Raw genomic sequence first — 72089 nt, 5'->3', positions numbered from 1 at the left:
TAGAGTATTTTATTGACATTGATAATCATTGTTGGCGAATAAACCTGATTTAGCTTTTCTTTCTCAAACATTGCATACCCCATATATCTGCTATTTATATCCCCTTTTAATATTGTGATAATAGGTTTGCATGGAGTCCATCAAGAAGTAGGAGATATATTATTAAGTCGGGATATCACCAAGTTGTGGGAGGATATCATCCTTATCTAGCGTCACATTTGCATGATCATTCTATGTGGAAGAAGTTATGTCCCCCCCCCCCCCCCAAAAAAAAAATGGACATTGTTCATTTAGAAGTGGTTGCATTGTATATTTCCAATCAAATGGGAATTAAAGAAGGGTATTATTGTTGATTTGCTATGTGCTAGGTGTCAACAAAGGGATGAAACGCTTGAGCATGTATTCTTTGAATGCCCTGCATCCAAACATGTTTGGAGGGAAACCATGTTGGAGCTGTATTTCAATTGTGATACTCCTATGCCTTTCCACCAATGCTTTCGATTTTGGGTTACAAGAGTGAAGGAATAAGACATTAAAATCCAATCCGTGGTTGCCTTATGGGCCATTTGGTTGCAACACAATTTATGTATTATTAGTTGAAACGACCATTAAATTGGCTGGTGTATTATATAATCTAGCTTTACGGAAAGGTTTTTTAGGTTCACACACATGCATTGATGATGGAATGATTTTGATCATATTTAGCCTGATGTTTGTGTTTTGTAGCAAACTCTCCCTTAAGATGCAGTTTTACCAAAATAGGTTTTCTTAGTTAATGTCTTGTGGAAATCTGGGAATCATGCAACTGGGTAGCTTGGGTGTGTTTGGATATTAATTTGAAGCCGGTGACTCACAAAGCTATTAGCACAACCTTGCTATCCCCTTTGTTGGCTGAATCACAAGCTTGTTTAGAGGCAATTCAGTGCGCCAATAATTAAGAAATGCAATGGGTAACAATTAAAATTGATTGCCAAGTTTTTGTTCATATTTTACAACAGAAGCATAACGCGGATTGGAGTGTTGTACCTACTATTAATAATATTAGATTTTATGGCTAGTTTTTTTTCATCTGTGTCTATAGTTGAGGTATTAAGAGATGTAATCCAATTACACCATGCGTGGGCTACTATGGTAAACAACGTTATTGTATAATGCTAATTATCTTTTTAGTCCTCAAAAAAAAAAAAAAAAAATATATATATATATATATATAGCTTTATCACCAATTTCTATTAGGGAGAATTATACAAAAGTGACATCAATACAAAATAATTACAATATCATGGAAGTACAATCAGTTTATGTATTAAATTGTGCAATTAAGTCTTGTATTTCCATCACTTTATAATTATTTTGAATTTATATTATTTTTTTACAATTGTCGCTTTTTATTATAATTGTGAGAGTGATATAATTATGTAAACATTAGAGTTGGCAAAGTTAGCCCTATCCATAAATCCACTTAAACCTATTTAAAATTCATTTGAATCTATCCAAATATCTTGTAGAGACCCTAATTTTTGTAATTACCATTAAATCCCTAACCTTCAGTTTATTTCAATAAAGCCCTTGAATTTTCATTTAATTGCGTTTTAAACCCTAGAATCGGAAAGCATCGCGGATTAATTCAAGTAAACCCTAATCGATCCCAATAGATTAATAATCACCTTTAAAACCATATTATTAATTATTAGACCCTATAATTATAGATTCATCACTTTAAAATCTTAATTCCCGGTAACGTCGTTTTTGCTCTGTTTCTCGCCTTTGTTTGCGCTTTAATTTAACAGGATCCAAATTTATTATTTTAACTATTTTCTAAGGCTAGTATATTGTATGCTAAATATCAAGGTTTCATAAATTTAGACTTGGTCCCTATATACTTTTATTTTATTTCATTCCAACCCTTAATTGTAATATTTTATTAATTAATGTACTTGTATTATATTATATTTATAAATACAAATATCTCATACAAATATCATATATATGTATATATATGTCTTGGAGCCCAAGTTGTTGACCATGTGATGGATGAAAGGGCCATAATGGCAACTTTGACAATTTGCACTTTGGGAACTTAGTCCCCAAGAAACCTTCCCAATCTTTTCTCTATATATATATGCACACTTCTCCCCCTTATGATATACATTTTTAGCCATTCACTAGAGGAGTGAGAGAGAGTGATCTTGTAAAAAAAAGAGAGAGGGAGAGAGTGAAAGAGAAGAGAAGAAGAAAAGGAAGAATTGTGTTGAGTCTTGTACAACAAAGGTAAACATACAACACCTCTTCTCTCAAGTTCTCTTACCACTTGTTTTTCCCCTCCTAATACATGCTCTTTGTATATATATGTTGTAGTCTAGGCCTACACTCTTGTATAAGTGTGTATTAATCAAGAAATGGTATGCTTCACTTTCTTTCTTAAATTTCCAGCAGCAAATCATTTCCCTCTCTTGAATTTATTTTCCTATCAAAACTCCATAAACTCGAAATCTGTTTTTATGGTGCAATATTTGGTATGTCTAGAGTATGTGATAATTTTGGTAGGGCCTAAAGATGTATCTTTAACACCTAAACAATTTTTATAAGTTTGTTACTCACAGAACCAGAAAAATAGTCCACTTTCTCTATTTTTATAAAATTCCAGAAAAATAATCTTGAGCCCAATTTTATGTCAAAATCTTAATCTTGGTGTTATATTTTAACTAAAATTTGTTTGAACTCAAGAGAGTGAGGGATTTGAGAGAAAAACCGATTTGCGTAACGGTCAACGAATCTGGACAGATCTTGGTAATTCTGAATTATCTTAAAATCTAAACTACCTATCCTACTTTTGTAAATTGAGTTTGAAACTATACTCATTTATCTACAAACTCACATGAGGCCAGGTTCTTAGGGCCAATAAAAGTATTTTTTCAAAATTATTTTCAAACTGGTTCAAAATCTGGAAATCTGGAAATTTGTGTTAATATGCTCTTATTTGGTTTGCAACTCTTATATTCAATGTTTCTTGAATGCCTTAGTCTTGATATGTAATCTATGATAAATTATAAATTTGCTTTACCATGAATAAATTACTTGTTGTTCAGTTTGGATTCGTAATTATACTGACCATGCTTTGCTATAACTGAGAACATAATGCATTTAATAAAGGGGAAATCAAATGGGATGGTAATGGGTTGCGATCATTATATTAAATTTTATGAGATAATGAACGATGGATTCAAGAGTATGATATAGTGGAATGTGTTCCATTTTTGTGAAGTCTTGCGCAAGTGTGTTTTCGAATCCTAACATGGCACGAGAGGTATTCTGGCTGCTTAACGGAAATGGGAGGCATAAGGGTGGCAGTGAGGGTCTCACACAGGGAGAGTATCCCTGGAAGCCCGTTTCCTTGGGGCAGACCGTGATGTCACCACTTGGGTATGTAACCTAGGTGCATGGGCATCATTGGTAATTGTGCGGTAAGCGACGCATTGGTATTATATTAACTAAGGGGGAGTCAGAATTGCCCGTGGCCAGAGTTAATGGTTGGGTAGGAACGACATTTCGTGGGGAGTTGCCTAGAACTAACTAAAATTGACTATTATTCATGAGAACTGAAATTTAAATATAATCTCTGCTTGATTATTGCTTTCGTTGTATGTTATGACCATGTCGTTATGTTAATTGTGTATTTGGAATGGGAAAAGGGTTGGGGTGTGTGTGTTTACTGGGCATTCCAAGCTCATGGCGTTTTATGCCAGGTGAAGCCGAGTTTTACACTGAGAGCAGAATCCCTAAAAGCTTTGAGGACCCATGGCTGTATATTTCCTGTATTTTGGATAATCTTTTTGTATCAAGAAACCGATCTGTATTTAAAGACTTGAAGAATTTTATCTGTAACTATTATTAATATTTTCTTTTAGTATAATTATTTGTATTTTGTGCTTAAAAATGATGTGGATCCACTAGTTAAGCCCCGTTGTATCGTTGTATTATGTTATCAAAATTTGGGGCGTCACATATCTAGCTGGTTTTAGCGAGATAAAGATGATTGAGCTTAGCACATGAGTTGTCACGGGTTAGACATAATTGTTCATTTGGTCTTGCTAATCACTCTAGAGCAAAAGTAAAATTGAAATCAATTTGTTTTTCTTTCTTTATCTTCAATACCACTGTATATACAAGCAACGATACATCTATTTGAAATTTTACTGTCTTACTAAAAGCATTTATGTCCAAATATTATTGGAGGTTTAAATATTTTTTCTTTTGGGAAAGTTACCAATAAATCCTAAATGTTGAAATTGTGCTCCATTTGGTCCCAATATTTATTCTTATGATCTATTTGGTCCTTTGTATTGGTAAATGACATAAATGCCATTAGGTATTTAGTGGTACACACGTGAACGTTTTTTAAACGTAACATAGTCCAATGTTGTTGAGAGGTTGAAATTCAATTGTCATGTGGCACGTTGGTGGTGTTTGTTGGGTGCCACTAAATTGGAAAGTACACTAAGGTTTTTAGTACTTTTTTACGTTTGAAAGCATAATGCACGTGCCACACATATTACAATCCGACCCGTTAGGCAAACTGTTGCTGTAATACATTGTAAACCTAAACCCATTTAGGCATGTTTTGGGAACCCTAATTCCTGTTGATTCAATTTGTTTTGTTCTAAGATTGTGGGAGATCTGTCATATATGTTGAGGTGCAATCGACAATCGTGATCTGTTTGTGTGTGTGTCAGTGGTTGGGTGATTTGTTAGGTATTTCGAGCAGGGTACGTGGAGAGGATTTGAAGGAGGCATTGTAATTTCTCAGCCGGGGTGTGTAGACACCCCATTTTTGACTGACCTTAAGACTCAGACGTCACCGATTGAGCGCTCGGTGATGTTGCATATTGTGCTCATTCAGAAGTTTCAGAGTCTCGGCTGCAAGCCTTGCCTCCGGACTTCCGGACTTTTTCATACCTTGCCTCGGTTTGCGAACCAGGCTCGGTTTTCTCTGTTTCTCTTTCCGAAGGGAGGGAGAGGTCTCGTAGATCATCTCTCAGTGGCCGTAGGCTACGTTTTGTGGTCATAGGCCATTTTGCCCGTTTGGAGTCCGATTTCCGATTTTTCGAAGCCGTTAGCCGTGTGCCTCGGTTCGGGACCGCTTAACCACCTCCGTTTGCTCCAGTTTTTGGCATGCATCTCATTTACTCCCTTTCGAGGGACACTGTGGTTCGAGAGACCAACTTCGTGGTTGAACACCACTCCCGGTGCCTAACAGTCAGTTTTCGGGGCCTCGAGCTGTGCGTTTCGGCCCCCGAACCTTCGTTTTGCATCGGTTTTGGTTCATTTTTGGCAGGGACCTCTGTTTCATTGGTAAGACGGCCGTAGAAGGGTGGGAGGCCAGTAATTGTTCTGTCAACCAACTTTATCCCTTCATCGCCCTCCGTCGCCCGATTTTTCTCACTTCAAAGCCAATGTTGACCATCCTTGGGCCATCTTCTTGCACCCTAAACCCCATATTTGTGATGTACACATCTGGGAGGCCACCAATATTTGGTGGCCGGACAGTAATCCTTTCTGACCCTTTTGAACCCCTTTGAAAAGTGGGTTGTTCTCTCTCCTGGTTCACTATTTCCAGTGTTTAACCACTTGGTTGTGTTGTGCACACATCAGAGGCTCTCTTTCTGTGGTGGCCGGCCACTAATCACACTTGAACCTTTTGACCCTTGCCCAGCCGGCCATGGGAAGTAGCCGGCCGGCCACCTGCAACCTCAATAGCTGGCCGGTCATGATCCTTGCACCCTGTTCCTTACAGCTGTGTATCTCTTTTCCCCCCAGATTGTGTATCCGGGGGGGTGCTTTTTTGGAGGAAAACTTGGATTGTTTTCCCTCCATTTTCCCCCCTTTTTTCCTCCTTCTTGTCTATATAACAGCAGCCCCAGCTCTGTTATTACGGTTACAAAAAATCCCCCCTAAGCCCTTGCCTTGTATCTCTCTTTCTCTATACTCCCAAGCTCAAAACCTCTCAAGTCCAACACCCTTCTCTACACCACCACCTAGCACCATACCTCCAACCTCCATTGCAGCCACTTGAAGTTGTTTTCCAGAGCTAAGGAGCCACCAAACTCAAGCCAAGAGGCTGTCAAGACTTGGTCTACAAGGGTAAGCTCCATTTCCCCATTTTTTGCCCATACTTTGCATGCTTTCTAAGTCATTCTTGATTGCTGTTTTGGGCTCCGACCCTAACTGGAGTTAAGCTTATTTTGAGCTATTTTTCATGTTTGATTAAGGGCCTTTACCTGTTTGAGGTCTCCTTGTTGCACTTGCTTCATTATCTCCCTTGTATGCCATCTTCTTGTGTAGTATTTTTGGCCTATGTATGAACTGTTTTGAGCTCTGTCATGAACTGAAAAGTGGCTTATTTTGAGCCCTTCTTCAACATTGTTGAAGGGCTCATTGCTGTTTGAGGCTTTCATTCATCACTTGCCTTTATATCTCTCTTTTGGCCATATTTTTGCATGATTTGTTAGCCTCTTATGCTTCTGTTTTTGGGCTCTGGTCCGAACTGCAAATGACCTTATTTTGACCCTCTCTTAATGTTTCATTAAGGGTTTTTCACTGTTTGAGACATCCTTTATATACTTTGTGTTATATCTCTCTTTTTGGCCTTATTTTGCATAGCATTTTGAGCATTCTTGCATACTGTTTTGGGTCTAGCCATCAACTGTAAAGTGAAATATTTTGGGCGTCTCTTCAACATTGTTGAAGGGCCCCTTTGTGTTTGAGGCCAGCAACCACCACTTGCTTCTTTGTCCCTCTTTTGGCCCATTTCTTGCATGAGAGCTTAGCCATACCTGTGTTGGTTTTTGTGGTTTGACATAAACTATAAAAGGTCATATTTTGGGCCCATCTTCAACATTTTTTAAGGGCCCTCATCTGTTTAGAGCCGGAAGCCATGACTTGCTTCTTTATCTCACATTTAGGGCCATTTTTGCATGCTAGTTTTGCCCTATTTGTCTTTACTGTTTAGCCTTGCTTAAAACTGTAAACATGCTTGTTTTGGGACTTCCTTGAATCTTCCTTCACATGTCATAAGCAAATAATGCATTCTTGATGTAGCTACAAGTCATTTCATGTGCTTAATCTTGCATTTCGGGACCATTTCATGCATCGGGTGCTACATTGTCATGATTCGGGACTGTTTTGGGTCATATTTTAGTACTGAAATTTGCATGCTAGTATGCCATATTTCATGCCTTGCCATGTCTTGTTAGAGTGGCATTTCGTGCCTTAGGTTCGGTCCTCGGTTTGCGTGCATGTGTGCACGCATCCCGAGTTGTCTCATTTTCATCTTATGGCCTCTTACGCGAGTGTGGCTGAGGTCCACTTGTGTTGGTGTAAGTCCATTGTGCATTGTGTATGCCATTTCACTTCATAGCATTGTGTATGCTAGGCCGTATGTTAGCGCATTGTGTATGCCATGTTATCTCGTGCACTGTGTATGCCATTTCATAGCATTGTGCATGCAAGGTTGTATATTAGTTGCATTCATGCATGTCATGCATACTGCATTATGCTTGGGATAGGAGTTAGCCCGGGCACGGGAAACGAGGTACGTTTCGTACTCTGAGTGACGGAACGTGTCTCAATTCCCCAGTCACCGACACTCCGGATTATCCATGATGGAGTTAGGTTTTAGTTGAGTTTTCATGTGCATTCATTCTATATTGAGTTGCACAATTTGACCCCTCGGCCATCATGCATCGATATGCGTGATTGGTGGCACGAGGATCGAGGCATACATACATTTGTGAAAATACATTGCTATGCCCCTTTCCTGCTCTCTGTTGCAGTAAATTAAGAATCAGCAACCTTCCGGAGCTTGGCGCGCTTTCCAAGGATAATTGCAAAAACAAAGGCTAATTGGGGCATCCCAGTGGATTTCCGCGCAAGGCAGCCCAGACATGCATCATCCATCATCTGAAGAAGAGTCAAGGCAGTCCCTGGCTTGCATGCCAGTTTATTATTTTCTTAGTTAATTTGTAAATTAATTAGGAATTTGTTTATATTCGAAGTGTATTATTTGGACTGTATTATTCGGACTGTACTATTTATTCGGACCCTCTGCGCGAGGGCACAACTGTAATAAGTGTGCGTGTGTGTGTTGTATGTCTTCCAACCCCACGTCTTTCTCCCTTTTATTTATCCGCTTATGATGGTTAGATTAGGGCATATTTCAATTAGCATACAGTATGATAGCATGTTTGCATTCATTCATCTATTTTGCATGCACTGAGCTCGGCGCATCATACTAACTGCATTGTATTTTCAATTCCAAGTTGAATACATGTTGGCTGTAGCATTTCATATGCCATGTTTAGAATAGCCGAGCCTACTATAGTTGCATTTTTGCATGTGTTGCATTAGGCACTTCTGTATAATTAGGATCATGCATGGATTTCTAATTAGCTTCTTTTTTTGGCTTGGAGTACTCGGTAAGTTTTATACTTTAGCATCCTTGCATGCGTGTGAGTGACTGCCATAAATAGCATGCTTACCATGAGGCTATGTGCTTATGTGATATAACTGCCTGAATGCCTGTGGGTGAAGGTTGGGTTATTTGAATTGGAACAATTCATCAAATGTGTGTTTTAAGCCCACTAGATAGTGGCAAAATCATGTTTTTCTAAGTCCACCCGAGGGTGGCAAATTCACGTCTTAGCCTACTTGCGGGTAGCACCATCAAACCATTTTCAAATAAACAAACATGAAATGTTTTGTTCCAATTCAGGCGATCCAGTCTATACTTGTATGCTGTGCGCATCACATAGTAAATCTAGGCTAATAACCGAAATAAGAACACACAATGTTTTCAAAACTTGATATCATGGTTAGTAGAGGCCGATCTTTGATCGGGCGAGCGGGGGTGCTCACGAAGTGACCTTCCCCAATCGTACCCAAGTTCCCGAGCCGAGGAAACTTTGGTGATGACGGACACGTGGCCTTAGGCAAATGAGTTAGGGTTTCCTAAATTTTCTAAAATAAAACATTTAGGTGGCGACTCTGTATCTGGCAAAGCAGTCCATGTTTGGCACTTCTTTCAAAATCTGTTTTTCTCAAAACGATTTGCCGGATTTGGACTCTTTGGTTCAGATTACGAACCGTGACAATTTGAGAGTCCTGAGCTGTAGTGACCCCAATATGAACGGAACGGGGGGGGACTCGTTCTTCCTCCCGGGGCGTTCGGGGATGTCTACAAGGTGGAACAATGTCTGCGAAAGGTACGTATCACCAATGTTGTTGTTATTTCCCTTTTCGTTATGTTCCTTATGTGGTTGAATCATTGTGTGGTTGTGGTTTGGTGATTTTTGTATGATGTTTCGAATCAGTTATTTTGTGATTAGGAAAAGTGGGGGTTGTATATTATGTGTGGGTGTGTATTGTGTGTGACGTTGTTGGGTGTGTGGGTGTGTTGTTGTATGTTGTAGGTGTCATATACATGAAACGATGGTGATGGGTGTGGCTGTTTATGTTGAGTTAAAAAGTGTTGGGTTGCGATGTTGGCTGAAAGTTTGGTGTTGGCATGTAATGTGACACGATATGACATGTTCACGCTTTGGTATGTAATGTTCACGATGTGGTGTTGATGTTGTGCAAGTGGTGTTGTTTTTTTTTTTGGTTGATTGTTTGTTTTTTTGTTAGACAGTATTAGCGTTAAGTGCGTTTGGTTGTTACGTGTTGGCGATTAGTAAACATGTAACACAGGGTTTTATGTTTGATATGTGGGTGGTTTGACTGACTAAGTTGATATGTGAGAATGTGTATTGGGTACGTACATGTGTTGTGGTGTTAAGTGAGAGGAGGGCAGTGTGATATGAGTAGGTGTGAGTTGGTTGGGGGTGACATTAGTGCTAATAAATGTGTAAGGGAATTAGTGGGTTTGGTAGACACGTTGTTTATGTTGTATCGCTTTTTTGCAAAACCTTTAACACGTTGTCGTTGCAATGATTTATGTTCTTTATTGTGAGTTTTCCGTTGGTTGTAGTTGTCATGGAGGTGCATGTGTGTGTTTATATTGTTTCAGGTCTGTGGGTTATGTTTGTAATTAATTTTTTTTAATTTTATTGGTTTGTGTGTACATTGGGTAGGTGTTTTGGTGCATGCAATGTAATTAATTTGTTTTTTGTGAAATGTAGATGGTGATGATAGCAGAAGTCCGTGGACGCGTTCATGTGAACTAAAACGTGTTGAAGGTGCATGTAGGGCAAAACTGAACAAATTAGGTGTTAACATACAGGGCCGCATATTGTTCAAGCAATCGAAAACAACCCACCAGCAAGCTCATGAACAAGTTAATAAACCAGCTGCAGGGCCGTCACTCACTGCGCCCACAAGGATTAACTTCCGCTCAAACATTGCGGGCATCGTGAAGCTTGTAACAACATCTTCTTTGAGGGCTGGTCACTTTGAACAGTTGAAGAGGACTCCATTTTAGATCATGATTGAGGCTATCTGAATTAACAAGCTGAATCACAATGAATTCAGAAAGTTTGATGAGGCGATTTTGAAAATAATACGGGCGTACAATGCACATTGTGACGCATTCAACAATGGTGGAAATTTTGTGAAGCTATGTAGAAGTGATATTAGACTTCTGTTTGGGATTCAATGTGGTACTAAGCATATTGATCTGTCTCCTTGTCAAAGGCCGACATCGGATTTCATTCAGCGGAGAAGTCATAACACTGTAAGGATAACATCGAAGCTCGTGAAGAAATTGTTCAAAGAAGCCGTGGCCGGGTGAAGAATGGTTGATGAGGAAGACGCAGCAAAGTTGTTGACACTTTATATGTGTGGGAAGATGTTTTTTGCTAATTCTGGGGAGACAATAAGCTGGGCATTTGTGTGATACATCGATGACCTAAAGACCGTATGCACATACGATTGGACTGGTGCAATACTGCAAATGTTGATAGGTTTAATCAAAGATTTCCATCATGCGCCGGAGAAGGTCACTGGTTATGTTGTTGCGTTGCTGGTATGTAATTTTTAGTTTGTTTTGCAAATTTATTAATTGTTTTACGCTTATATATGTTGTTGTAATAATGGTTGGTTTTAAAGAATTTTTTACTTGGAACGTAGTATTGGATTTGTGAACATTCAACGCTGGTGAAACCTGAAACGGAGAATATGTTCTTAAGATTTATAAGATAGGACATTGGTGCCTTAGTTACCCGGATACGGGGTTTGGATTTCTCAGCACCTGGCAAATTCCAGGTATATGACCTCTATAATGATGTGTAATATTTGTTCACAATTGTTATTTGATGAGGGTGTATGAATGTTGTGATGTTTGTGTTGTGTTTTGTTTATGTGATGGGCAGGTATGAACTGACAGAATAAGGTCTTTGGAGTATGAATGTGACATTTTGGTAACAGACGAGCATGAAGTTGGCATCGTGATGATGGAGTGACGGATGTGGTTGTTGGTTGTGGTGATGTGATGGTGCGTGTGGCGCATGAGGTTGGGGATGACATGGAAGTGAAAGCGAAAGACGTGCACAGCACGGTGCGTGATGTAGGGAGTGACGTGGCTGGTTTAACCGACTTTGAAAAAGCTTTGAAGTCTATGGCAGACATGGAAGTGCGGAACAAAACAAACGAGGGGACAATATCAAAGCTGGAGGATGAAGTAGTTAGTTTGAAGAGTAAAATGGAAATGCAAGCCGTGAACATTGTCGATGGGTTCGGGTGTGTCGTGAAGGTCAACGATGACGAGATACGAAAACTTGAAAAGGAGAACAAGGAATTACGCTAAACAATTTCAATGTTGGAAGACCAACTGGCTGACCAGTAAGTACGCTATGTCACGTAAGCTTATTGAAAAAATGACTTTGGGGACGTTGATGCAAGCCATTGCCAAGAAGGAAGTGGGTTCGATGTGACAGTGGTGCATAATGTTACGCCTATTCAAGTTGGTGTAAATTTGGGTGTTAGTGGTCAAAATGTTACTGTGCACACAGTGTTTGATTCTAGTTCGGCGCCACAACAGAGTGTGGGTGAGGTCAATCTGTCGGACCTTGAAGTGGTGGTGTTTCCAAATATAGGGGAAGGTGTGAGAAATTCGTTCGTGCGTAACATTAAGAACAAAGTTAGGAAATAATTAAGGCTAAAAAATTATGACTACCAGGTAGGCGGTGAACACAAAAAGAAAACAGTCATACACGGGTACAAGGGTGGGGAGGTGGAGAAAGGCACTGTAAATGACACAGTTGTAAATGTGGACACAGTTGGTGTGCTTGCCACTAAATGGTCTGGGTTTGAGTTGAACAACCGGTTTGGGGTGTGGAAACTAATGATGTTTGAGGAGAATGAGAAAATAACAAAGGCTTACGAACGGAATGGCGATGGGTATGTGCGGATATTTATGTAATTTCCCTCCGTATGCGTAATGTGTTTTGGTGAGATGATGTGATGCTATGTTTGTTTTATGTATAGGGCTGTCATGTGGGCTAGTGTTGAAAGTGGTGTGACAGTTTATTTTACTGACGTCAAGAATCTTGTATGTAGAGAAAGTATCCGTGGCAATGTGAGTTATGTTATTACGTTAGTGTCGCATGCGCTGTGTTGTGTTACATGGAATTGTGAAATGTGTGTCGCCGTATGTAATTGATATGGTTGATTTCCATGTTTAATGTTTTTGTGTCTCAATGCAAGTGATTGATGCATATGCTGAGACATTGGTGACAGAGCAGGCACATGTCGTGCAGGTGATGCTTTATCGGACAAAGCTTACTTCTTCAACAATATTTGCATAGTGAGAAAGTGTTGTTTAATGGTTGTATGGTGACCGGTGGATTATGTACTGATATAAAATGTTTGTTTTGTAGAACGTTATCAAAGCCTGCAGCACGCAAACAATGGAAAGTTATGTGCTAAAGAATTTTTCATCGTCAAAAGATTGTCGTTATATTCATTTCCCGATATGCAACCAAGTACACTGGACGCTGGTGGTGTACGACACAGAGGATGGAAGTTGGAAACATTTTAATCCAATGAGGCAACGTTCATCTGGCAGGTCAGACGTGTACTACAGTGAAGCACTTGTCCTGGTAAGGAACACATGTGATTGTTGTTTTAATCAAGTCATGGATGTATTGTGAGTTTGAATTTAATTCGGGTGGTTGTATTGTGTGTGATAGAAGAAACATGTGTCAATTGTAATGAAGCGGTCATTACGAGCAGATGGAATAGATAAGGTTAGCATCGCTAAAACATTCAACCATTCCCTAGAGTCTGTTGAAGACTACCCACAGTAGAAACCCGACTCGTAAGTGAACCGGTGTTGGAACCGTAATGTTTTTTCATTGTTTACGAAAGTGATTGTGCAATATAATTGAACACTTATTTTTTGGGTTTTCCCAACGCAAGCTGGATTGTGCGGTTATTGTTGCGCGGTGATGAGTTAGTACGTACACCATGTTGATGTAGGGCGTTCATTACAAGGTACCAACGACATCGTGTTGAGAGCAAACATGGTTAAGGGATTTGTGAACGACATTATCAAGGGTCTTAAACATTCCACCTGAATGTTTATTTTTAAGCACATATGAAAACAATTTCGTACAATTATATATTTTTTATTAGCAAGTGGTATATGCATGGATTTTTTGTTTTTGTGAACGTACGTTAACAATATTAATTTTGTAGTAAATACGATGTGAGGTTACGTTAAATGTGTTGTTTTTTTTTTTTTTTGTGACTTGCGATACTCGCATGGGCACTCTGTTTATATAAGCTTGGTATTGGAAAAATGTAGTTGTGAATGAAATGTACATGATATTGGCTAGTGATGTTGTTTGACAGTGGGTTTGTCTGGTGCACAGTAATGTGGTTGGGTATGTTGAACAACAACAGTCTGTGTGGCAAAACAAATTATGTGGGTTGGTGTTGTTCCACGTATAGGGTGGTTAGGTAAATGTTTATGCTGGGGTATGTGTGAACCTTATTGTGTATTGTGTATGGTATGTTACGGATTGTGACGATCATGCGTTGAGTAAGTGAGAAGGGATTGTGGTGTTATAACTTTTGAAATGTGTATTACAGTTTGGTGAATATGTGTCGTGATGCAGGTGTGACATTGTTAACATACCATGTCCTGAAGATGTGCATTGAATGGGACCACATTTGATTTCAATGCCATCTATGCAACCAAATTATTACGAAAACGAAAATGATACATACCACTGTTTGCAAAATATTTTGAAAAATGTAAAACAGCGCAATAGTAGGAAAATAGTTAGGTAAACTGTTAAGTTTGGGATTATGTCTGACCCAAATTATTTGGTCAACTTACATAATGAAGATGACGTAATAACGAAAACGATAATAGTATGGTATGTTCGGTGTGTTCATACACACTTATTTAAAAGGGGAAAAAAGAAAATCACAATGACAAACTTATGAACGAAAATAGTAAACATAATGTTGCATGCAGTGACGGCTAAATTGGTTCTTTACATGTCTTCCTGTTGTGGTGCCCCATGCGTTGACAACGTCCGCATCGAATTTGCTGTGTTTCTTCCTCCCGAGACAGAATTCGTTTTTTCTTTGGCCTCCCTAGTGGTTGTTTCACAACTAGTGGGTGTATGACGAAATCTTCAATGTTGAACGGTAGGGGTGTCCGCGGTTTGGTTTGAGATGGTTTGCGGTTTGGTTTGGACCTGCCCGCATCAATGCGGTTTGGGAAAAAGTCAACCCGCGACCGCCCGCAATGCGGTTTGCGGTTGGTGAGGATAGGGTTCGCGGATGTGCGGGCGGTTGCGGGCGGTTTGCAGATTGAACTTTTTTTCAAAAATTATTTTTAAACCCTTTTTTTCTAAAAAGATAAAGTTTTGTATTTTTGTAATTACCTCCCCTATTTTAATTTTGTTCATGTCCAGGAGTGACACCCCCATGGTGTCCTTTTAATTCAAATAGGATTGAAGTAAGGTGATTCCAAAGTCAATGTTTGTGTCATGTAAAATTAGAAAACTCTGGCTCAATAGAGAATTGACAATATTTTAACACTCAGACATGTTTGAGGCACAATAAATATGAATATAGTTTCCAACAGATGCAAAGGATGTAGATAATTTACACTTAAAACCATGAAAACAAAATCCTAGGTGATGCCCCTAATTTAAAGTTGTTTGAGAATTGTGGAAAATAGAGCATATGCAGCTTAAATAACCAAAAATAAAAATAAATAAATTTGCCAATTACAAGTTGTTCTTGCAAGTCATAACCATTTAAATGCTAAGCAATAGGTAATTACCGAGTTGCATTAGACAAACAAATGCATAAGAACCGGATACGGAAACACAGAAAAGCACACACCATTCTTTGAAGCTCAAATAATTTGACAGCTCGTAATAAACATAGGCAGCAGCACCATAAGTAGCATCTTTGAGAAGTAATCCTGGAGTGATTTCAGTGACTGAAGTCGGGCAACCATTCATTGCCTCTTGAAGAATGGAAACCACGACTGGACCTAGCAGCTAAAGAATACAATGAAAATCAAATAGGCATACCAAATCTATCCAACACATCTTGTGCATTTATTTCAACTACTAAAAATTGTGGAAGAGTTTAATACCAAGAATAGACTACACCTACCTGACTATGATTTTCAAACAAAACAATATATAGAGCTTCAACACAAGGTCTCAGTTTTTCTGACCACAGAACTGAATCTTGCTCGTGGTGAAAAGACTCAGATTTATGAACTGATTCAAAAAAAAAATTAAAAATTAAACAGATTTATGAACAGATTTAAAAATTAAAAATTAAAAATTAAACAAATTAAAAATATAAAGATTCAATTAAACAGACTCAATTTGAATGTAAACAGACACAGATTCAGTTTGAATGTAAACAGACACAGATTCAATTTCAGAATTAAATAACATACAGATCAGAATTAAATAACATACATTCAATTTCAGATTCAATTTCAGAATTAAATAACACACAACTCAAGAATCTTGAAGTAGTTTAATGTCTTTTGTTCATATTACAACATTTTTTATCTAATATTTACACTGTTTTCATAAAATTAACTGGGCAGTGAGTGTTCAGCTGAAGCACAATCATAAAAGAAAATTTATTTGCTTACCAAGTTGCCCAACTCTGAGACTAGTTTTAGTCAGTCAGCATTTATCAATTCTGTTCTGGATACTACTTTAACACAGATTAACACGGATTCAACACAGATTTTGATTAACACAGATTTAACACAGATTAACACAGATTCAACACAGATTTAACAGAACAGATCAGATTCCAAAACAAAAAGAACAGATCTGTTGGTCCAACAAAAAAAAATTAGATTTAAACACTCAGCTTCGATCGGTGCAGAGATGAGAGATCAGGGAGAGAGAGAGAGAGAGAGAGAGAGAGAGGCTTACCTATGAGTCGATCGGTGTAGAGATGCAAAACCAAACTGTGGATCTGATCAGATCAGAGAGATATGTATGATATCTGATATATATATATATATATATAAAACAAAAAAAAAATCAACGATCGGGGTGAGAGAGAGAGAGATTGAGAGAGAGAGTTTACCTATGAGTAGATCGGCGGTGCGATGAGATGAACAACGAGAGAGTGAGAGAGAGTGATCGGGGCAGCAGAATAACGAAATGAGAGAGTGAGAGAGAAAGAGACAGTGATGAGTTTTGAGATGAGACTGAGAGAATGAGGGAGGCGAATGTAGGGTTTTTTGTTTTGTTTGTTGTAATAGATGAGGTGAAGGAGAAGATGGATGGCTAGATTTGAAAGAGGGGGAAAAATTTTTTTAATTTAATGCGGGCGGGTTGGGCGGGTGCGGGTCAAACCCGCAACCCGTCCGCAACCTGAAATTTGTAGAAAATTCAACCCGCACCCTACCCTAATGTGTTTGTGAAACCGCCCACACGCGTGCGGTTCGGTTCGGGTAGGGCGGTTTGGGCAGTTCGGATAACCCTATGCCTAGCCCTATTGAACGGTGGTTTCTAAACAGTTGCTATTGGAGTTATACTTGAAGCGTATGTGGAATGACATTCGGACACATGGTAATATGGTTCAACCAAGTCATACAAATCTCCTTCGCTGTTACAGATTGCAACCATCGCTTGTGCACATGAAAGTCGTTTAATCTGCCATTGAAAGCATGAATACGTCCGCCTGCCAACATCCACAAGTACTGATGGGTATGAATGGACCTCATACACATCCTCATTTGATTGGCTTACAAGCCACGCGCTACCTTTGTTTTATGCTTTTACCAATCGGAACTCGATTTTTGGGCAAACAACTCTAGGCCACGCGGCTGCCTTACGTCGGCGTTTTGACATTTGGTCCATAATTTTTGTTCTAATGCTATCAACCAACTTTGTGATTGGGAGGTGTCGTGCCTCACAGATCCATGAGTTGAATGACTCAGAGGCATTGGAACATATCTCGCCATACCGGTCACCCCTACACACACAAAGGTGAAAATGTAAAAAATAGTTTCATTTAATTATGAAGGAAAAATGCATTAAGCCGAACAATGTACGAAATTAATTTGGTGCAATCTATTCATGATCGGGTGTGTATCGAAAGTAGGCATTTGCCCAATACGCCAGAGGTAAATCTTTCAGAAAGCCCATTGCCACTTGTCGGCCCGATGTCTTAAACCTTTCTAAGCTGGAATTGAATGTTGTTACGATCGGTGCGTAAGCGTATTCATGAAATTTGCTCAACAAGCCAACACGGTGCATCTTGTTGGTGTATCGCATCTTGTCTTGCAAGTTCCGTTACAAATGTTGCAAGCAAAACGCGTGGTGGGCAGATGGAAATGTGATCGGAATAGATTCGAGTATACCCTGTGTGTCGATCTGAAATAAATGTGATCGTCCTATCCGTTTTGACTACGTTTGCGAGGTGTTCCAAAAACCAAGCCCAATTAGTTGTGTTCTCTGAGTCAACAATTGCAATTGCCAATGGGAATAAACCTGTGTGCAAAATTAATAGTGGGTTCAGTAAATGAGTAGGACGTACACATCATTAAGTTTAAAAAAAAAAAACAAATTATGCCATTAACAGTGTGTGTGTTACGAATGAGCATACCCTTGATTGCCTCCTTTGCAGTAGCAGCTAGCAAGTTTTCTTTGAATTTCCTCTTCAAGAAGGTACCATCCAGGAATAGTAAAAGGCGACAATAATTGAAACCATCGATGCATGCTTTGAATGATATAAAATATCGTACAAACTGATGATTTTGGTCATCATAGTCAATGTTAATGTAACTGGCCGGATTGTTTTCCATAACAGAATTACTATACCACCGTAACTGATTGAACGAAATGGAATGTGCACTGAACATCTCGCCCCTTGCTTTCTCAACTCCCAACCATGCTACTCGGTAGCTTATCTCTAATCCATAATCTTTCTTCAAGGCATAAACAACATCGGAGGGTCGTGTGAGCGGTTTGTCACGTACTCGTTCAGAGATAACATCGGACACTAAATCAGACCATACCCTCGGGTTTGTAGACGTCCCCGAACGTCCCGAGAGGGAAATCCCGTTCTGTTCATTTGGGCTCACTACAGTTCAGACTCAATGTCACGGTCCTGTATCTAATCTCGCAGAGTGCAATGCAAGACCGATGAATCATCAAAGAGTCCAAGTTTGGCAAATCGTTTTTGGAAAAGAGGTTTTTTGTAAAAAAGTGCCAAACATGGACTGCTTTGCCAGATACAGAGTCGCCACCTAAATATTTATTTTGGGGAAATTTAGGAAACCCTGACTCGTGCCTAAGGCCACGTGTCCGTCATCACCAAAGTTGTCTCAGCTCGGAAACTTGGGTACGATTGGGGAAGGTCACTTCGTGAGCACCCCCGCTCGCCCGATCAAAGATCGGCCTCTACTAACCATGATATCTAGTTTTGAAAACATATGTGTTCTTATTCCAGTTATTAGCCTAGATTTACTACGTGATGCGCACAGCATACAAGTATAGACTGAATTCCCTGAATTGGAACAAAACATCGCATATCCGTTTATTTTGAAAATGGATTGAAATTTGCTACTCGCAAGTAGGCTAAAACACGGGTTTCGACGAATTATTCCAACTCAAGTAACCCAACCTTCACCCACAGGCATTCAGGCAGTTATAACACATAAGCACATAGCCTCATGGTAAGTATGCTATCATGTTTAACATTCACACTCATGCGAGATGCTAAAGCATAAAACACTTACAGTGTACTCCAAGCCAAAACAATGAACATGTTAGTAATCAAATGTATGATCCAAGTCCATGTTAAATGGCTAATGCATCGCATACAAAATGCAATCTAGAATAGGCTCGGCTAATCTAAGAGTGGCATGTGGAATGCAACAAGTAACACGTATTCAAGTTAGATTTGAAATACTATGCAGTTAGTATGATGCGCCGAGCCCGGTGCATGCAATACAAATGAATGGAGGCACGCATGCATAGCATAAGGATGCTAAATTAAACATGCCCTAATATTAACCATCAAAGCAGGTAAGTAAAAAGGGAGAAAGAAGTGAGGGTTGGAAGACATGCACACACGCACCCACACTTATTACAAATTCGCCCTCGCTCGGAGGGACCAAAAGAATAATACACTTTAATTAACCTACAAGCTAATTAAATAATTTACAGACCATCTAATTAATTAACAAATCAATCAGGCTAAGGAAAGCATTAAAAGGCCTCGGGAAGAGGGATGCACACGTGCTCGGATTGGCTTCGCCCCGAAATCCAATGCCATGCGCAAGCTGCCTCTGTTTTCCCTACTCTGCTCCTCTGAAAATGGCACAATTCCCAAGGTACACCTCATGAACACTGGGGAATGACACCGGCCATGAGGAATGGTCACCGGCCAAAGGGAAGTGGTCATCGACCATCTATGGAGCTATCGGCCATCCATAATTGGTCGATCGGCACTTAATGTAGTCGATCGGCCAAAGCTTACTGCAAAACCTGTTTTGACAGCAGCAGAGGGCAAAACAAGGCATGGCAATGCATTTTAAGCAAATGTGTGCACCAATACACCCCTTATCATGTTTATGACTCAAAAGAGGATGGTATTCGATTCTCGGACCACCAATCGCGCATTTCAATGCGTGATGGCCCAAGAAACCAAGTGTGCATTTTGATTTCAAATGACATGCAAACTAACTAACACATAAAGCTCAACCTCTATCATACTCAATTCAAGAGGCAAAGCATGCATGCTCAATGCAATGCAACCTAAGCATGCTAGCTAAATGTGCAATAAGAGCATGCAAGCAAACAATGTATGCTAGGTACACAACCTATGTAAATAAGCATGCAAGACATGGACCACTATGCTAATGACCAATCATGCAAGATGTAATCTAAACAAGCAAGCATATAAGGCATGCAACATGTTAAGCAACTTAATCAAGGGAGATTGCATGCCAAATGCAACATGATTCAAGCATGCAACACATGCGATAGTCCAAGTATGCAACAACACACAAGGTGAGCATGCAACAACATGCAAACAATGGACTTATACCAATTTGGGCAGCTCTCAAACAAACCCAAAATAGTGGCCAAATGCTAAGGAAATGAGGTGCAAATATACATACAAATGGACCAACACTTAGGCATCAAAGAAGCAACCTTTAAGCATACTTAAAAGGGGATAATCATGGACAAATGGCATGCATAATAAGCTTTGAAATCATGTTATAAGAGGTGCCAAACCAAGTAAACAAGACAAGCCAAGCATGCAACAATACCCAAAACTCAAGACAAGCCAAGGGGCTTAAACCAAAGCTATATGAAGCAAGTCCCAAAGGGCCATGAGGGCCTAAAACAAGTCCAATGCAGGTCTAAACAAGACCAAAGACGCATCTAGATGGCATCTAAATGGTCTAAACATGGAAGCATGCACAAAGGTCCAAACATGGAGCATAAGATACAAGCCTTTCAAAGCATTAAAGGGGTATCGAATGCAAGCATACAAGCATACCATGAGGACTAAAATGACATGGTAAGTGGTTCCAAACCACTAAAACAAAGCAAGTAAAGCATGCTAGAGGGGTCAACACTCAAGGCTCAAAAGAGGGATTATATGGTAGCTATACAAAGCAAAGCATGGATGACTCGAGCAACCAAAAACAGACCTTAGGCATACTAAAACATGCATAAAAGCTTCACAAAGCTAAGCCAAAACAAGTAAGCATAGTGGTCTAAATGCTAGGCACATGTTAAGGCAATTCATGGCATTACATGACAAGTATGCAAGGCAAGTATGGTGTGTCTAAACCAATTAAAAACAGTGCTAAATCATGGCAAAATAAGCACAAATAACACTTAAGACATGGCCAACATGCACTTAAACAAGATACTCACACATGAGGCTAAAATGACCATTTTTTAAGGCAACAAGGTGAGGGGATGGCCCTCTCCTTCTTAGGACCTTAAAGCACTATCCCTACCACTGAAATCCCTCAAGATTTCAATGGTGAGGAGTCCCAAACAAGATGGTCCCGGAGCTCACCAAAATAGCACAAAATGGGGGCCAAACAAGGCCTAAGAGGGGTCAAACAACCCCAAAGCTCAAAGCAACCTTAAACAACTATTTTAAGCAAGTAAAAACAAGACTTTTATATGTTATACACTAAGCTCAAAAACAGATGCAAGGTAGGAAAAAAGACTATGCAAAAATGAGGTATTTAAAGGTAAAGTTCTTACCTTTGTAGACCCCTTCAAGAACAGCACTCCAGCTGCTTTCCTTAGCTCAAAACCAGCTCAAAACTTCAAGAACAACCTAATGGCTCCTCAGCAACCAAGGTAAGGTGTAAAACTAGGTATTTGTGCACAAAAGTAAGGACAAACACACACTTATACACAAAGAGATTGAGATATAGAGATAGAATAGATACACTATGGCTAACCCTAATCCATACCTCTGGAATTCAAACCTCTTACCCCTGAGGAGGGAGGAGAAGCCCTCCTCTTATAGAGGATCACTCTTGCAAAACTTACAAGACAAGCTAAGCAAGAGTGAAATCCCTCCATACACGTGTATGGGGGGGTGTAAAGTGTATGCCAGCTAGCACAACTGGTATAAAAATATCTGCAAAAGCAGATGCACGGTGATCGGCCTGCAAAAAATGACAAATTGGAAAAAACAATGGTCGGCCGACCATCAATAGTGCCGACCGGCCAAATATATGGCAACAAAATAATGGCCGGTGGCCTCAAGCCATGGCCGGTGAGGTGTGGGGGTGGCCAACAAGCCATTCTCTATCCTCTAAAACAAAAACACAAGTATTTGGTGCAAAACCAAGCACAAAACAGTCGAGTCGAGCAATCCTGAGGCAAGGCGTGTGGCCGAGACCTCCGAGAACTCAAGACGAACACGAACATGGATGATCACCGAGTGTTCAAACGGTGACACCCAAGTCTTGAGGACGGTCAAAAATTGGGTGTCTACAGGGTTTTTTGGTGTCTGAATGGCAACACCGTAACTGTGTTTCCACTTACGAATGTAAAAGAACTCATCAGCATGAAGGACTCTTGCGTGTATATACCACATACATCCTTTTGATTCCCTTATCGTGCACACAGCTATAATCCGAACGGAGTCATTCTTCGGATACTTGAACCAGAATCCACATTCAACTGCATACTTACGAAGAACATTACGGAATTCAGCAGCCCCGCCCTCAATGCTTTGATCCACATGTGTGAGCCATTAGCCCATGGAGCGGACATGTAAACTTTGTCAACATGAGGACAAAATTTGAGGAGTAAATCATCTTGTTAATTGTCATCGTCCGACTCATATCCTTTCCTCGGCAAACTGAATGTAACATCAGATGGTTTCCAATTTGCGTCACCAAAACCGTCTGAACTTTGTGTGCATCGAGTTTCAACGACGACGTCAATATGTCATAAACAGAAAGATTGTGCAAAGGATACCATGTTTTCCATATCAATATCATTTTGTAATTTGAAACTGTTATATCTCGGAATCTTGAAAAATAAACACACATCAGCATGTGTGAGACCATCAAAATTTTTACGGACAGAATTAACCAAATCATCAAATCGAAATGGAAATTGCAACTTCATGGCGGCGTTCGTATCACGGTAACAACAAACCAACATAACATCAGTGTCCATCCCTACAATATGCAAACAATGTAACAAAATGGTTTTAGATTACAATCAATGCAACGCACCAGACTGTAACATACGAATATGTGTGAACAAGGCCTTACGCAAAACCCAGCCATGTGTATCACATACACACAAAATTAGCAATGTGTATCAACACATATTGAATGTAAAAATCGTATAAATTACATAGTAACACAAACCTAGAACACTCAAAACACCAATACACGACACCAATGTGTCATCTGGACAACGACGTATACGGCCAAAAAGTTGTTAACATATTGAATACAAATGTGCCCAATCCCATACGAATGGGGAACAACGATTACAATATAAACATTATATGGCACACCATGCAATTAACCTAGACACACAACGCACACGAAAACACACGAAACAAAACAACACCTCCAACACAGTAGCACTACTGGCGGCGAAACTCAAATCACCGTCTATCCACAAACACACCAATGACCGCAACACATCGTCACATCAGCTAGAAAAACCCTAACACAATGAAGGAACGCATATTGTACTTCCATATACACAACAAAACCCACCAAAAAAAAAAAAAAGCCCACGTGAATAAAAAGGGTATAAATGACCAATACATATTACCAAACAAGGAAAAAAGGATCAACAGGACTACATTCACTCATTGATAGGACCAATCAGAGCAACAAACACAACGTTGGGACCAAATGGTGCAATTGCTTGCGGGATGGAATTTATTGGTAAATATCCCTTTCTTTTTTTTTTGGACAATCAATCACATTTAACCATTTATATTTTTAGTAAGATTATTAGTATGTATAGAGTTATTCAAATATATACATCTTATTATCATATTTTAAAATAAAATATAGGACGAATTACACTAACAGTCCTTATAGTTTAAGAGTCGTGTCACTTTAGTTTTTGACTTTTCAATTGTGACACGTTTGATCTTAAATTTTAAATCTTATTCCAAATAAGAACAATTGAAGATACTATTGTTCAATTTTAATGGCAAAGTCGTTAATTTGATAAAATATAACTAATTTGACAAAAATAAATGTCAAATTTTTTTTTTTTAAATTTTTAAAAATGATTTCTATCCACTAAAGATAAAATTATGTAAAATTGATCAATCTTTTATACATTTATTTATTTATTTAGTTTACTAAATTAATTTTTATTATGTGTTTGGATGATGATAATGTAATGGGTGGTTGTTAGGCTTTTAATATGTAATCGATATATTTAATATGTAAAATATTTTTAGTTTTAGATTTTTTGATATAATGGATTGGTTTAACAATATTAAAGTTGTCGCCATATTTGACTTTTAGAAAAATAGAAACTAATTTAATGAAAATAAAAATAACCATCCATTACATGATTATCATTCAAACACATAATAAAAATTAATTTGGTAAAATAAATAAATAAATGTATAAAAGATTTATCAATTTTATATAATTTTATCTTTGGTGAATATAAATAAATTTTTAAAATTTAAAAATATTTTTTTGACATTTATTTTTGTCAAATTAGTTTATATTTTATCAAATTGACAACTTTGCCCTTAAAATTGAGCAATTATATCTCCAATCGTCCTTATTTGGAATAAGATTCAAAATTTATGATCAAATGTGTCACAATTGAAAAGTTAGGAACCAAAATGACACAAGTCTCAAATTATAGAGATCACTAGTATAATCTGCCCTAAAATATACAACTAACTATCTCACTAATGTGTAGTTTAAGTTTTTTATTTTTTTTTATTTTTATTATTTATTTCCAATTATGCTAATTAGATAACTTATGTTACTTTTGAAGTAAATTGTTGACGTTTGTGTATATTACTTTTGGATGATTTTAATATGAGGGAATTTGAGAGGCTTACTCACAATGGGTATTGTTTCAATGATCCAAATCATTTATTTTGTAGGGCTTACAATGTATATTATCTATGAAAAAATTTAGAGTGATTCAATAATCATAACATCTTTATTTTATCACATTTGTTATAAAAAAATGAAGGGTCTGTTTCAAAAATATGTTTGTCGTCCATTTTTTTGGAGACAAATATAATAAAATGAAAGGGTTATGCTAGTTAGATTGAACTAATTTTTTTCATAGATATTATATATTGTAAGTCCTACAAAATGAATGGTTCAGATCATCGAAACGGGACCCGTGGTGGGCTCTATAAACCCCTCAAGTTCTCTCATGTTGAGATATCAACATTATATGGTTGAATCATATTTGTTTTAAAAAAATGGATAATAAATATAATTTCGAGAATAGATTTTCATTTTTTGTAATACAAATTTGATTCAAATATATAGTTATCGGTGTCCGATTATCTTAATTTTTTATATGAATATTCTATTTAACGGGTCATAAAAAGTGAACAGTTCAGATCATTAAAATCAATCTTGAAATTAGTCTACAAAGTCTAAATGTTTTTTCAAATTGAAATGACCAACATGACAGAAACGCAACCCTATATATAAGTATTTGATTATTTATAATTTATAACACTTTCGTTTCATCCGTTTCAATACCATTTTAAAGAAAATTTAAAAGATTAAGGGTGTCAATTATCAACCTCACCACCTCACTATCATTGAAAAATGAGTTCAACAAGGTAAATAGATTGATTAAATTATCTATTAAATTTATATTTAATTTATTGTAACATATTTATTATATAAACGAGTTTGAATTACTTGAACATATAACTCATTTTTTACCTGCCCAAACACATAAAAAAAAACCACTTGTATGCTTTATCGGGTAAACATGGTAAAATTTGGAATTAATATTTATTTTTGTTGATAAAACTAAATAATTTATAATTAATTTAAAATATAATCACATGATGTTTCAAAATTATTCAATAATTTCTCCAATTAAGGATACAGCCTTACACCAATCCTTGTCAAATATTCATCAATTAGGTCAAATCAAAATGTAACCAATATTCCAAGAAAGAAAAGTTTAAGAATAATGCTTGGGACCCCCTTTTGGGGGTCACCCCCTCACCCCCTTTGTCACGTGGCAGGGGATGATTGGTGGAGCAGGAAAAAAAAGAAAAAGAAAAAGAAAAGGTGACCAATGAGAGAGAGAGGGGGTCAAAGGGAGTGGGGAGAAAAGGGAGATGAATCATTACTCAAAGTTTAACGGTGATTATGATGCCATAAAAGCAAGTTGGACAGCTTCACCAAATCACACAAAGCACCTCCCATATTAGCTTGTTTGGTTTTATTTTTCAAGAAAGTTGAAGTTTTTGTTTCTGTATTTTTTAATTTTTATTAATTTTTTTAATATTTTCAATAATTTTTAGATATAGTTAATATATATACATTTAGAAAATATAATATTTGTGAAAAAATTTACTAAATACTAAACATATAAAAATTTAATACATTTTTGTATTATTATGTATTTATTGATTTTTTATAAATATTTTACTTTTTAGATATATCTAAATAAGGTCAATCTAAAAAATATTTAAAAATTTAAAAATATTAACTAAAAATTAAAAAAAAATTAATTTTTAAAAAATTGAATCTAAAAAATTAAAATCAAATACAACGATTATTTCTATCTTCACACTCAAAACTCCACACCCACCCACAGTATTAAAGAGTCCGTTTGATTTAGTTTTAGAATTATGATTTAAATGTGGAGTTGTGTTTTGAGTTTTGATTTTTTGAATTATGATTTAAAAAAAGAAAATTTATTTGGTTATAAGTTTTGAAAATAGTTTTGAGATGATTTATAATTTATTTATTTATTTTTTTAATTAATTGATGCATGGAATATGAGAGAATGTGAGAAAAAAGATGAGAGATAAGAGAGAAAAAGAAATAGATGAATAATAATAAAAAAAGAAATGAATTTTAAAAATTTATTTGGTTAAAATTTTTAATTCAAATCATTATTTAAAAACAAATTTAAGTGTGGAATTGTAAACCAAACGCTACAAAGATTCTCTCACCAGAAAGCAAGCCTTCCCTCTCCACCAAAGGCAAGTATCTCCTCCTCCACGTGTTTTTCAATTTTTAATTATCCAAATCCCTCATTTACCAAAACACCCGCAACTTTTCCCCAATTCACATCCCACCACTTCACTTCCTTCACCAAACACAACCAGGGACAAAATAGTCATTCCATCAGAAGCCACTGGAATAGTCATTCCAATACGACCCCGTTTTGCTGTTCCCGACCGGCAATCAGTCGCCAGTATTTGTTTCGTCTCTCAGATATCAAATTAAAAATTCAAATATTTAAAACCCCAATCTCTTTCTATTTCTATTTCTATATTATCTATATATATATATATATATGTACGTTTATGTGTATGCATATATATTCCTTTCTTAGGGTTTAGAATTCAGATCACTAGTTCGTTGCTTCTGATCTCTTTTAAGGTTGATTCTACAAGAAACCTTGCTAGATCACGGGCGTATATGTATATATATTTACATATAATCGAATTTCATTTGTGTTGTGAATTTTGATCTATACATATATACTTGTATTTATATGCAAGCGTCAGAATCGATTCGAAACCCTAATTTTGAGGTTTTTGTGAAAGATTTGGGATTGTAATTTGGATCTGATCTAGAGAGAGAAGGAATTCGATGGCGGATCAAGAGGAGGAGGATTTGAGGATGGCGATGAGGATGAGTATGCAGCACGAGCCGCCGGAGCCGAAGAGGAGCAAGCCGAGGGAGAACGTCGTCGGAGGCGGAGGTCCGGTGGGGTCGCCGGAGGAGAGTCGGAAGATGCAGAGGGAGCTGATGGCGGCCGCGGCGGAGAGGCGGATGGTGGCCGCGAGGGGCGCTGCGTCGGCGGCTCAGATGGCGGAGAAGAGTGTTGCTGTTGCGGTGGAAGAGAAGGGGTTGGGTGATGGAGCCGAGGGGCAGAAGTGTATGGGTGATTCTAAGGGGAAGAATGTGGAATTGGGGAAAGAACTATCGCTGGCAGAGGCAAACCAGTTGTTCTTGATGGTTTTTGGTAGCGCAGTCACCAGGGATATTCTTGCACAGTGGAGTAACCAGGGTATTAGGTACGCTTATGTCTTGTTTTTAATTGCATTTAAAGTTTGATTGGTTTGAAATTTGAACTGTTATGCTATACTGAGCCAATGCATTACGTTTCTTTAATTTGCTTTTTTGAATCGTACGGTGGTCTTGAATTTTATATCGAATGGTGCATTGTCTGCTTAAGGGGCAATTCTTGTATGTTTTAATTGCTGGATGTTGGGGGTGTTTGGGAAAGGATTTTTTTTTTTTTAGATTTTTGGGCTAAAATCACAAAATGGGCTAAAATAGCCAATAAAACAAAATGCCATATCAAACTCATAACCATTTCATTTTTTTTCTCACAAACATTATATTTAATTTTTTATTGGGGTCATTGATGCATCTAGTTCTAAACTGCGTGCTATATAAATAGAATGGATTCAAATCATACCAGCAACAATAGATGCATCATGCATTATGATTGTTGGTTAAACATGATTCTATTTGATAGACTTGCCCACTCATGTGTACCACTTCTTGTGAAATCACTTCAGGTTACCTGTTACTTTCTCATTGAGATGTTTATGTCCTTTTATATGCAAACTATTATCGAATGATAACTCCAATGGGTTGGCCTGGTGGCGGGCATTGGGTATTAGGGCGTGGTCCCTCCAATGTTTAGGGATTGAAACTTTTTAGGTGCTAACAATTCCTTTGGGAGCCATTGGACTGGGAGAAAATTCTTGAATTAACCGTGGTGCAGTTGTGGGAAACTCCTTACCGAGGGCCAATGCATCCTTGAGGATTAAGTTGGATTTTGATCCAGACACCTTGGTGCCAATAAAAATATTAAAAAAAACTATTGTAGAATGATGAATGAAGTTCAGTTTTTTGCTTTCGTGTTTTTTTAACTGAAATTTGGAGCATCAATTTTCAAAACAAGCTATTCTTTGCCTTGGTTAACCTTTACAACCAAGGTGAAAGTGTGATACCTGTTGGAACTCTCTTGCATGCTACAAGTCTCACTTCTGTCATCTCCTGTAGTCTAATTCCATGGAAATTGGTTTCCAGAAACAACATTTTTTTCTTCTTTTATTATTATTGTTGGAGATGGGGGGGAAGGGGGTTTGTTTAAAGTTATTGTTACATGCTTCCTCAAAAGGAAAAATCAAACTTGCTTAAACATCATCCTGTTTGGTGATACAAGAATCATATGCTAATATAAGCATGGGCTAGGTGATTTTGATCCTTGTCCCATTTCCTGTCCCTTGCAGGGAGAATTAACTTCAAGTTTGATAGATGCCTATCAGAATCCAAGTCGACCTATAATTGGGGCATTTTTAGAGATTATAATTGGAGTTATCCCTTTTTAATTTTTTTTTAAGCTAGCTGGAGATGGTTATGCTATACAACTACACTGGCAGAGTTTCTAACTTTATTTATTTAATTATTATTTTGTTTGTGAGGGATCAATAACCAATGAAAGAAGATAAGAAGTCAATGTTGACATTTGGTTAAGCTTTTAGTTATTTGAAATTTCCTCTAATATTTCTTGTAAATTAAAGAGTCAAAAAGTTTTATATGGAGTTCCTTTTTCTCTTCTTTAAATTTCTCCATAAATCCCCTAAGAGTGGAATTAAATTCATGGATGATTTTATTGGCAAAAGATAAAACTGGATTTATTTTTTATTTCAGTTGTTTTATATTGCCATTGATGTTCTATCACTCTTCTCCTAAAGTCCCATTGTATCACTCACAAGTTTAATCCCACCATAGTTGTTGCAACTTGAAACTTCAAATATGAAATTTGCTTTCCTCCATCTTTTGGCATATTTCTTCGTCTATAACATCTTATTAAACGAGTTAACCAAACTCCATAAAGCACCAGTGCCGGTACGGATACCGGAACGGGTACACCGATACACTAAAATCTAAAAAAGGAAAGGTACGGGTACAACTAGGACCAGGGTATGTCATATATTTATTTTATTATTATTATTATTATTATTATTCTAATTTATAGCTAAATATCCCACCTACAAATCAAAGTTCAAAACAATAGCTAAAAAGAGAAATTACAAAGTCAAAAATAAATCAACATTCAACAACACCAATACAATACTAAAATAAAATCCTAAACCTGATGAACTCTTATTCCTATAACCATTAAGACAATAATTTTTTGAATTCTTTCGCTTCATTCAAGTATCTAATTTTCAAATATTCAAATAACAATTTATAAACATCAATATTATGAAAGTAGCAATGAAGCATCAATATAATTTTCAATATTCCTATAAACATCAATTTTTTATTTTATTTTATATAATTCTAATTGTCTACTAAGTATACAACAATAAGTAGAAGATGACAAAGTTACTTAATAACAGTGTATTGAGTTGGTGGTTCCAAATTACCGAAATTTTTTAAAGATGATTAAAGAGGAATAAGGCTGTAGACTTGTATCAAATTCCATCTTCTTAAAAAAAAAAAAATCAGTTGCTGTGGAGTACCCATCCCGTGCCTATAGAGTACCCACTGTGTCATGTCGCTCCCAAAATAATGATGACAACCTAACATGAATATTAAAAAAAAACGTAACATGCAAAGTAATAATCTTTCATTTATATTCGTTTACTGTATAAAAGATGACATATGTGAGTATACATTCATAAATCCTATATCCTGAATCTATAACATATGCTACATATGAGTGAATTGAAATAAAATGCTATACAGATAAGTTAATGCACTAGTTGCTACATCTTTCTAAGACAATGCTTGGGTACAACAAAAATGAGTTCAACTTAATACAGTTAAAAGCTTAAGGCTTGTACAAAAGTAATTACAACAAGAAAACAAAATGAGCTTTCAGCTCTACAGTCCTCTCAAGCTAGGTCCTCTCAAGCCAAGTCCTTGGTGGAGGTATGTCATTAGCACTTGAAAGTTGTTTCCCACATAGAGTGAGTCAAAGTCCAGTAGAGATATTTTAACAAAATGTATAAATCTTAACGAAGTCACATAAGGTGAATGCATATGCATGCTATTTGTCAAATGTTTTACAGTTTCATCTCAAAACGATGCAATGTCAATATTATATATTCATTCATGAGAAAATATCCTTTTATATCAGAAAATAGGGCAGTGGATCCAAAATACTAGGTATGTGTCTGCCTATACAAGCACTACCAAAGGCATTTTACCGGTACTAACCGAAAGGATCGACACTTAACCGCACGGGTTTTTGGACTTTCACTAAGGACCCATAGGCCAACAATATAAGCCATAGCCACACCTCTACCATCTAACTAGATTCACCAAGGTATACATCCCTTTTTCTTAAAATAATACATTTTCAATGCTTAAGTATGAGAGAATGCTCAATGCAAGATGCATGAGTAATTAGTTTCAATGTACCTAATCCTCATGTAATTTTTACAACAATCAAAGCTATCCTTCACCAATAGCCTAAAACAGACAAATAATTTCCAACAAAAGATATAATATAATTATTTTCAAAATGAGAGCGATATTACATATCCAACCCCACCTCGTCATCAACAGATACGTTCATTTCATCCTTTCAAAACTAAATATCTTTTCCCTTTTCTTTCATAAAATTAAATATCAATAATTTTTGAACAAAACCTCATTTACTCTTAAAATCACATTTAAGTAAAGAAATTCCAACTTCTCAGCATATCTCAATCATAAACATATTCTCACAACCTTTTTCAAGCACCCATTTGAAAACCCTTCTTTTATATTTCAAAATCAAACCCTAGGTTTAACCTAAAATTTCCAGATCACCAAACACTTTCTAGAAGCAAATAACTAATTTAAAAATCATACACGAGGTTGAAGAAATCCCTACCTTAAAGAGTAGAAAAGGAAGAGAACAAGAGTGAAACTTTGACAGAGCCAAAAACGATATCCTCTCCAATTAGATTGAAGCCCCCGACGAGCTCTACTTTTTTCTCCAAAGAGCAATGGTGGAGAAATCAATGGATGGTGGAGTATTTGAGGTTTTAAGCAAGAACTAGAAAGAGAAAGTGGAGAGATTAGGGTTTGGAAGGTTTTAGAGAGAGAGAGGGAATGAAAAAGTGATCCAAAAACTCATTTTCCCGAATTAATATATGCGCTGACCACTCGAGCGACCAAAACACTGCTCGAGTACACTGCTCGAGTGCACAATGACTCCTTTCTAGAAGTCATGCAAACAGTAGAGACTGTTCGAGCGCAAGGACCGCTCGAGCGAAGGTCACCCTACTCCCAAAAGTTTTGCAGACTTGTAAAAATACTGAGAGATCTCAAAGACCGCTCGAGTGACCAAAACATCGCTTGAGCGAACAAGCAGAAAATTAGAAAGCAACTCTTCTGAAAAACTAATTCCCAACTTGTTTCAAACACGACCAACAACTCAACTCGACTACTAACAAGACAACAAAGGATATGAATAACAGTTAAAAGTACTGAATCTCAGATCTAAGAGTATTAAATGGGTTGGGTCTAAACCGGAACCGTTATAATCTTCCCCCCTTAAGAAATTTTGTTCCCGAAATTTAAAACAAATCAATAGCAATCGGATTAATTCAAACCACATTAGTAACAATGATAGAACAGAGTCCTCGAACACCCGATATTACAAATTTTGTCCCCCAAACATTTACAATGTTCACATATTACAACATGAATAAAATTTACAATGCAAGTCTTACATATCAACAAATAGGTCCGGATGCTTCTTATGGATTTTCACCTCACACTCCCAAGTCGCCTCCTTAACGCCATGGTGTCGCCACAACACCTTAACCAATGGGATAGTCTTGCCCCTCAAGACTTGATCTCGAGAATCTAACATTGGAACCGACCTCTCTTCATATGAGGCATTCTCATCTATCTCTAATTTGGTTTAATCCAACACGTGTGAAGGATCGGGCTCGTATTTTCGGAGCATACAGATATGAAACACGTTATGAACTCCCGAAAGTTGGGGCGGCAAGGCCAAACGATAAACTACCTGTGACTCCCCAAGATTTTTGGAACATCATGAGGATTTAAATACAAAATAACTTATTAAATTAAAAATTTAACATCTTAATAGGAAAATTTTAAATTCTCACAGAGTCGAAAGTTTAACCAAAAAAAATATAAAATTAAAAGTCCACATCCAACATTAAAGAATATTATAATATCCTTAATCACCAATACATAAGATAGTAAAATTTTATGTTGCTAAAGTCATGATTTCAAGTTAGCCACGGTTTTATATTAGCAGCAGTTCTAATTTCAGCTTCCATTCCTTCCTCGTCAAAATCTGGCATAAAACGCCAGGGCAACAAAAATATATGCCATGAGTTTTGCAACACAGTAAGAAAACAAAACCAACCTACCATTCTTTTTAAAAGAAATTAATCAGATTAATAATCATGACAATTAAGAGAAAATGACGGAATTAATAGCATGATAATATAACAACCATTAAAATAATTTCAATAATTTTAATAGTTTAGGTGACACTCAAAATCTCACCAAAGAAATTTTCTTATCAACAACTAAGTTACGGCCACGGTTAATTTGAAAATCTCCGGTCAAATATTTAATAACTACTAAAGATGCCCACACCCAAAGTTATATACCCAAGCCGTGGCATCCGTGATCTGCCCCAAGAGAACGGTCTGCCAGGGGTATGCCATGAGTTTTGACAAGCTTTTCCTCAGATGTCACATCTTCATCAAGACTAGTTTCCTCCCAGTTGATGATGTGAGAAAGGTGCAGCTCATATTTCTGCAACATAGAGGTGTGAAAAACATTATGTACCCTAACCAGTTGAGGTGGTAGAGCCAAACGGTACGCCACCTCTCCTACTTTATCCAAAATTTCGAAAGGCCCAATGAAGCGAGGTGACAACTTTTTCCTCTTTCCGAAATGAACAACTCCTCGACGAGGTTGTATTTTTAGAAACACGTGATCTCCAACTTGAAATGTTAAAGGTCTTCTCCTTTGATCTACATAACTTTTCTACCTACTCTGAGCGGTCTCAAGTCTTTGTCTAATTAATTTCACCTTCTTGGTAGTTTCTTGAACTAGCTCTAGCCCTAAAAGTGGTGCTTCTCTGACTTCCGTCCAACATATTGGTGATCGACAAGGTCGTCCATATAAAGCTTCATACGGCGCCATACCAATACTTGCTTGAAAACTGTTGTTGTAAGAGAATTCGACTAGTGGTAAGTGTCTCTCCCAACTACCCTTGAAATCCATCACACAAGCTCGATGCATGTCTTCTAAAGTCTGAATTGTTCTTTCTGATTGACCATCAGTTTGAGGGTGAAATGCTGTACTAAAACATAACTTTGTACCCATAGCTTTTTGCCGACTTTGCCAAAATTGTGACGTAAAACGAGAGTCACGATCTAACACTATTGAGACTGGTACTCCGTGCAACCTAATAATTCCTCGAATAAATAATCGATTTAATGATTTGAGTGTGTCTGCTGGTCCGATTGGTAGGAAATGTGCTGTCTTAGTTAACCGATCAAGCACAACCCAAATGGCATCATGGCCGTGAGGTGATCGGGGTAGTCTCGTTACAAAATTCATTGTTATGTGTTCCCATTTCCATTCAGGTATTGGTGAAGGTTGGAGTTTCCTTGCTGGCTTCTGATGTTCTACTTTCACTTGTTGACATGTTAAGCACTTAGATACGAATTGAGCAACACTCTTCATTCCACTCCACCAATATTGTCACTTGAGATGCTAGTACATCTTGTTTCCTCCCCGATGAACTGCAAAAACTGAATGGTGAAATTCTTTAGGTACTTCTTTCAATTGTTCAATATTTCGCGCAAAAATTCTACCTAAATATCTTGAACTACTGTCTTGGTAAAGTGTCCAATCCGGTGAAGACTCTCTTGACACTAATCGTGCCTTAATAAAGTCGGTCTCTTGATCAAATCTTTGTGCTTCCAGCACTTTGGTAAGAAGTTGAGGTGTTGGAACTATTGCAAACAACCTAACCTTTCCATTTTGAGTCTCTGGTTGTAATCTAAACTCATTCATAGTACTTACCAGTTCCCATTCTTTAATTGATATGTTGGCTACGATCTCTCGTCTTTCAACTTAGTGCATCTGCTACAACATTAGTCTTTCTAGGATGATAAGACAAAGTGAATTGGTAATCTTCAAGGCACTCCATCTAGCGTCTCTGCCTCATGTTCAAATCTCTTTATCTGAACAAGTATTTCAAGCTTTTGTGGTCGGTAAATATCTTGAATTTTTGGCCATAAAGGTAAGTCGCCAAGCCTTAAGTGCATAGGCCACAACCGCCAATTCCAGATCGTGGGTAGGGTCATTTTTCTCATGATTCTTCAATTGTCTTGACCCATAAGCCACTATCTTCCCGTTTTGCATTAATATGCTACCTAACCCTTCTTTAGAGGCATCACAATAAACTGTGTGCCCAATGTCACGTTCAGGTATGATTGGTATAGGAGCGCTTGTTAGTCTCTTCTTGAGTTCTTGAAACGATTGCTCACAAGTTTCGTTCCATTCAAATTTTACTCCTTTTTGTGTTAGGCGTGTCATCGGCTTGGCTAATTTGGAGAAATATTGAATGAATCTCCTATAATAACCTACTAATCCCAAGAAACTATGAACCTCAAATGTATTCTTAGGTTGTTTTCATTCCATTACTGCTTCTACTTTAGCAGGATCCACTGATATTCCTGATTCAGACACATGACTTAAGAATTTTACTTCCTTCAACTAAAGTTCACATTTGCTAGCTTTGGCATATAATTGGTTCTCTCTTAGAATTTGCAAAATGGCTCTCAGATGTTGCTCATGATCTTTCGCCGATTGTGAGTATATCAAAATATCATCAATGAACACTACCACAATTGGTCCAAATAAGGTGTGAAAATTTTGTTCATTAAACTCATGAATACCCCTAGCGCATTTGTCAAACCAAATGGCATTACCACGAACTCATAGTGGCCATAACAGGTTCGAAACGCCGTCTTTGATATATCTTCTTCTTTGACACGTAGTTGGTGATGTCCAGACCTCAAGTCAATTTTGGAAAAACATTTTGAATCTCTTAATTGATCGAACAAGTAATCAATTCTTAGTAATGGATATCGATTTTTAATAGTGGCTCGATTTAGTTGTCGGTTAATCAATGCATAACCTCAAGGTTCCATCCTTCTTTGCGAATAATGCTAGCACTCCCCATTGAGACAGATTTGGTCTGATGAACTTTTTATCTAATAATTCTTGCAATTGCTCTTTCAATTCCCGAAGTTTAGCTGGCGCCATTCGATGTGGTGCCATAGTAATTGGTGAAGTCCCAGGTTGGAGCTCGATCGTAAAATTTACATCTCGTTTTGGGGGTAGTTCCAGTAATTCGTCAAGGAAAACGTCAGCGTACTCGCACACCACATGGGGTAATCCTGGATCCTTTCGATTTTCGTCTTCCAAAATTAAGCTTGCCAACCATCCAGTTAATTGATCATGCCACCGCGATTTGCGATGCGTTGGAGTTAAAGAATCTTGTCTATCTCCTTTAAATTGAAATTTCGTGCCATTAAGGGAGGATGCCGTCACCGTTTTACGGTAACAGTCGATAACAGTTCGATGAACTGATAACCAATCCATTCTTAGAATGACGTCAAAATTAGACATTTCCATAACCTTTAGATCACAGATCAAATATGAATTAGAGATTTCTAGTTCACAAGATTTACATACTAGATTTATTCGAGTTTGACCACTTAAGGGTGAAGCAACACTCATAGCTATTTCTAACGTTTCTAGCTCCAAACCTAGACTTGATACACATGCAGTGGATATAAAAGAATGCGATGCTCCAGAATCAAACAATACTTTAACCCAAGAATTCATGAGGATTGACATACCTTGAATTACTGATGGGTTACCAACATCTGTTTCTTCTTGAAGAGCGTACATTCTTCTTGTTGCATGTTGGTTAGTCCCTTCTGGTTTCTTTCCGTCTCCAGCTCCTTGTGGTTGTGTACTTGGTCGGCCCGCATTCCTAGAGGCTTGTGGCTGCCCTTCCTTGGTTTGAGTAGTTTGAGTGGGTTCAGAACCTTGTCCTGGTTGGCATTTGTTGTATTGTTGTGCCCCTCGTTGATCCATAAAATATTCCCCTCCTTGAGGGCACTCACTTCGACGATGCCCCTGTTGACCATATCTGAAACACCTTCCTTTCTATTCATTTTCAGAGTTTCCTCCTGGCTACTTTCCTCGATTCTGCCTTTGTTGCTACTGCAACCCTCCGGCATAAGGTGTTAGTGCAAGATGGTTTCTGGTGTTTCAAACTGGACCTCCTCCTTATGATTGGTTATTGTTTCTTGATCGCTGATTTCGAATGCGTTTGGAATTCGCTAATTCTTGTTCTACAATTGAAGTTCGATCCACCATTTGAGCATAGGTGGAAAGTTGCACTGCGATCAATCTTCCTCTAATATTTGTGTCCAAACTCCATTCAAATCGTCTAACCTTATCCTGTTCATTTGCTACTATTGCTGAAGCATACCTTGAGATAGCCTCAAATCAGTTTCCATATTGAGTGACTAACATTTTTCCTTGTTTCAGTTGGAGGAACTCTTGAACCATTTCTTGTCTTAGTAAGTAAGGAAAATATTTTTCCATGAATAGGTCTTCAAATTGCCTCCACGTCAATGTCTCTACTTGTTTTGTAGTCCTAATCTTTTCCCACCAATGATTTGCTTCCCCTTCCATTTGAAACACTGCCATGGTTACCCTATCTTGCTCATTTCGGATGTCAGAAGTATCTAGCAATTTCTTAATTTGTCTTAACCAAGCTTCAACTTCATAGGAGTTGGATCCACCTAGGAATTTGTGGGGATGTAACTTTTCAAACTTTGCTATCATTTTAAATTTACTTTGATCTTGGTTTCGCGGTGGTGTATTGCCTACCCTATTGGCAATTGCGTGTATAATCCGAATGACATTGCCATCAGACACTCTATCACCATTATCATTGTTATTATTTCTTGTTCATCTAGCCATTCTGCATGATGAAATTGTTGGTAATTTGTGACTTAATGTATTTTTTTATTCATCATCATCATCATCATCATTATTATAATTTATATATATATATATATGCAAAGACAGTAATTAAGGATTTCATAAAAGGAACTTCATTCATTAGACGAGACAAGTTACAAATCAACAAAATAAAAATAAAATATTACGGGCTAATATAAGACAAAAGATAGCCCCTACTAGTCAAGGTTAATACGGATATTAGTTAGAGTTACCTATACTAACTTTAAACTAGGAATTTTTTTTTTTTTTTTTTTTTTTTTACATTGTAAGCTTATAAAACAATTAGTTAGCCTAGTTTGTAACTCCCTTTAGACCTCTAATCAATAAGCCATGAATAGTCCCTCCTCACAAGGACTTTTGGAAAAGCCCATAGCACCCTCACGAAAACAACTGTTTCATGCACAAAATGTCCTAATAGCTACACCTGTTCCTCCTGATAAATTCTCCAATCTTTGAAATCCACTAATCCATCTGTCTTCACAATTCGATTTAGGTCGGGCATGACATACTGAAAGCTCCAAATATCAAAAAGGTTGCCCATTTTATCGGTAAAGCCATTCGGGAAAGGGCCTAACTGATACAACCAGGAATTTTTTTGCCTTAAAATCTGGACAGGTCCGATGTAAGCACCTACCCAACTTTCGGACTTCCAAGCACAGCTTCCTAAGGGATAAATCTTAACATACACAAATGAACCAATTTGCTGCCCATTTTGAACATTCTAATTTTCAAATAGAGTCCTTATATCTCCAGTACTTTCATCAGTATTACCCTTTACGGGTTCCTCCTTGGTGTCAAACTCAATCACAATCACCTCCATTGGGTCGTACATAGTGCATTTTGTTTAGGTTTAGACTCAGGTGCATAGTCTCCTATTGGTGACTCCACTTCTTCACTCGGGTCAAACTCTATTTCATAATTTCCCACCGAATCTTCCTTATGAGAGTTAACATCAGGCGATCCTGGCATCCTACAATTAAAAAGGTTCTAACTGAGTTATGTCACAGAAAATTACAAGGTAACGTAAGGTTTTCTTAAACGTAAAAAAAAAAAAAAATGATTGTTACCCATGGCCCAAAGGTTTGAATCTAAGCTCTGGCGTCAATTTTGGTATTAGAGCTTAGATTCAAACCTTTGGGCCATTGGTAACAGTTATATTTTTGTTTTTTTTAACGTTTAAGAAAATCTTACATTACCTTTTAATTTTCTGTGACATAACTCAGTTAGAACCTTTTTAATTGTAGGACGCCAGGATCGTCTGAAGTTAACTCTCATGAGGAAGATTTGGTGGGAAATTATTAAATAGAGTTTGACCCGAGTGAAGAAGTGGAGTCACCAATAGGAGACTATCAGCCTGAGACTAAACCTTTAACAAAATGCGCCTATGTACGACCCAATGGAGGTGATTGAGTTTGACACCAAGGAGGAACCCGTAAAGGGTAATACTGACAAAAGTACTGGAGATATAGGGATTCTATTTGAAAATTAGAATGTTCAAAATGGGCTGCAAATTGGCTCATTTGTGTGTGTTAAGATTTATCCCTTAGGAAACTGTGCTTGGAAGTCCGATAGTTGGGTAGGTGCTTACATCGGACCTGTCCAGATTTTTAAGGCAAGAAAATCTCTTATTGTATCAGTTAGGCCCTTTCCCGAATGGCTTTACCGATAAAATGGGCAACCTTTTTGATATTTGGAGCTTTTAGTATGTCATGCCCGACCTAAATCGAATTGTGAAGACAGATGGATCAGTGGATTTCAAAGATTGGAGAATTTATCGGGAGGAACCGGTGCCCGCTATTAGGACATTTTGCATGAAAATGTGGTGATTCATGGGGTTTTTCCAAGCCACATGGGAGCAGGAAGTTCTTGTGAGGAGGGACTATCGATGGCTATTTGATTAGAGATCTTAAGGGTGTTACAAATTAGGCTAATTAATTATTTTGTAAGCTTACAATGTAAAACAAAAAATTGCCTAGTTTTTTAGTATAGGTCACTCTAACTAATATCCGTATAAACCTTGACTAGTACGGGCTATCTTTTGTCTTATATTAGCTTGAAGTATTTGATTTTTATTTTTTTTATATTAATCACCAATAATTACAATTCTCAATCACCATAAGTGTTATACTATTTCATTAAAATTTCCAACATAAAATATTACACATGTTATACAATAATCAATCAACTATGAAGCACGGATACGAGACACAGCAATTTCAAAAAATGGGGACACAGACACGGCAGAGGACGCAGTGAAATTTATTTTTGTGTTAGGTAGATTCATATTACATTCATCCTAAATCAAAATTAACAAACACTAACATAGTAACATTAATTTAATAAATATAATCATTACATTTAAACAAATTAATAGATCATCCATTCATAATAAATGATAAAAAGAACTAAGACGAGAAGGTGAAAATATTCAACATCCAACAATATTCTTCACAAAAGTACTAAATTAGAGAGGCAAAAGAAAAAAAAAGAAAAAAGAGCCCCGCCGTGTCCCCTCCTTGTCCCTTACAAAAAATCATTAAATTAAAGGAACACGCCATCTGGCATGTCCCTGGCGTGTCCACGTGTCGGACATTGCCACGGCACCAATTTTGGAGTGTCCATGCTTCATAGTTAATCAATGTACAAAATTAAAATAAACAGTTAAATTAAACTATGGTATGAAATGATAATTTTAAATACTTAAAAGTGAACAGTAATCACACATGCATGGACTACTAATTTACAAGATTTAATTAATTAGACCAGTACAATATATAATTTTAGTCTAAATAAATAATTGAAGTAATAATCTTGGTTTCTTCTTAATCTACCGAAAATTTTCAGAATATACTTTTTGTAATTAAAATTATAAATAAATTATTTATACAATTCTAAAATTCATGAAAATCTATAGAATATTTAATAAACATGTTATGGTCATTTTTCAAAAAGCATTTTCCAAAAGTGAGTTATAAATAATTCAGAAAAATTCTAAACAATTTTATGACACAAATTTATCATATTTTCTTAATTTAATTCCATACTTAAATTTATAAATCCATTCCTTAATCTAAAAATTTATTATAAAACTAGATTTTTCAAATTTCATTTTTTACTTAAAAATTACCAGATTTGGTTTAATATAGGATTTTTAATTATTTTTCAAACATATCGTAAAATCTGTCTACAGCTTCAGATTTAATTAAAATTTTGTATAAATTCGTACAAAACTAAAATAATTGTTACAAAAATTCTTGGTGAACTAGACATTATTCTCAACAATTTTGTAGAAGAAATCATCTCAAAATTTTGAGTATAAAATTTTGTCTAAAAATTCGTATAGCTTTCTGGTAGATTTAAGAGTTATATAATCAAACCAAATAAAATCTTTAATCATTTCTTTAGTGGCACAGACTACACATGCAGGTCAAATTTCACAATTATATCATTATTTTAAGACTACTAATAAAAATAACCTTCAAATATTAAACATACAAATCACAAATTTATATACAACTATAAGCAAGATTTTATCCAAATTTTTGCTATGAACATAATTCTGAAATTTTAACAACTAAAAAGAATGAGAGGGTTGAGACGATTTCTTACCTAATAGTAGGATTGAATTGGGGTGATGAAATGGTAGAAAAAAAATTATAGACTCTGATCTTCTGTTCTTCTTCTTCTCCCTAATTAGCTTAGCTTGCTCACAAAATTCCCTCCGATCAGTTTGAGGAGGAAGATGTAAACTGTATGTATGCATAAATAGGGACTCCTCACCTGAGGCTCTCTCTCTCTCTCTTCTAATAATTCTATTTAGTCCCATCGAATTTTCTAAACCCAAGAGATATAATGAGGGTCTATATCCTACAATAACATGCATGCATACAAGTGTCACCCAACACTACCCCTGAAAGTCTGATTTTTTTTTTTTTGTGTGTATTTGTGTGAGTTTCTTAAAATTAATTAAGGTTTTTAACTGAGCTATTTAGTAAGGATAATTATTATGTTGAATCTTTATTAAAATAAATTATAAACAATAAATATTGAATATCTACAAAATTATTATTCTTAACAATGTTTTTGTTATGGGTTAATTTAAAACTAACTTAGACACTAATATATATATATATATATTAGATAGACTCTGGATAAAATTAATTAATTAATTTATTTATTTATAATTTTCTTCTAAGAATAATTAAATGCGGGTTCTCACACAACCTCCCTAATCCGCTCTAGAATCTCAAAAGGCTCAATAAATTTAGGAGACAACTTCTCGCTTTTTTCAAATCTCATCAAACCCCGCTTTCGTAATATCTTCAGAAACATGTGATCCCTTGCCTCAAATGACCAAGACCTCCTCTGACAGTCGGCATAGCTCTTCTGGCAACTTTGAGCCGAAACGAATCTCTTATGAATAAGCACAATCTGCTCCGTAGTTTCTCGGACTAACTCTGGACCTAACATAGGTGCATCACCCACCTCAGCCTAACACACAGGAGATCTGCACGGATTGCCATACAGGGCCTCAAAAGGTGCTATACCGATACTTGCTTGAAAGCTATTATTGTAGGCAAACTCCGCCAAAGGCAAGTGCCTGTCTCACGACCCTTTAAAATTGATAACTCAAGCCCGAATCATGTTTTCTAAAATCTGAATGGTGCACTCGGACTGTTCATCAGTCTGAGGATGATAGGCGGTACTAAAGGTCAACTTAGGCCTCGTTTGGGAACAGGCTAATTTAGTAACTTTTTGGCTAATTGGCTAAAAAGGTAGGTAAAAAAAACTTGTATGTTTGGGATGACTTTTTGACTAATTACGAAAAGCTGTGCAAAAAGTAGAGAGAAGCCGTAATTGTTGACTTTTTGGTATGACTAATTGGCTAATTGGCTAATTTAGTAACTTTTTGGCTAATTGGCTAAAAAGGCCTCATCCCAAACGAGGCCTTAGTACCTAAGGGGTGCGTTTGTTTGGACGGACTGGATAATGGGGGATTGTAATCCATCGGACTGTTAGTCCCGGGATACATTGTCCCTGGACTATTTGGTTGGACTGGATTTGTATCCTATGTTTGTTTAGTCATGGGATTAGATGTCTGGATTGGACTATTTTTAATGAATCCAATGTTTGGTTAGACGGACTGGATAAGGATAAATGTTCAAAAAACTATTTTATCCTTGTAATTTATAATTTTTATTTAATATATAATTTTAAATTTGTAATCTATAATTTATAATTTAACAACACTAAAAAAATTTAATTTATAAGGCCATAATTTTTAATTTATTATTTTCAATTAAATTTAATTTATAATTTATAATTTATATTTTTTATTTAATATATAATTTTAAATTAACGACAATAAAAAAAATAATTTTATTTAATATATAAATTAAATTTTCAACAACACTAAAAAAAATTAATTTATAAGGTCATAATTTATAATTTATTATTTTTAAATAAATTTAATTTATAATTTATAATTTATATTTAATATACAATTTTAAATTAACAACACTAAAAAAATAATTTTAGAGAAATATGTAAATTTAATTTTTTAACAACACTAAAAAAAATTAATTTATAAGGCCATAATTTTTAATTTATTATTTTTAATTTAATTTAATTTATAATTTATAATTTAATTTTTTTATTTAATATATAATTTTAAATTAACAACACTAAAAAAATAATTTATAAATGTTCAAAAGACTATTTTACCCTTTCTAATTGTTTACTAAGTAATAGCATGGAGGGTAAAATGGACATTTCACCAAATAATCCCATGGGATACCAATCCCATGGTTTCTATCCCACACCCCCCCATCGGATAGAATAGTCCCATATTTGTGGGACTAATAGTCCGGGGGGACTATTAGTCCGGAGTAAAATTTTGCAAACAAACAATGGACTATTAGTCCGGTGGGACTAATAGTCCAATCCCACACCCTTATCCCTCAAAACAAACATGCTCAAGGAATCTTGTAGGCTCTGTCACAGCCGAGCCATAAAACATGGATCTCTATCCGAAACAATAGGCACTGGAACCCTATAAAGTTACACTATATCTCTAACATACAAGTCGGCAAGATAGTCTATTGAGTCACTCGTGCGCATGGGTACAAAGTGTGCAGACTTGAACAGCCGGTTGACTACTACCCATACTGCGTCATTACTCCATTGAGTCCTTAGAAGACCTACAACAAAATCTATCATGACATGCTCCTACTTCTACTCGGCTATAGGTAAGGGTTATAACAAATCCGCTGGCCGCTGATGCTCGGCCTTCACTTGTTAGTAAGTAAGTCACCTCGAAACAAATAAGGCTACGTCTCTCATCATCCCTCTCTACCAAAACTGGCGACTGAGGTAATGATATATCTTTGTGCCTCTTGAGTGTACCGCAATGCTTGAATGGTGGAACTCTTGAAGTACCTCCGCTCTACAAGATTTTGGCACATAAAGTCAATCTAGATATCTTACACTCGAGTCAGAATAAATATTTAGGCCCTTCTCTATCTTTCCACTAGATATCTTTCCCCAGATAGACTCCACTTCGTGATCCTCCCATTGTGCTTCTAAAACTCAGTTCACTAGAGTAGGTTGTGCAACTACAGTGAACAAAACAGCCGACTCGGCAGATTTGCCAAGATGCAAGTCGAACTCGCCCATTACACCCAACATCTCCCATTCTCGAATGGTGATACTAGCTACTCTGCTTACGGATTTCCTACTCAAAGCGTCGGCCACTACATTGGCCTTTTTCAGATGATAGTGTAACTTAAAATCATAATCTTCCTTGAACTCCATCCACATCTTCTGCCTCAAATTTAAGTCCTATGAAAATTGATACAAAGTATACAACTAATATAATATTGATAACAGGTAAGTGGCTGACCTCTCCCTTGACTTTGACTCGGCGAGCCGAAGACTCTGTAGATTGTTGCCCTCCTCCCCTTTGCGGGCAAATTGAAGACTTATGGCCTAACTGACCACATTTGAGGCAAGTGAACCCACCTTGGTTACCTTTCCCCTAACCCAAACTCGAACTTGGTACCAGAAAGGTTGATCTAGACTGTGTGGCTTGGGACTGCTGTGGGGTGGAAACCCTTTGCCGTTTGTTGTCCCTTGCATCCCCCTGAACATCCTGGGATCTCTGCCTAGAGTCCCTCATCCGCTACTCCTCAGTTTGGATCACGGTCTCTAAGTGGGCCGCCAACTCCACAAGACGACCGTAGTCCCAAGTCATTGACCCAGCCACCTTGAAAAGGAGTCCGGTCCTCAACCTCTTCTCAAGCTCAATGCAACGACATTCTTTCGTCGCCACAAGTTCCGGTGCAGACCTCGATAACGCTGCCTTAAACTCAGCTACCGGCATGTTTAGCTGCTTGAGATTCAGAAATTGTTCCCTCAACTTCTCTCTTGTTGTGGGTGGCAAAAACTTATCCTGGAAGGTATTGACAAAACTTATCCTAGAAAGCATTGACAAATGCCTCCCAAGTCACCCCAATGTGCCCTCGCGGATACTTCCATCATTGACCTGAATCTCCTTTCAGTTGGAAAGACGCCAAGGTCACCCTCAAACCATTGTCCTCGATGCCAAGCATCTCGAAAATCTTCACCATTTGCTCGAGCCACTCGTCAGCCTTCAATGGCTCTTTCGGATCCCCTAAAAACTCGTCCGGATTCGACCGAAAGAACTCCTTCTTCAGGAATGATGGCCATGTTTCTGCAACATGGGCCTGGACTTAATTCATAGTCTTGAGAATGTCTATAGATTCTTGTTATACTTCGGCCATTTCGTGGACTAAAGAGCCCATGGCTTGCTGACCAGCTAGCTTGGCCACATTGGCCTGGCCAACTCCCTCTTGCGTCAAAATTTCATCCAGTATTAGCACCGCTTGCCTCCTGGCCCTGTCACGCCTACCACCACCACGTTCTCGTCTTGACATTCAAATAAAGGTACACAATAATTTAACACATTTACAAATGTGCCGAAGTTAACTCACTCACGTCCTAATACAATGGATAACAATTAATTCATTTCATATAAGCATCGAGTCACGTAATCACAAACGAATTTCCTTCCCTGGTAATCAATTGTTCTGTGACATTGCCAGAGTTCCAATTAGAACAAGCAGTGATCAAGTGCTATTCTAATAGGACTTCTAAAAGCTCGTAGATCTAATTAATATCTTAGAAATCTAATTCCATACTCATCTAGTTACATAAACATGTTATCACATAGCATATTAGGTCTACTTCTAATACTATCTAGCGAGACAAACCCATTGTGGTAAAAATCACGTCCCACGATCTCAAAGTATTCAAATCCAGTAGCTCTGATACCAAATTGTCACGCTTCCAAAATAACAACGAGAACCCAACATGAATGTTAAAAGAACACAGCATACCCGGTACGCTTACCTGCACCCGGTAAGTTCTCGGTACTTGTACGGCAATATTTTTAGAGTACCCGTGCTTCATAGACCAAACTACTTCATCATCACCTATATACTTACAAGGCCAAACAGAAATCCTTTAAAAAAGTCCTGCAAGCTTTAGTATCTTTATCTTTCTATTTTTTTTTTTTTTTGCTTTACCCCAGTTGCCTTAAATTTTTCCAAGAAAAATTATAATTTCTATTATCACTGCACTAGAGTTACTGAGTTTCTCGAAAATTGCACACATAATGCTCCAATTCTCTTAGTTCTCACTTCTCAGCTGCCAACTTTCAGAATCAAGTATTAATCCAAATTTTTTTTGACAACCGAATTTAACCTAATCCACGTATGTTGTATTTTCTGTGACATTGCCAGAGTTCCAATTAGAACAAGCAGTGATCAAGTGCTATTCTAATAGGACTTCTAAAAGCTCGTAGATCTAATTAATATCTTAGAAATCTAATTCCATACTCATCTAGTTACATAAACATGTTATCACATAGCATATTAGGTCTACTTCTAATACTATCTAGCGAGACAAACCCATTGTGGTAAAAATCACGTCCCACGATCTCAAAGTATTCAAATCCAGTAGCTCTGATACCAAATTGTCACGCTTCCAAAATAACAACGAGAACCCAACATGAATGTTAAAAGAACACAGCATACCCGGTACGCTTACCTGCACCCGGTAAGTTCTCGGTACTTGTACGGCAATATTTTTAGAGTACCCGTGCTTCATAGACCAAACTACTTCATCATCACCTATATACTTACAAGGCCAAACAGAAATCCTTTAAAAAAGTCCTGCAAGCTTTAGTATCTTTATCTTTCTATTTTTTTTTTTTTTTGCTTTACCCCAGTTGCCTTAAATTTTTCCAAGAAAAATTATAATTTCTATTATCACTGCACTAGAGTTACTGAGTTTCTCGAAAATTGCACACATAATGCTCCAATTCTCTTAGTTCTCACTTCTCAGCTGCCAACTTTCAGAATCAAGTATTAATCCAAATTTTTTTTGACAACCGAATTTAACCTAATCCACGTATGTTGTATTTCTACCTGTGTATAGTATGGGTATATTCTAAGAAAATCAGCTATGAAGTGTGCTAGTTCTATATGATAGTGCACTATTTGTTTAATATGTTCATATGTACATATGCTAATACTTCATTTTGTGCTTTGACGCCTAGAACCGCTTTGTTCTTGCAGTGGGATTCACTTTCATAAATCCTTTGTTATAACCTTTTCTAATCTAAGGCTTAATTACCATTCAAGAAAATAAGAAAATAAAGAGGTCTAATTTGTTGAATTCATGCATATTACTTTTGTATGTCAATTGTATCATGCATCTTTGTTCTCTTCAAATTTCATTATTTTCTTTCTGTGGATTCTAGTTTGTTACTTTATAATTCTTTGTTATAATTGAGCATTAAATCACAATACAAAATTGTACCCTTTACTTGCTAATACTATGAAGAACTTTCCTATAGGTTTAGCTCTGATCCAGAAACATCTATGGGCCTAGTGCAGCATGAAGGTGGGCCTTGTGGTGTATTAGCAGCCATACAAGTAATGCTTTGATCTCTCACTTTAGCTCCACAAGCATAAAAATTTGATGTTTAATTAAAAATGTATTGGGTTTGTTGTAGTCCTCATGCTGATGAATTAGCTGATGTACTAAAATTAGTGCCATCTACCTTTTTACTTTTATGCTGTCTTATGGTCAACTTTTGTGCTTTGAATAGGTTGACTTATTGAGGAAGTTTGCTAGAAATTCTATTAAGTTGTAAGTACTTTTGGAATGAGCTGATTTTAGGATTCTGTAAATCTGTCTAGCGTTTAATATTGATTTACAATGGGAATTGAAATCAATATTTAGAGTTTCATGAAATTAAAACAGATTTCCATGTTATGGATTCACATGTTTTGATTTTTGATTCTAATTTGCTTTTCATGTACTTTACAATTGTAAATAATTAGAGGTGAAATTGAGTCTTGGAAGTATATTGAATTCAAAACAAATATCTTATTTTTCATTTTCAAATTTCAATTATAATTTCCTTTATTTTGAAGATGCAAAAGATTAGTGGGATTAAATTGAGTTTTACAAAGCGTAGAATAGAACCATATACAATTTTCTCTATTATTGTCTCATAAAATTAGAATGGGTTAATTACATTTTACCTTCTTATGGTTTAGTCCGAAAACACTTTACCCCCTTCTAGTTTAGAAAAATACTCATAACCCCCTTGTAATCTGGGGTGAAGTGAAAAACTGACAGACACTGTCATATATAACAGCACATGTTGCACATCTTTGGCTGGGATGCATGGTGATATTGTTAGGACAAATTTTGGGAATAAAAATACAATAATGCCCTTTTTTTTCTTCAATCCTTTTCTACAACCCATCTCCAGCTTACTGTGCATCTTCCCATCACATGGAGATCCCAACCCAGCACCACCAGTGACCACCAATAGAATGCACAAATAGCTAACACCAGTAACCACCAACATCACTCTCTTCCTCATGATAACCTTCAACTGAAAAGAACACACACACATGTAGGTGGAGTATTATTAGGTGAAGATGAGAGGGAGAGGGAGAGGGAGTTTGAGTTTGTTTAGCTAAGGTCAAGTTTGGCATAACCTAAATAATACCAAAAGTCAAAAAGTCACTATCCTATTTAAGTCACATCATCTTATTTAAATCATATCACCTCTCTAACACATCACATCAAACCCAACCCAAACCCAACCCATATAAGCCAATGAGTCAAAAAGTGCATTTTTTTTGAACATCCCAAACCAACCCTTAATTTAGTTTACTCTCATTTGGAAAAACTTAAAAGTTGGCTATTAAGATTATGAATTTTTAGATTATTGGCTTAAATTGCTTTAAATAAATTGTAAAAGTGTTTTGTGCTACTTTTTGGATAACATGTGAAAAAACTGAAAGTGTTTGGCAAATTAGAAAAAGGTAACGTTTTAAAGTACAAAGTCCAAAATGGTCATATATTTTTTAAACTTAACTCTTTTTTAAAAGGGTATGCTCACAATTATGAAAATATTGAGCCTTTTTGTCCAGCATCCAAAAGCTAGAAAAGCACCATTTTAGCAGGAAAAATTAGTGTAAAATAAATTGATGTATTATTGATTGATGTATTTATTGAATGTTACAATGATTCCTATATATAGAAGAGTAGGTGGTAGTAGGTGGTAGATGGAGTAGGTAAAGTGGAGGTGGTAGGTGGAGTAGGTGAAGTGGAGGTGGTAGTAGTGTAGTGGGTTAGGTTTAGTGGAGTAGGTGAGGTGGTAGTGGTGTAGTGGGTTAGGTTTAGTGGGTAAAGTAGGTGATAGGTTTTAACAGCCCCCCGCAAACTCAAGGGGGATAGGAACTAACCAACTTGAGTTTGGAGAGAGTAACAAAACAAGAAAATACATAAAAATAAAAGAGGATAGGAGACACTGTATGGTCGTGTCAGACCGTTGGTGAAGACACTGTATGGTTGGGGCAGACCGTTGTAGCAGATAAAGTCTGGACAGGTGACGAGGTCACACCGGACCGATGTAGAAGCTAACCGGAATCAATGTCGGGACAGTTTACAGAGTCTTGTCGGACCCATGAAGGAGCTAACCGGAATCAATGTCGGGACAGTTTACAGAGTCTTGTCGGACCCCTATAGAAGACAGTTTACGGGGTCATGTCGGACCGATGTAGAAGACAGTTTATGGGGTCATGTCGGACCGATGTAGAAGACAGTTTATGGGGTCATGTCGGACCGGTGTAGAAGACAGTTTACAGGGTCATGTCGGACCGTTGTAAAAGCTAACCGGAATCAATGTCGGGACAGTTGTATGTGGTCATGCCGGACCGTTGTAGAATACACTGTATGAAGGTGTATAAAGGCTGCCCAAATATATATACATGGATATATAGATCGAGCCCTCAAAAGGCGCGCCCACTTTATCAAAAGATGTGCCCGACAGAAATCATTGAGCGGCGAGCCATCAAAAGGCGCGCCAGACACGCAGCGATGCACGTGACCGACAGAACGCGTGTCGGCCTCTTCGTCAGGGTCTTTATAAACCGAAGCGGAGGCTGAGGCTTGGAAGCATAACAAACCAGTTGAAACCTCTGCATTCTCGGAGAGCTTGTCTCGAAGAGCTGCAAATCTTGAAACACTCTGTAACCAACCCTGTCTGACAGTACCAATCGGTAATCGCTGCTTCTCTGAAACACTTAGCAACCCAAAAACATGGCCTCGTCTTCCCGTTCAGCTACCCAGAATATGGCCTCTTCGTCCTGTGGTCTGCTCACTCTTTTTCCCGACCTCAACGAGTCAACAAGAGAGATAACTGGTGCGGTGGCCAGTGAACCTCAACCAAGCTCCTCTGGTTTTGCTCCGTTGAACTTTCCGATGCGGTCGGTGGAGCAAAAAATGGCGGTGCAAACTGATATTGAGGCCAATCAGTATACTTTGAAGTCATGTGTGGAAACCATGACTGCGGTCACAAACTTGTCGCACCGGCTGCAGAGTAGGACAAATGAGGTGCAGCAGTTAAACGCCCAACTGGCTCTGCTCCAGCGCATGTATAAGGATGCGCGAGCAGAGATAAGTGTGCTAAAGGCGGAAAACAAGGAGCTGAAGCGGAAGGCCACCGTGATGTTCCGATTTGGAGGTCCGCCATATGCTGCAGTGGAGGAGTATGGGGGAGTGAACGTGCTCGGCGGCGTGGAAAACACGGAGGCAGCACCGTCAAGGGCCGTTCAGGACGGAGGCAAGAAGAAGAGGCCGGCGGCAGAGTAGAGAAGAAAAATGCCACTGTTCCGATTTGTGTTGGTTTTGTTTTGTTTTGTGTTTTGTGATTTTTTTTTTTTTTTTTTTTTTTTTTTTTTTGTTGTTCTTGTGGTGTAAAATGGTGATCGGGCTTGATCCCGATATGAAAAAATGACAAGTTTGTGGAATGAAAACCGAGTTGGTTGGGAATGGATTTTTTTTTTTTTTTTTTTGATTACGAAAAAAAAAGGAAGATAAAATAAAATAAATAAAAGGAAAGTGGGGGTAATGTGAATCAGTAAGATTTGTTTTTGTTTTTTTTTTTTTTTGTTTTTTTTTGTTTTTTTTTTCTGTGAAAAATGGAACACAAGAAAGATAAGATAAATAAATAAAGGTATTCCTTTTGGTGGTGAGGGAGTCGGTGAGTGGGGTGCAAAAGGTGAAAGAAGATAGGTTAGAAAGTTGACAAAATGGTGGGTGTCCTTGTGTGGAGAGAGAGAGAGTGTGAAAAGTATGTTTTCAAACTGCCAAAAAAGAGGAGAGAAAATAATAATAATAATTATTATTATTATAAAATAAGTAAAAAGTTGCTAGAGATATGGTGAGGCTCTCATGCTCTCTAATAATATCCAAGTTGAATAGCCGAAGGCCCAGTCGCCGACGAAGTTCCCTGGCAAGTCTCTCAAGCAAAGGTCGTGGAGGAAGCTCAGCAACCATGGGGTCCAGATCTGCATCATCAGCAGATGCTGCAGCACAAGAAACCCTTGGAAAGCGGAATACCCCAGTATTTGTTAATAGCTCACGTTTACTAACATCAGGTAAAGAGAAGCGCCTGACAACCTTAATAGCTTCCCCAACGATGTAAACCTTGAAGAGAACACCTCCATGGTTAACAAACTCCTGTAGAACAAGTGGAGGTTCAAGTATCTAGAGGGAGTATTGATCATATGCTAGTGACAATTCATGTGACTTTGCACTTCCATCGACAACCAAAGGCTTTGCAACAAGAGGTAGCATCAATCCAGCTCTGTTAACTGCATCGGGGATAGATGATGGGTCTTTTTTTTGATAACTAATTGCCTCGGAACAACCCAAGAATGCATTTTTGGTAACAGAGATATTGAAGGCTGGTTTGGTTGCTAAGCAATGGGTGGCAAACCAGAAGGAGGAAGTGGCTTCATCAGCCATTGAATAGAGTGAACGACTTGCACGGCTTCGAAAATGCGAGATTCCGACGGGTCGGCCCTTTTTGCAGAAAAGACAGAGAGAGAGGCCTTGGTCTTAGCTCATGTGTGTTGGTGGAGGTGACCAAGATGGATGATGGTGATGATGCTCTGATCTTGAAGGTGAATGTTGAATTGGGTTTAGTGGCAGCGGAGTCAAGGTATGTGTAGAGGTCCGGCGAGCGGCCAAGGCGAGGCTGCCGCCCGCAGGTGAAGCAAAATTACTAGCTTCTTAACCTTGCTCTGATACCATGTAAAATAAATTGATGTATTATTGATTGATGTATTTATTGAATGTTACAATGATTCCTATATATAGAAGAGTAGGTGGTAGTAGGTGGTAGATGGAGTAGGTAAAGTGGAGGTGGTAGGTGGAGTAGGTGAAGTGGAGGTGGTAGTGGTGTAGTGGGTTAGGTTTAGTGGAGTAGGTGAGGTGGTAGTGGTGTAGTGGGTTAGGTTTAGTGGGTAAAGTAGGTGATAGGTTTTAACAATTAGTTATATATATACTGAAAATAAGCTAATTAAGCTTATATAAGCTGAATACAATTAAGTAAGCCTTGCTAAAGGCCTTCCACGAGCCTTTTTAAAGCTATAATTCAAATAATCCAAATTAAAAGCTTTGCCAAAATGGCCTCTTGGACTTCTTTCCTGCTTGCTTTTGTTTGATTTCGTTTTTATTGTCAATTTGTTGGAAGTTTGTGTTCACTGTCCAGTTTACCATGTAAGTGTCCCTGTTCATTTGAGTTCATACATCAATTGCTCTGACCCAAAGACTTTTGTGATTTAGCAATTAATTTAACATGTGTAATGGAACCCTCTTAGCCAGCGGATAGCGGATCTCCCAGGCTAGAGAACTGGGTTGATCTTTTATCAAACTCCTCTCTGTTGTAAATTTTTCTTTTCTTTTCTTTTTTTCTGGATGAACACAACCATTTCAATCCACTATAGCATTGTTATTTTCCTTTGTAATTGTTGAGCTCCTCGATCTCTCTAAGTTCTAGCTTTTCTATATAGTTTGAAGTGTGTTGTGGAGGTCCCTTGAAGTTGGAGGCAGTGTTGAGTTGAAGATCATAGTTTTGTATTGGAATTATTGAAGAGAATCTTTCACTTGAGTCTTTGAAGGCAGCACAAATCCCAAGTTTTTCTTTTCTATTATCATGCAAAATTCAATGATTCAACCAGTCAAGGAGATCTCAATTGGAAGAGGTGCACAAGAAACTTAAAGTGAACTCAAGTAATCAATGGAGTATGGGATGTTTAAAAATTGGTCTTGCAGTGCATTATAAATTTTTTAAATAAATTAGGCAAACAATCTATTTGTCACAAGAAATTTTTGTTGGACATATGATGGGTGATAGATGCTGTCTTTATATTTTATTCCAGTTTTCTTCAATTTGCAGATACTAAGCATCTGTCGTTTTATTCCTCATTGATTTAGTAATATTTGCCAATTGATTCTATGTTCATCTATTTTATAATCAGAAACCACAAAATTAAAAATCCGTAGTATATATTTAATGGGGCCTTATTTTGTCCCACATTTTTTATCTCACTGAATTGCATAGAAGCTATGAAGTATGGTCACCTCTTCGAAGGCAGCGTACAAGTGTCCGACACACAGTGGACACGTGTCGGACACTCTACAAGAGGTGTCCCTTTTCTTTCTTTTTTTAATTTTGGCAATCGGATGCATCTTGGATGTGTGAGGAAAATAAACTTGAGAAATAGTGAGGAGGTGATTGAAGCAGAAACATAATCGAAGAGAAGAAAAGAGAAGCAAAATCAAAGAGCTGTGAAGCACGCTTCAAAATAGGTGTCGTAGTGGTGTCAGACACGGGGACACGCCATGGACACATCCCATATCTTTTTTTTGGGCATGGAATATGGCAGGGGACACAGCGCGACACAAAATCGAATTCCTAATTCGAAGAAAGAGAAGAGACCTACCCATTTCAAAAACCCTAATACCTATTTTTTGGTATCAGAAACACTAATTCGAAGAAAGAGAAGAGACCTAATCCAAAATCAGAAGAAAAAAAGAGAGAAGAGAAAAGGGAACCTGTTCATCTAGCGAAGACCTCAGTCGATCTCCATTACCTCTCTGACCTGGTTAGTCTCTTGCCTATTGTCTCTCTCTCTCTCTCTCTTTCTTCTTGATTGTCATTGCATCTTCTTCTCTCGTCTCTCTCTCTCTCGTCTATCTGCCTTTCTTTCTTTCTTTATTTTTCTATTTATAATGTATGGTTCTTATTTATTTATTTTGATTATACTCTCTCCTTCTTCTTTATTTTTAAAATTTTTTTTTCTTCTAATTATACTCTTATTTCTGTATAATAAATATATATTGTTTATTTTTATTTATTTTTTTCTTTATAAATTTATATATTGTATAACAAATTTTATTCTTTATGAATTTTTCTGGATAAAATTAATTTATTATGGTTATAATTTATCTTTTCTTTATACTCTTCTTTTTAATATATATTGATTATACTCTTCTTTATTTTATTTTTTTTATTCATTTTTTTTCAATGCAACTTTCGTCCCCCATATATATATATATATAACTAAAAAAATTTGCCGTGTCCCCCACCATTTTAGTGTCAGTGTCCGTGTCCGTTTTTCTGCTTCATAGTTGAGCAAAATTGAAAGAGAAGAAAAACATAATTGAAGACGAAGACGAAGAAAAATGAAGAGAAGAAGAAGAATACCTCAGAAGTGCCTTCGATCGACCTCTGATTCACCTCTTTGAACATCTTCAGGGCTTTCGATCCATCTCTCCTTCAATCTCTTTCTCTGTTTCTCTTCTCCAACTGGTTAGGGCTTCTCTTCTCTCTTCGATTCTGCTTCAGCTTTTGCTTCTCTTTTCGATTCTACTTCTACTTCTCTCTTCTTCTCTTTGATTTTGCTTCTCTCTTCTTCTATTTTCTTTACTTCGTTTTTCTTCTTTTTTGATTTTGTTTCTCTCCTCTTGGTTCCTTTTCTTATTTTTCTATTTTTTGGGTATCCCTTGTTTGCTGAACTTGAAATGCATAGAACAAATTAGTTTTATGTTATTTTAAGGAAAAAATAAAATCTTTTGGGTGCTGTATTTATTAATTATCTTCCAATGATTTTTTTTTTTTTTTAAATTGTAGACATAATAAATAAATAAAATTATATATATTGAATGTGTCCCCAGCGTGTCGTGTCTCCCATTTTTTGAAAATTTGCGTGACTTCATGTTCATGTAGTGTCCGTGTCTATGTCCGTGCATCATAGCATAGAAGGAGGTACTTGTGGATTATACGTTAAAAGAAAAATAGGGCAATGCCAGTTTAGTAATTTAATTTTTCAATTCACCTGCTTCCCTACTCTTGACTAATATCATGGTGTAGGACTGTTGGTAATTCCTAAATCACTGCTCATTTAGTGCATGCAAGGTTCCAGTTATATTAATTAAGAATTAATTACTCTCTATTTTCTTTTGAGATTTAACGGTAAATTACAAATACACCTCCTGTGATTTGCTTAAAATACGAATTGCCCCTTGTGGTTTGGAAAATTACAAATACCTCCCTGTCAGAATTTTTTATTTAACAAAATTAATTGAAAAATTGAAATTTCAAACTGTTCACTGATACAATAATAATATTATCTGAATTATTAATTGAAATAAAATTTTAACATTATTAAAAACTATTAATTAACTTGATTATTTATTAATAAAAGGACCTATTTGTTATGAAATTAGAAACTTTAGGGGGCATAATGTAATTTCTAGAACCACGTGGGGTAATTTGTAATTTAAGTAAACCTTAGGGGGTTGTTTGTAATTTACCCGAGATTTAATGATATATTTATCTTTTTCAAAACAAATAATAATAATAATAATGGTAACACTGTGACCTGGCAGGGGGCATTGAATTGCAAAGGGACAGAAGTGTTGTGCTCATACTTAAGTTTATAATATTAAGGTGCTTTAGGTTAGAAAACTATAACCTGATGCAATTAAATTTCCTCAAGGATCCTACCCCTGCCTGCCCATTTTACCATTTGAATTGTCATTTGTGGAGAAAATTGACATTGCTTGGATTTCAATTATGACCGGTGGTTTGGTTAATAAATGTTGCTTTTCAGTTTTTCAGAAAAGACTTTAGATGTTCGTAATTTCTTATTATTGAAATTTGTTTATTGCAATCGATGCAAGTGTCATGCTAGTTGTAAGCTTTTTGTGAAGGGGTGGTGATAGGGGACAACACATTGGTGGGACAATGTTGGCCTCTATCTTGGGCCTAAATCAATGGCCTGAGTCCACCCTTGAGAAGACGCTTGAACTCGAAGCAATCTTCTCAATAAAAGTTAATAATGTTTTGACTGTAAAAAAGGCTAAACAGGGCCTCCCTATATGACGACATTACATGATCATATCACTCAGGTCAGGCCTAGCATCTGCTTTGGCAATCCCTATTCACTGTCAGTGCTATGTGTGATTATTACCATTTATGTAACTGTTTTAATATGAAATACGGAAGACATATTTTGCAGTTGATGGGTAGTCACTTTTATTGTAGTTTGTTCATATTGATTTAAAATAAGGTTGCAACTAAATGTCTTTATTTTCTTCCATGCTGTTATTTATGGTAGTTCATCTCACTGTTCTGCAGTAATTTAGGTCTATGTCCTCAGAGTACATACATATTTCATGGTTCTTCTAATCCTTTACCATGTTCTTTTCATCATTCATTTCTTCTAATCTATGGCAAAAGTTTTTATTCTTTAAAGTACTATATTCTTGTGTTGTAATGTGTAATCTGCAGTATGTATTATATGCATTAGGCCAATACAGATTTGTGGATGCAAATTTTTTGCTTTCTGGTGCTATTGACACTTTCTTGATTCTCTTTGGTATCCTATCTTCTTTTAATGATTATTTCATAATCTATTTTAATGTTTCTTACCATATTTCCTGTCTGGTGGTGCAGGCATTTGTCCTCAAATACCTTCTGTTTTTTCCCGAGGAATTGGGTAAAGCTACAACAAATATGCCACAAAATTTGGGTTCAAGGAGATCATCTAAAAGTGAATGTATTGCACCGGATGATCTTTTTGCTTCTCTTGCTGACGATAGAAAGTCAAGGTGATTTTAACATTTGCATGTTGGTGTGTCTAGCATAAATTGATGTCACGTTACTGATGTTCTTTTTTGCTTCTCTTACTGAAGATAGAAAGTTAAGGTGATTAACGATTGCATGTCGGTGTGCCCATAGCATACATTGATGTCATGTAACTGACCCACTCAAAGTAAAAAGGGAAAGAGAAGATAACCTCAACAGCATTTTATGTCATGAACCTGTATTTGTGGCATTTCAGTGGATAATAGGGGTGAAAAATCATATCTACACTAAACTAAGCCCGGTGGTCCCTCTTTGGGCTTTACTTATATAATGTCTGAATCATTTTCATGGCACTGAAGAGGGAGGGATAGAGATGTGTTCCCCTGGTTACCATGACTAAGTGAACAAGGAATTGGAATAGGTAAGAATTCTATTCCAAACACACAACTCGAGTTAGAAAGCACACTAATGCATTTGAACAGACCCATCATGTGTTCAAACAGGTAACACACTGTTCATAAAATATGTAATTTTACGGACTGAAAACCCTTGCTCGTTCGAACAAAACCTCCGTGAGTTTGAACTAATGAAGCACTAAAACTAATTTTCCTGGAAACCTTTTTTGGCATTTCAACGAAGCAGTCATGCATATGAATGTACTAGGCACTGTTTTAAAAACTTTGTTCCAAAACTGAACGTACAAACCCAAATTTCAATACCAAGCACATTAGCTAATTTAGTAATAGTCTAAAACTTAATTATCTACTGTCAAGAACTCAAATTAACCCAACCCAAAACCTAACAAAGATAAACTCTGCATGATATGCTATTGTAATGCATGAGTTTACCCTTTGTATCAGGTCTCTTTTGTTCTTTGAATATCCACTTTTGTTTAGAGTTTCCATGCTATATCTTCGACTGCTGATCATGTTCGTGGACTTGACCAAAGTTAAAAATAAAAAAGTAAAGTCTTTATGAAATGAAATTGCCAACATTAGAAAAATGAACGGGGGGTAATACTCATTTTTTCTAACAGGTTTTAATACGTTTAGTTGGAAAGTAATGTTAGTTCATGTTGAAGAATTTCATGGATATTCATAATTGATCATTAGTTGATTGTTTTGCCTTCTATGACAATGTTTGTTGAAACTTTCTTTGTAATTTTCTACAGAGCCTTGGTCAAAAGTATGGGTGAGATTTTGTTTCTATGTGGAAATAATAGAAGTGCTGTAATTGCAACATTGAGTATTCTTGACCTTAACATTGAGGGCGTGGAAGACAGTTTGAAGGATGAGGTGAGTTGCATTTTCTGTGATGCTGATGCACTTTAGTTACATATGCTTGGAAACTGGTTTTAAAGGAATACATCATTCTTGCATTCATTTGACTGCACTAGCTCTTCCACATATTAAAATTTTCATTTGTGGTATGTCCAATCTCACAGGTCATTGTGAAAGCACTTGAAGGCCTTTCAATTGAATCAGGTTCTGACTTGCAGAAATTTTTGAGAGTTAATACATACACCTCACAGGCTAGTGCATTTCAGACACTTGAAGCAATGATTCCAGTTTTCCGAAGTCGTATGGGGGCAATGCTATTCCTTATTTCTGCTTTACTTTCTCGAGGACTGGTATGTTTGTTTGCATAAAAGTGCTTTGAGTGTTATTTCATTACCTGTTGGTATATCTACCTTCCAGAGAAGACAATTAGAAATTTCTTACTGGGTGTGCTTTCGACCTTACTTTAATCAAGTTTTGGGCAAAATTCAAGGTTTTAGTTATGTATTTTAGAAATTAGTATGCTGCTGGTGAGTACCATTTAAATATTTTTAGGTTTATAAGAGTCATTTTGGTAATTTTATATTGGCCAGACATGGACTTAATTAGCAGTCCATGTGTCAAATTTGGGTCAATTCATGTTATTGAATCTATATAATTGGGCTACCATAGATCCGGAATGTTCTACTTACTCAAGTTCTTTAAGTTTCGTACTTTGAAGTCTCACACTCTCTTTGGAGGGGAAGACAAGTGTTGAAAATGTTTGTATTCTCTCCTTTCAGAACCCCTCCATACACTTTCCCTAAAAAATAATCCAAAAATGATAATATGTAACACTTTCCCTCCAAATCCTTCACTTTCCCTCCTGACCCCTCAATCCAAACAGAGTGTTAGCACAGTTGCAGTATGAAACTCGAGTGGCATATGAAACCTTAGAATATTTTTGTTAAATGGATTTGATATATCATTTACTGAGAATGAAAGTCGAGTGGCCTATGAAACCTATATAATATTTTTGTTAAATGGATTTGATATATCATTTACTGAGATTTTCATTTTGTGAAGGTTTTATGTAAATTTCCTAGATTCTTTTATATAATATTTTTGTTAAATGGATATGATATATCATTTACTGAGATTTTGCCTTTTGTGACGAAGCTTAAAACCCTGAACTTCATTAAGCTGCAACTTTAGTAAAAGCCTCCTCTTCAATCCTAGAGCATATGTGTACTTTGTAGTTGATATAGCATTGTTGAATCATATTGAGACTGGCATTGTTGAGTGGGGCATTAATTTGGGTTTTCTTAGATTCTGCTTGTGATTGGAAAGATACAAATTTCACCTGTAGATTATTTTCTTATCCTTCTACATTATTGTGAACGAATTGCAGTGGGAAACCAGGGTAGATGTTCAATGCATTATTATGTGCCTGCACAAACTTGACTCGTACTAAGTTTTCTTATGTAGCCAACACTTGGATGTGCACTTACTAAAGTTTTTTTCACATTTTTGCATGGGTCATTTATGTTACTAATGCATTTATATGTTTTTGATTCTTTGTACTTTTAGGACTCCGTTCAAGCAGACAGGGATGACCCAAGTCAATCTTTAGTCACTGCTCCATTTGGGCATGCGTCACAGGTACGTGCAGAATCTGCAGTCACATCAAACATTCATTTTTCTTCAGCGGTGTTTCAGCAATTGATCCATTATATGCTCTCCCTTATAAATCTTTGTATTCTGGTTTGTACAGTAAATTTTTGAGTTAATGATTGAACAGGAAATAGTAAACCTACTACTTTGCGGGCAGGCTGTGGCCCACGTGTTTGATGGAAGAATGGATTTAGGTGGTGACATGTTTTTGAAGGGCATATCCACTAATGTGGAAGTTGGATTCCTTACCCTTCTAGAATACCTAAATTTCTGTAAGGTAGGCCTGTATCTGAAATGCCCAAAATGGCCAATATGGGTTATCGGGAGTGAATCTCACTATACAGTTTTATTTGCTCTCGACACCTCCGTTCAAGATGAAAATGAATTTGAAGGGAGAGAAACACAGATCCGGAGGGCTTTCGATGCACAAGATCAGAGTGGGGGTGGTGGCTTCATTAGCGTAGAAGGGTTTCATCACGTTCTCAAGGAAACAAGTATTAACCTTCCACCTGAGAAGCTAGATCACCTTTGCAGCTCAGGCTTTATTGTATGGAGCGAGTTCTGGCAGGTGCTATTGGATTTAGACAAGAGTTTGGGAGGCTTAAAAGATTCAACAGGAATGATGGGTAAGAAGGTTTTTGATCTTTACCATTTCAATGGGATTGCAAAATCAGATTTAAATGGTGGCCAAGCAACCTCTGGAGGTGAGACTCCCATACAAAGACCTAGGCTTACAAAATTGAGGGTCTCGGTTCCCCCAAAGTGGACTCCTGAAGAATTTATGGCAGATGTGAAATTGCCCTCCGATTCAAGCTCTAAAGACACTGTTGTTGAAGTGTCTAAACCCGAACCTGCCCAGCATGCACCTTTGGTAGACTGCATTAGAACACGCTGGGCTCGCGCCACTTGCAATTGGATTGGAGATCCTCCAAGTATAGTCTAAAAGGTTTGTATTTGGTGATCCTTTCTAGGTTTTCTCAATATGCTCTCATTTGTTTGAGTCATGGAGAGCAGTGCAAAAGCCAAAGTTCAGATGAAGCTAGAAGGAGATGGGCTGGTCTGAATTTGAGTCAGAGCTTTGGGCAAGAGGAGATAATATTTTGCTTCATCTATTGGTTTGACCATTTTCTATTGCGTCTTGTTGTAATTGTCGCATTCTAATTCGATTTTGATATTTGTCCATTGCAGAGCGGAGAAGAAAGGATTATGTAGTTTTTATTGCCGATCATCATGTAGAATTTATTTAAGTTGTTGGTGTTTGGTTTGCTATTGAATAGGAATTTTCTAATAAACTATGAAGTCCAGTTTTCAGTTCTATCCTTGGGTCTGTAAAGCTTTGCCTTCTCCCTCCTTTCTTTGGTTTCCCTGTTTATTAGATAAGTTCTCTTATTTTAATGGTGCCCTCAACACACCTTCAACTGGTTCATCCAGTTAAAATTGTTGTAACAGTAAAGGTTATCTTTTTCTTTTTCTTTTATACATTAGTTATATTTTGTTTCTTGCAACCGTGCCTATTGGATTCCTAGTAATGGGCATTTTGACCATGGGAAGACATTTTTTTACCCCTCTTGTAAGTTGTTGAAGTTTTGAAAGTTTAGTATATCTTCGAACATGTTGAGGCGAGTCATTCTTGTGTATTTCTAGAATGCATTATGAAAGGTGAAGGCCCTTTTTAGTTCTTTGTGATAAGATTCTCCCTCTGCTTTCCATTTAGGTAAGTTACATTTTTTGCCACTGCCGCCACCACCTTTTATCTTCATGAAATTTTTGTTTGCTTTTTATCACATGACCCTCAGACTGGTGTAAACCCTTGCCTCATTTCTACTTTTCTTTTGCATGCCCAATGTTTTTAAACTGGACAAGGTTGGCTGGTTCAACCGTGTTAACATATTAATATCATTATTAATATAATACTATAGTATAGTTTGTATATAATAGAAATCTATTATTAATATAATATGCTACTATAATATAGTATGTAATATAATAGGTATATAATCACTTTCGGCTTGTCCCTGCTTTCGGCCGATCACCTCCTTTCGGCTACTTTTCCTTATTTTAGTGAATCACATCATCATGATGTTTTGTATCCAGCTCCTATATTATGGAGCCTCTATTTTTGGTTTCTGAACATAGAATGAATAACAGATAGTTCTCTTTCAATATCACTCTCTCAACTCTCTTTCAACTTATTTCACATGGTATCAGAGCACAGGTGTTTCGCCTAAGTCTCTGCATCACACTTTCTTTTCTTGGCAGATTGCTGCATACCTTATCCTTACCTAATATACAGATTGGACAACACCAGAACCTTCGTCTCTTCACGACGAAGCCAATGCCACCAGATTCATCATCATCTGAGGTCTCACGCGCCTCCACGCGCCGCCAGAACATTAGGCAACGCGCTGCCTTGTTTCAGACGCGCTCTACGCGCCTCCTACACTGTCCGGTGCTATTGTGCGCCACCGCCTCATCTGCTAACATGAGCCGCGCGTTTCTGACGTCAGCAGACGTCAGCCCTGGCTGCTTCCGTGCGCCACGTGTCTACGCCTGCTAACGTGCGCCGCACCACTCTATGCTAACCTGCGCCGCGCCTGTTTGACCAGTCGTTGACTTTTCCATTTTCTGCCTTTCTGGTCATATTTTTGGTCCGTTCACTCCTTTTCTGATTAATTTTGACCATCTGAATTCACTGGTAACCTTAGTTTTTTCAGATTCTACCTCAATTGTGCTATTTTTCTCTCATGGATCGCCTGGACTCCTCTAATCACCCTATTTCTGTTATTCTTGGCGGGACTAATTATGTCCTATGGGCACAAGCTATGTCTGGCTTCCTCAAAGGAAAGAAACTTTGGCGCATCATCACTGGGGATGTATGCAAACCCGTTCAAGAGACCACGGATTCCGCTGCCACGGACTCCGCCACCAAATATGTCGACCGATTGGAAGATTGGGATAGTAAAAACTATCAGATCATCACTTGGTTTCGCAATACTTCTATTACATCTATCAGCCTTCAGTTTGGTCGGTTCCAACTTGACTCTACTTCCTCTCCTGCCAAAGCTATTTGGGATTTTTTACAAGAACGCTATCAGACTACTGGCTTTGCTCACCAATATCAGCTTCTGAGTCATCTTCACCGTATGCGCCAAGAAACAACTCAGAACATTAATGATTTCCTCTCCCAAATGTATTATGTTTGGGATCAGCTCGCTCTTTCTGAACCTCCATGGGATTGTACTAAGGATGCTGCCTTGTTTACTACTTACCGTGACCAACAGCGCTTGGTTCAGTTTCTCATGGCTCTCACTCCCCGATTTGAGCCAGTCCGCGCATCTCTCCTTCATCGCACTCCTTTACCCACTCTTGAGCAAGCAATTTCTGAACTCCTGTCAGAGGAAACCAGATTTGGTACTCTCCATCCACACCCTGTGGACTCTGTTCTTGCCACTCCTCAGATTCGAAGTTCTCCTTCCCCACCTTCACCACAGAAGTCCAATGCCTGCAATTACTGTCACAACCGCAATCTTCCGTCAACTCATCTTCTGGTTAATTGTCCAGTTCGTCTTTGTCGGTTTTGCAACAAGACTGGCCCTGGTCATCTCCAGCAAGATTGCTTCCGCAATCCCGCCCGTGCCTCTCGCAATGGTCCTTCCACCGGGAATTTTTCTCGCAGTCACTCTCACCGTTCTGGGACTCCGTTTAAACCAATGCTTGCTCAACGCACTGCTGCTGCTGCCTTAGAGGATTTACCTTCCTCTGTTCCTATAGACCCTTCCACTCCAGTCTTCTCTCCAACTGATGTCGAAGCCATGCTTCAACATTTTTGGCAGAATTCCGGTACTCCTCCATCTACTGCTTTATCTGTCACCGCAGGTAACTCTTCTTGGTACTTTGACTCCGCTTGTTGTAATCACATGACTTTTGATCCTACTATTTTTACTCCTCTCTCTTCTACTCCTCATGTTCCTTCTATCCATACTGCTGATGGGTCTCTTCTGTCTGTAAGTCATGTTGGTTCTGTTTCAACCTCTCACTTATCTTTATCCCATGTCTATCTTATGCCTGCTCTTACTTTAAATCTTATCTCCATTAGTCAATTATGTGAGCATGGTCTAACTGTTACCTTTTCCCGTACTGGTTGTTTGGTGCAGGACCCTCGGACGGGGCAAACTCTTGGGATAGGCCGTAAGCATGGACGTCTCTACGAACTCATCCATCTTCATGTTCCCGATTCCTCTTAGATCACAGCTCCTACCACTGCTACCACTGCTCCTCTTTTATCTCCTTTTCAGCTTTAGCATTGTCGTTTAGGCCATCTTTCTGTTGGTCGTTTAAAATCTTTAATTTCCAGTGGTCATTTAGGTCATGTAAGTTCTGATGTTTTAGATTGTGTGTCTTGTCAACTTGCCAAACAACCTGCCTTGTCATTTAATAAAAGTACCTCTATTTCTCTTGCACCATTTGATCTCATTCATTCTGATATTTGGGGATCCTCTTTTACTCTTACTATGGGAGGCGCACGCTATTTTGTTGTTTTTATAGATGATTTTTCCCGTTTTACATGGTTGTTTCTTATGAAAAATCGCTCTGAGCTCAAACAACTTTATTACAATTTTGCTGCAATGGTTAAAACACAATTTTCTAAAAATATTAAGCTTTTTCGCTCCGACAATGCCATGGAATATAAAGATTTTGACTTTCTTTCATTTCTTCAGCGTCATGGTACTCAACCTCATCGTTCCTGTTCCGGTATGTCTCAACAAAATGGACGCGCTGAACGGAAACATCGACATATCCTTGACACTACTCGAGCTCTCCTTCTGTCTTCCTCTTGTCCGGAACATTTTTGGGGAGAGGCAGCTCTCACTGCTGCTTACACTATAAATTATATCCCTACGCCTGTCATTCATAATCACACTCCTTATGAGCGTCTGCATGGCACCCGTCCCCCTTACACCAACCTTAAGGTTTTTGGATCTGCCTGTTTTGTTCTTCTCCAACCTCATGAACGTACCAAACTTGAACCACGTTCTCGCCTTTGTTGCTTCTTAGGGTATGGTATTGAACACAAGGGGTATCGTTGTTGGGATCCTCTCTCCCAGCGACTTCGTATCTCTCGTCATGTAGTCTTTTGGAAACACAAAATGTTTTCCTCTTTCTCTCTCTTCCGTTTGTCCGTTCCCTCATCATCTCTGTTTTTTACTGACCCTTTCACGGATCTGTTCTCTGATGAGCTAACTCCACCAGCCTCTCTCGAGCCTGCCTTGCCTACCTCTGATGAACTTACCCCACCGCCCTTGCCAGCCTCTCTCGCGATCTCCAATGAGCTTACTCCACCGCCCCTACCCGCCTCTCTCGAGCCTGCCTTGCCTACTGGTCTGTCCCATGCACTTGCTCCTTCTGATGGTCCTGCTCTTGCTCCCTCGGGATCCTCCCCTCCTGGTGAGTCTCTCCCTTTGGCTCCTCCTGCCTCTACTCGACCACACCGGGTAACCCAACCTTCTACTCGTCTTCGTGACTTTATTGTTGGTTCTACTGTTTTTTCTGCTTATGAACCGACCTCCTATCGTGAGGCTCGCTCTAATCCTCTTTGGCAACAAGCTATGACTGATGAATCGCAGGCTTTAGACAAAACTCACACTTGGGACATTGTTGATCTTCCTCCTGACAAGACTGCCATTGGTTGCAAATGGGTCTACAAAATCAAAACTTGTTCTGATGGATCTATTGAGCGCTACAAAGCCCGCCTTGTTGCCAAAGGCTTCAACCAAGAATATGGTATTGACTATGAGAAGACCTTTGCTCCTGTTGCTCGTCTCACTTCTGTTCGCAGCCTGATTGCGGTTGCTACCACTCGACACTGGGATCTTTATCAAATGGACGTGAAAAATGCTTTCCTTAATGGTGTTCTTCTTGAGGAGGTCTACATGCAACCTCCCCCTGGGTCTACTTATCCACCTCATAAAGTCTGCAAACTTCAGCGTGCTTTATATGGTCTCAAACAAGCTCCGCGCGCTTGGTTTGCCGAGTTCAGCTCTACTATTCATGACTGTGGTTTCACCTCCAGTTCTTATGATACTGCTCTTTTTATCCGAAACACTGCTCAAGGGACCACCTTGCTTCTTCTTTATGTGGATGATATGATTATCACCGGTGACGATCTTGATGGTATTCTATGCCTTAAACAGTTTCTTAGCCATCATTTCGAGATGAAAGATCTTGGTCCTCTCAGCTATTTCTTGGGTCTTGAAATCTTCCATGATTCCACGGGGTCTTTTCTCTCTCAGGCTAAGTATACCTCTGATCTTCTCACCCGCGCTGGTCTTACGGATTGCAAGACTGCCTCCACTCCCCTGGAGCCTCACAGTCGTCTTACACCTCTTGATGGCACTCTTCTCTCTTATGCTACCCTATATCGTCAGCTGGTTGGCAGCCTTGTCTATCTCACTGTTACTCGTCCTGATATTGCCTATGCCGTTCATATTGTCAGCCAGTTTATGTCAGCTCCTCGTACCCCTCACTATGCTGCATTAGTCCGTATCCTTCGTTATCTCAAAGGTACCTTGTTTCATGGACTTCATTATTCCGCCCGCTCCTCTCTCCAGCTTCGTGCTTTTTCCGATGCTGATTGGGCTGGGGATCCTACTGACCGGCGCTCTACTACCGAGTTCTGCTTTTTCTTGGGTGATTCTCTTATTTCTTGGCGCAGCAAGAAACAATCTCTTACTGCTCGCTCCAGTACCAAAGCTGAATATCGTGCTCTTGCTGATACTACTCAGGAGCTTCTCTGGCTTCGTTGGCTTCTTGCTGACATGGGTGTTTCTCCCTCTGGCGCTACTGCCCTCTATTGTGACAATCACAGTGCTCTTCAAATAGCTCACAATGATGTTTTTCATAATCGCACCAAGCACATTGAGATTGACTGTCATTTTATTCGTCAACACGTCACTCGTGGTACTGTCCATCTCCATCTCATCTCCTCTACTGATCAACCTGCTGATATCTTCACCAAAGCTCATTCTCCTGGCCGCTTCATTGAACTTGTCTCCAAACTCCAGTTGGTTGATGTTTGCCCTCCTTGAATTTGCGAAGGACGGTTAACATATTAATATCATTATTAATATAATACTATAGTATAGTTTGTATATAATAGAAATCTATTATTAATATAATATGCTACTATAATATAATATGTAATATAATAGGTATATAATCACTTTCGGCTTGTCCCTGCTTTCGGCCGATCACCTCCTTTCGGCTACTTTTTCTTATTTTAGTGAATCATATTATCATAATGTTTTGTATCCAGCTCCTATATTATGAAGCCTCTATTTTTGGTTTCTAAACATAGAATGAATAACAAATAATTCTCTTTCAATATCACTCTCTCGACTCTCTTTCAACTTATTTCACAAACCGTATGGATCAACTGAGCACCACCGTCACAATCACAAAAGCTACTGTCTGCTCCCTGCTATCTGCTGGTCTTCTCACATCCGAACAGCCAAATATCACCTCTAAGAACTCATGTCCTGTTTCTGCATCGTCCATTGTTGGGAATTGCAGGCATCATCCACAACTGTTGCAGCACAATCCAAACATGGCCTATTAGCATTGATGGGTGCATTAAATAGACATATGCCAATGGTGAGAAAAAATGTTGTTAATGGTTGATTGTGAATGGAAACCCAAATAGAAATAGACCCCCGAAAAAAAAAACCAATAGGAAAAACAAAAGGTTGTTGTCCACTACAGCCACTACTCATCATTGCAATTGTGATGGAGGATGTAAAGAGGGAGTGGTGGTGGTGGGAATGCATTGGCAGTCTTCCTAAAAAAAAGCAGACAAAATTCAAATGCATACTACTATTTTGTGCAATATTTAATCTTAGAAGAGGGTGGAAAATGCAATCAATAAAACTTTGGATGTGTTTGATTTGTGTTTGCAAAATAATTTTTGAGATAGAAAGCACTAAAATTTATTTGGTTTGTCTTTTTTCAAAAATAGTTTTAAAAAATTGTTTTAAAGAGAATTTTAAAAAAAATGATCAATTTGATATATATAAGAGAGAAAGTGATTTTAGAAAATAAATAACCAAACAAAATTTTAAACTTTTTTTTAAAAAAATTTGTTTAATTTGATTACTCTTACAAATTTGTTTGTAAAAAATTTTTCTAAAAAACAAACCAAACAAGACCCTCATTTTTCAATTTACAGTGCATACACTTCTCTTGCAACAAATAATTCACAATCAAATGCTGATGTGTATATAAGATACAGATATAGAGATAAGATCTGAACAACCTTCAATTGTCAAACTTTCCAAGAAGAACAAGCTGTTTGATCCCATCATCACAACGATTGGGAATCAGAGAAATAGCAAGAGTGACACAGAAATTGGAACTGTTACATTAATTTGAACAGAAACCCTAACCCACAAAAAAAAAAAAAAAATACTACAGATCCAAAACCCTAAACGCTCCACAAATCAAGCTCTCTCGCCTCGAATCCTCCTCGCAAGCTGAATATCCTTAGGCATAATCGTAACCCTCTTCGCATGAATCGCACACAAATTCGTATCCTCAAACAACCCCACCAAATACGCCTCAGCAGCCTCCTGGAGAGCCGCAACAGCACTGCTCTGGAACCTCAGATCAGTCTTAAAGTCCTGAGCGATCTCTCTCACCAATCTCTGAAAAGGAAGCTTCCGAATCAAAAGCTCAGTGCTCTTCTGGTATTTCCTTATCTCCCTCAGCGCCACCGTTCCCGGCCTGAACCTGTGCGGCTTCTTCACTCCTCCGGTCGCCGGAGCCGACTTCCGGGCTGCCTTTGTTGCCAGCTGCTTCCTCGGAGCCTTACCTCCGGTGGATTTCCGGGCGGTTTGCTTGGTTCTTGCCATTGTAGAGAGAGAAATGAGAAAGCTTTAGAAAGAGAGAGAAAATGGTTTGGTTTTGTGACGTTGTGGTGGTGGTGATGAGGTAAGTGTATGCATGGAGATGTGTATACATATAGGAGGAGGGACTGGGAGAGGCAGTAAAATTTTGAACAAATTGGGGGGAAAAGAAAAGTGTGGCGCGAGTGAATTTGGAGCGTTGAATGTGGATAAGAATGAACGGTTTGGATTTTATTTGGTTGGGGAGCACACGGATCCTGATCTGCGTGCTTTCGTTCTCTTTTCATTTGTTTCAAAATGCTTTCAAATTTTTTATCAAATTAATGACTAAATGCATATTGAATTCATAAAATTATAGACTCCACACACATTTGATCATATATTTAATAGAAAATTTAGTATCTCTAATATTACTCATTTAGGAATGCAAATTGTGATCGAAATCAGTGCAATAATTTAGGGGCCATTTGAAAAGAAAAAAAAAAAAAAGTAAACTTTAATTTTTTAATTTATTTTGAGTCATATCATCTTTTACATTGTTTAAATATAAAATAATTTAAAAAAAAATAGGTAAACTAATAAATTGAAATAACTTGCAATGATAAAATGATATCTGAATTTTTAAAAATGATGTGCAGTACATGTTTTTTTTTTAAGTTCTTATTTGCGTTGTATACTCTACTGTTCTGCTGACATTTGTATGGGACACAAAACACCACCTACAAACCAATTTCTCCGATTCAACAACTCAAAGGTGCATTACTGTTTCTTTTTTTAATTTTGTTATTTGTTTGTATACTCTTCTGTTCTGCTAAAATGAGTATGGCAAAACAAACATCACCTAAAAACATATTTCTCTGATACAAAACCTGTTGTCAAAATCTATTGGGCACAATTAAGACTCTGGTTGATTTTTGGTTTCTTGTTATTTTTTGAAACTCTGTTCTTGTAAATATGTGACGAATAAATCTGTGCTTCAAAAATTTCAGTTATTCATTAAATATGTTTTGCTTTTGCAATGGTGCAGTTATACATTAATTACCTATTGATTCGTTATTTTGCTGTTATAAACTAACTGCTGGACTCTAAATTTCAACGAATATACATGTATTGTAATTGATAACCTAATATGTGCTGCTGTTGTAGTCATGTGTTTGTTTTGTGTGTACTAATATGTACTGAACACCTGTTCTTCAAACACGGAGCATTTCAATTAATATACCCGGAAATATGAAAGGACTATTCCACGGCGAATTGTAACACACTTTTTCATGTCATTGTTGCCTTTGTTGTCTCCGGTGTTGTTTCCGGTTCCAAAACAGCAGATGGATTCATCTTTTTCCACTGCCACGTCGACATGGCCACGGCGCATGTGTGCTAGTGGCTATGGCCATTGTTTTGTAAAGGTCTCAAGATCTCACAAAAATTCTGGTCGTGCGTATTATGTTTGCCCGCGGCCCATGGTGAGATTAACAAATGATTATTTCTCAATCCATATGTTTGCAAACTATATTTCCCATAACTAATAATTGCTACGTTTGTTACTCATCAACAATGTGTTAATTGGATTGGTTGGTGTGACGAGTCAGGGAGTGTAACAACCCTGAAATCCGATTAACGCTAATCTATGATTAATTATGCCTAATAGTAATTAAGAAAGGATTCTGAATTAATTTGCATGAGTGTATGTTGCACTATCTGTGTTTGTATCTGTTTAGCATAGAAAGATTTGTTCATATTTTAGCTTCGGTTTGCAAATTGAGGGCCTTATCGGCATCCAATTAAGAAATTGAATTGACTTGACTTATGTGTTAATTGAGAATTTTAGAATTTTATGATAAGTTTAATTGAAATCTGATTTGAAGCGATTAAATTAGATTAAATTTATGTCATTTGATTAGTTTTGTTTACATATCACTTAGTGAGCCTTTTTGACCCCACTAACTCAATTTCCTTGCATTTAAACCACACACTCTTGAGTTCTCACACACACAAATGTGAGAAACGGAGAGTAGAGGGAAATTGAGCTCAAACAGATTTGGCTAGGAAATTGAAGACAATTTAAGGCCTTGGGTTAGAATCACACTTGAATTTAACCTTAGGTGAGAACTATACTCTTAAACTTTGTATTTATGATAATAAGTATGTGAATACAAGAGAGTTAGACCATCTCCAACGGTGAACCAAAACTGATATCAGATTTAAATTTTGATGAAAAATGTACTTTTCCATGCTCCAACCGTTGCATCAAATGAATATCAAAATGAGAAATCAGCAAAAAAAGTATCAAACTGAGAACAAGTTCTGGATTTTACCAAATCACTGTTACTGACCGTTGAAAGAGATACATCGGTTGCCCGGCCGGTTGCCCGGCCGGTTGACCAACCGGTCAACCGGTTCCCTTTGAAATAGCTAGGTTC

General features: G+C 37.5%; 3 protein-coding genes and 1 long non-coding RNA gene across 5 annotated transcripts in view; 2 read left to right on the top strand and 2 right to left on the bottom strand.

Annotated features, from left to right (window-relative positions):
• Positions 1-15513: 15513 nt before the first annotated feature.
• LOC114316122 (uncharacterized) lies at positions 15514-16782 on the bottom strand. The gene is made up of 3 exons (XR_014363218.1): positions 16585-16782; positions 16428-16500; positions 15514-15746 (listed from the first exon to the last, which is right to left on the bottom strand). It is a non-coding gene; the product is annotated as an uncharacterized LOC114316122 (long non-coding RNA).
• Positions 16783-27431: 10649 nt separating this feature from the next.
• Positions 27432-62087, top strand: LOC114265975 (ubiquitin interaction motif-containing protein). The gene is made up of 7 exons (XM_028206855.2): positions 27432-28242; positions 48234-48312; positions 57711-57865; positions 59014-59137; positions 59287-59472; positions 60689-60760; positions 60900-62087. The coding sequence occupies exons 1-7, from the start codon at positions 27815-27817 to the stop codon at positions 61713-61715; spliced, it is 1860 nt and encodes a 619-aa protein (XP_028062656.1). The 5' UTR covers positions 27432-27814; the 3' UTR covers positions 61716-62087.
• A 7177-nt stretch (positions 62088-69264) lies between these two features.
• LOC114265976 (histone H3.2) lies at positions 69265-69675 on the bottom strand. The gene has a single exon (XM_028206856.2). The coding sequence runs from the start codon at positions 69673-69675 to the stop codon at positions 69265-69267; it is 411 nt and encodes a 136-aa protein (XP_028062657.1).
• Positions 69676-70188: 513 nt separating this feature from the next.
• Positions 70189-72089, top strand: part of LOC114265977 (uncharacterized) — a 4576-nt gene continuing 2675 nt past the window's right edge. The window contains exon 1 of one of the 2 annotated variants that reach the window (XM_028206857.2): positions 70189-71771. The gene's annotated coding sequence lies outside the window, so the exon portion shown is untranslated. The remainder of the gene's footprint in view (positions 71772-72089) is intronic. The other variant, XM_082921354.1, reaches the window with a different exon arrangement.

Source organism: Camellia sinensis, chromosome 3, assembly GCF_055761805.1.
Source record: "Camellia sinensis isolate YWXY chromosome 3, ASM5576180v1, whole genome shotgun sequence".
Lineage (NCBI taxonomy): Eukaryota > Viridiplantae > Streptophyta > Magnoliopsida > Ericales > Theaceae > Camellia > Camellia sinensis.
This window is presented reverse-complemented; position numbering and strand designations above follow the sequence as displayed.

Bases quoted from the DNA above. Each gene is read 5' to 3' on its own strand.
- LOC114265975 (XM_028206855.2), top strand. From the start codon at position 27,815: ATGGCGGATCAAGAGGAGGAGGATTTGAGGATGGCGATGAGGATGAGT. The intron at 59,138-59,286 runs GTGAGTTGCATT...CCAATCTCACAG, and splicing joins AAGACAGTTTGAAGGATGAG to GTCATTGTGAAAGCACTTGA. The intron at 59,473-60,688 runs GTATGTTTGTTT...TTGTACTTTTAG, and splicing joins CTTTACTTTCTCGAGGACTG to GACTCCGTTCAAGCAGACAG.
- LOC114265976 (XM_028206856.2), bottom strand. From the start codon at position 69,675: ATGGCAAGAACCAAGCAAACCGCCCGGAAATCCACCGGAGGTAAGGCT.